This window comes from Schistocerca americana, chromosome 1 (genome assembly GCF_021461395.2).
Source record: "Schistocerca americana isolate TAMUIC-IGC-003095 chromosome 1, iqSchAmer2.1, whole genome shotgun sequence".
NCBI lineage: Eukaryota > Metazoa > Arthropoda > Insecta > Orthoptera > Acrididae > Schistocerca > Schistocerca americana.
In genome coordinates this window covers 364,451,581-364,523,669 of record NC_060119.1, presented here as the reverse complement: position 1 = coordinate 364,523,669, position 72,089 = coordinate 364,451,581, and the positions used below count along the sequence as shown (strand labels likewise).

The 72,089-nt window shown below is 41.7% G+C and overlaps 1 protein-coding gene across 3 annotated transcripts; it reads right to left on the bottom strand.

Annotated features, from left to right (window-relative positions):
- Positions 1–20,226: 20,226 nt before the first annotated feature.
- On the bottom strand, positions 20,227–58,682 carry LOC124600285 (glycine-rich cell wall structural protein 1-like). 3 transcript variants are annotated; one of them, XM_047136149.1, is made up of 5 exons: positions 58,560–58,682; positions 38,607–38,669; positions 25,789–26,046; positions 20,796–22,228; positions 20,227–20,741 (listed from the first exon to the last, which is right to left on the bottom strand). In XM_047136149.1, the coding sequence occupies exons 1-5, from the start codon at positions 58,645–58,647 to the stop codon at positions 20,640–20,642; spliced, it is 1,944 nt and encodes a 647-aa protein (XP_046992105.1). In that variant the 5' UTR covers positions 58,648–58,682; the 3' UTR covers positions 20,227–20,639. The 3 variants fall into 3 exon arrangements, with proteins under 3 accessions (XP_046992105.1, XP_046992104.1, XP_046992106.1); XM_047136148.1 differs by having other exon boundaries at positions 20,227–22,228; XM_047136150.1 differs by lacking the exon at positions 38,607–38,669 and having other exon boundaries at positions 20,227–22,228; positions 58,560–58,657.
- Between the last annotated feature and the right edge of the window lie 13,407 nt (positions 58,683–72,089).

Below are 72,089 nucleotides of genomic sequence, written 5' to 3'. Positions count from 1 at the left end.
TATATGGCATCGGTTATTTCTATATAAAAAAATGCTAGAAGAGGCTGTTCCATTACACAGCTATAATTTTTCATCCAGAAATAGAATGTTTGTTTTTTTAACTACAGGTTTCTAGCTTCTCATCTATCTCTACGTTGATCATTCATTCTTCAGGCTCTCTGTTATAACAGATTAATCACTTTGGTACTGAGGGAAACTCAAAAAGTTACCCATCGTTAATGTCTACCAACGGCAAGTGTATTCTTTTTTTTATTTTTACCTCTAACCTTCGTCAAAATCATGGAATCATTAACTTTGTCTGCTTTGTCTTTCTCTGCACATCACATTCTACTTTTTTTTGTACCTGTCGTCTTTTACCATTCCGTAATTTCTCTCTCGATCACTCTCAATCTCTCTCCCTATCTAGGAAACATAGTAAAGCAGCTGGCTACTGCTTGCCGCGTAGGACCCAAGAAGTTCTAGAAACCTGTAGCTTTAAACATATGATTCTCGTTTGTCTTCCCCTTAATGAATTTTTTTACCGAATAGAAAATTTTTTTGTAGCATTAATTTCAGTCGTTTATACTATCCCGCAAAGTTTCATTAAGCTGAAAAAGACTTTGACTGCTTTTGGAATGGATAACAGCGGCGTAGCAATGAGGCGTGGTAGGTCGCCGGAGGGAGCTGGTACCACATCTGCACACACGCATGCCACCCAATTCCCGTAAATTCCGGGGAGGATGCGATGAGCTCTGACGCCACTTTCAATCATATCTCCCCTGGCCTTGTGATGTGGCGCATTATATCTTGTCGAAAAATGCCACTGTTGTGGAAAACATGATCGTCATGTTTCTTAGCAATCATATACAATCGCTCACTTGACGAAAGGTCTCTTCCTAAAGACTGGAAAGTAGCATAGGTCACATCAATATTCAAGAAAGGAAATAGGAGTAACCCATTGAATTACAGACCCATATAACTGACCTCAATTTGCAGTAGGATTTTGGAGCATATACTGTACTCGAACATTATGAATCACCTTTAAGAAAATGACTTATTGATACATAATCAACAAGGCTTCAGAAAATATCGTTCTTGTGCGACACAGCTAGCTCTTTAATCCTATGAAGTAATGAGTGCTCTCGACATGGGATCTCAGATCTATTCCATATTCCTAGATTTCCAGAAGGCTTTTGATGCCATTCCTCACAAGCGACTAGTAATCAAACTGCGTGCGTATGGAGTATCGTCTCAGTTGTGTGACTAGATTCGTGATTTCCTCCCAGAGAGATCACAGTACGTAGTACTAGACGGTAAATCAACGAGTAGAACAGAAGTGATATCTGAGGTTCCGCAAGGTAGTGTCATAGGCCCTCTGCTGTTCCTGATTTATATAAATGATCTAGGTGATAATCTGGGCAATCCCCTTAGATTGTTAGCAGATGACGCTGTAATTTACTGTCTAGTAAAATCATCTGACGATCAATTCCAATTACAAAATGATCTAGAGAGAATTTCTGTATGATGCGAAAAGTGGCAATTAGCACTAAACAAAGAAAAGTGCGAGGTCATCCACATGGGTACTAAAAGAAATCCGATAAATTTTGGGTATACGATAAATCGCACAAATCTATGGCCTGTCAATTCGACTAAATACCTAGGAATTACAATTAGAAGCAACTTAAATTGGAAAGACCACATAGGTAATATTGTGAGGAAGGCGAAACAAAGACTGCAGTTTGTTGGCAGAACACTTAGAAGATGCGACAAACCCACTAAAGAGACAGCCTACATTACACTTGTCCGTTCTCTGCTGGAATATTGCTGCGCGGTATGGGATCCTTACCAGGTTGGATTGACGGAGGACATCGAAAAAGTACAAAGAAGGGCAGCCCGTTACGTGTTACCGCGCAATAGGGGTGAGAGTGTTACTGATATGATACGCGAGTTGGGGTGGCAGTCACTGAAACAAAGGTGGTTTTCTTTCCGACGAGATCTATTTGCGACATTTCAATCACCAACTTTCTCTTCTGAATGCGTAACTATTTTGTTGACACCCACCTACGCAGGGAGAAGTGATCATCACAATAAAATAAGATAAATCAGAGCTCGAACGGAAAGATTTAGCTGTTCCTTTTTCCCACGTACCATTCGAGAGTGGAATGGTAGAGAAGTGGTATGAAATCGATGAACCCTTTGCCAGGCGCTTAAGTGTGAATTTCAGAATAACCACGTCGATGTAGATATAGAAGAGGTGTATGTGATACGCGACCAGTGTACGATACCTTGCACGTTCCACTGAACCCATGGATGCCCATTTGAATGTCCCCAAAACAAAACGGAGCCACCACCAGCTTGTCTCCGTCCTGCAGTACAGGTGTCAAGGAGATGTTACCCTGCAAAACGACACATTTGCGCCTTCCCACTGCCTTGATGAAGAAGGTATCGGGATTCATCAGACCATGCAACACTCTGCCAGCGCACTAACGTCTAGCGCCGATGATCACGTGCCCATTTCAGTCGTAGTTGCCGAAGTCGTAGTGTTAACATTGGCACATGCATGGACCGTCGGCTGCTGAAGTCCATCGTTAGGAGCGTTCGGTGCACTGTGTGTTTAGGTACACTTGTACTCTGCCCATCATTACAGTCTGATGTTAGCTCCTCCACAGTTCGCCGCCTGTGCTCTTTTACCAGCGTGACCAGCGTCCGATGTCCGACATCTGCAATGAGTGGTGGCTGCCCAACCCGACGACATCTGGATGTGGTTTCATCTTGGTTTCGCCACGTGTTGAAGACACTCGCCACAGAACTCCCTCAACACTCGACAAGTCGTGCAGTTTCCGAAATATTTGTTCAGAGCCTCCAGGCCATCACAGTCTGCCCTTGTTCAGACTCATACAGATCGCACGCCTTCTCTATTCTACACATGGACAGCACGCTCACTGATACTGCCTGCACGGTGCGTCTGTCTGAGTAGCAGGCATTCCTCGCCAGGTGACGCTGCTACAGCCTGGATGGGTTTATCATCCTCAGTCCGTGGGTCCACATACCTGGACTTCAGGGTTTTATTTTGTAAAGCTTATGAACAATTTCTATCGACCTAAGACCTCTAGTACACGTTTGTGGAAGTTTCATAGTTTCAGTCCATGCCACTAGATTGCACCACAACCTGCTTACAGCACCCACTGAGATGTTTTGAAGACACGGTCGGCGAAATGGCTACACACGGCTCGCGTCCTGAAGGTAATTCAAAATGATACCTTATTGTATATCCTAAATTCACTTTCTTTTTTGCTTTGCATTGTAAAAATAGTCACAAATGTGACTGATATATGTTTTCTCCAAAGTTATCTCTTATTGCGAATACAGTGGACATCGAAAGTCGAAGTACACATACGTGTACTTCAGGTCTCAACCTCAAAGTTTTTCTGTTTACCTTATTCATTGTGAAGTTTTAATAGTTATGAAGTTGTTTCTGGAAATACTCATAATTATCCTACGGTTGAGGCAGAATGTTATATAATTTTTACGATCTCGATTGTTTAAACATCAACAATCAATTTATGGCGTTATTTTCAGTAATCAACGTTGAAGAAATACTGCGGGTACTGGAGGAGAGTGACTTCATTTCACTTTCAGACGATGAGAGTCAACAGTTTTCGGATGAGGAGGCTTTCCCTGAATCTGCTGTCGCTACTGAACACGCAGAAATCGAAATAGAAGACCCTACCACTGAAAGGTCGCAGGGCAGTGGACGTGAACATAAGTTACAATGGACTTGCTCAAAAATGAAAAACAGGGAACCAGGTGAAGATAATTTCGCAAATCTGACGGATGGTGTGTTAAGGGATCCTGCTGAATACCTTTTTGAATATTATGACAAGAATTTTCGGAATGTTGATGCAGAAGAAACAAATCTGTATCATGTGCAAAGTAATAGCAAGAATTTCCTTTGTTGGGGTTGAAATTCTAATGGGTACCCTCAGGCTATCACAAGCCAAGATTTACTCGAGTTGGCTACCTGGCCTGCCTCTCATCTGTGATACTACGGCTCGGGACAGGTGTTTCAAGTTACGAAATAACTTACATTTCGTAAATAATTTACATGATCATGATAGGACTGACAAACTTTGGAAAGTGAGGCCTATGGTTAATTTTTTGAGGAATAAGTGTCTCACCTTGCCACGATCTAAACATCTCTCAGTTGATGAGCAGATGATTCCATTCTCTGGTAGATGTGCGATGAGAGCTTATGTGCCAACTAAGCCTAATCCTCTAGGTTTGAAGTACTTTATTTTGGCAACTTCAGATGGTTTAGTTCTTGACTTCATAATACATACTGCCAAAGGAAGAATGAATGACACTGAATTAAAAGAAATAGGTTTAGGTGTGAGTGTACTTAAGATTTTGATTGTGACAGTTCCAAAAAAAATGGACAGCATGTAATATACAGTGACAGATTTCTTACAGGCACTAAGTCAATTGAGCTTCTCTTAGGCAACTATGTATATCAAACGGGAACTGTAATGTAAAACAGAATTTCTGACGTGGCTTCAAAATTCAAAACTGATTGTGATCTAGACAGAGGTGAATGGAATAAATATGTGAGGGAAGACAAAAAGGTGTGTGCACTTAAATGAAAAGATGATGAGTCTCTTATTTTGGTATTGAGCCGCGAGTTACTTGTAAGCGATGGTCAAAGGCTCAATAAAGAATTATCGATGTACCACAACCAGCTATTCCAAGAGTTACAATTGTAACATGGGTGGTATTGACCTATGTGACAGATTCATGGTCTACTACAGGTAAAATACCAGAACAAGAAAATGGACAATCGGACTGTTTAACGATTTACTACAGGTAAAATACCAGAACAAAAAATGGACAATCGGACTGTTTAACGATTTTACTGATTTAGCTACTATTAATTGCTCGATTATGTACAGAAGAACCTGTGCAAAAGAAGAAGCTCCGAAGTGTAACAGACTGTCCCTAATAAACATCAGACTGAATTTGGCTAATGTACTGATAAAGTGTTCTGATGTCAGAAGTTCTTCACAACTCTCCAAAGAAATAGCCTTGGATGAACAAGAGATCACTGACAGTTCAGGAGAAGACGATGACAATAAATCCAAAAGAAGAAAAGTTGTTTCGATACCAAGGAAGCCAACTTGGTGTGACCAGATTGATCATCTCCCCCAATACGTAGAGGCAAAAAATTCTTCTAAATGTCGCTTTGAAGGTTGCAAATCCCGCACAAGAAACTTGTGCAAGAAGTGTAATGCTTATTTATGTATGAATAAAAACAATTATAATATGTTTTTCAGTGTATTATTTATTTACCTGTTAAGACCTGAAGTTCATATACGAGTACCTCAAACATTTTTGACTGTACAAAAAGTAAAAATACAAATAATGTAATCTTGAATGTAATTATGTGCAAGACTAATAAAAATAACAACAAAACAATTTTCCTCAGTTTATCATCGGGACTCAAGAGGTTATATCGATAATAGGTCGGTTGTCATAATTCTCTGGCTGACCAATGTATATCAAATGCAAAATACACAGGGCATATTCTTAATCACTCGAAATATTTTCTTCCTCTTGTTTTCTTCGCTTCGCATTACTGTCTTCTAAAGTTTATTTTACTCTTAAGACAGTTGTGTAAAACATTAAAATTTCATATAATAGTACACTTCAATATCTATTTTCATTTTACACCCTATCAATCTGAGGTGAATCCAAGGATGACGTTAAACTAAATTTTACGCCTGCTGAAGCTCATATTCTGAAGAATCAGGAAACTCTTTAACAATTTCCGGCCACATTATTGTCCCAGAGAAGTCGTTGATGACAATAGCTTGCCAGTTCCATTTGTCTCTTTTGAGCTTGTTGTAAAACTGTACGATCTTCCCAAACAGTAAAAATCAGAAATTGCCTGGGAACTACGAGAAAAATCTAATAATACAGGACATTACGATAAAATGAAAGTTTGTTCTGCCTATGTTTTTTAGGTCATAGTTTTTTAGCAGCAATGAAGTGTGCAGTACAACAGAAAATACTTTTTCTGTTACGTCAGCTGCATATTTTATAGGCAATTTACATTAATGTCCTCGAGGAACCGAAAAATTGGAAAGAGTACAGCTGTTGAAGACAAACGCGGTGATGCTGTGCAATGCCCCACGAATGTTATTAAGCTGTTTGAGAATCGGGAAAAGAAATCCTGGAAAACAGGAGTAGTTCTGACAAGTACTTGGCAGCAGTTGGCAGTCAGAATTTCTTCTGAATGAAAGAGTTTTCCACTGTGTTTTACTGTGTAGGCTTTCACAAGATGCCCTGGAAAACATTTTCATCATAGTCCGAGCAAATAATTCAGTTCCATATTCCATCAGGTTCAAGACAATTCTACGGCTTATTGCTACGTCACAGTAGTTTCGTCCCAGTCGCTGTTGCAATCACCACACAGAACGCAGGTGTAGGTGAGATAACGTAGTCTCTACATTATCTAGTCACGATAACTGTAAAACAAGTTTAGCAGAAATAAATGTTATGTGATGTATTCCATGTACCACCTTCAGCAAGACATCAGTATGAATGAGAAAGAATTCCTATGTTAACCTACCTCAAAAACTACACTTCCGACGACAGCTTAGAAAGCGTATTGGAAGCATTATTGAACTAGCAATAACCGTCTTATGTGTCAGTGAAAAACATATTTTGGAGTAAGCTTTTAACATCAACCAAACAGCAGAAAAAGGTTTTGTATAAATGAAAAACAGATTTTGGACTCGAAGATGTCAATTCAAGTACTGAAGGGAGGTGCATGGAAAGCAGTCCACAAACTCCTTCACAGTATTCCGTCGCCGGCCGGAGTGGCCGAGCGGTTCTAGGCGCTACAGTCTGGAACCGTGCGACCGCTACGGTCGCAGGTTCGAATCCTGCCTCGGGCATGGATGCGTGTGATGTCCTTAGGTCAGTTAGGTTTAAGTAGTTCTAAGTTCTAGGGGACTGATGACCTCAGAAGTTAAGTCCCATAGTGCTCAGATCCATTTGAACCATTTGAGTATTCCGTCTTGTTACTCTGTCAGGGAAAATTGTATATCTACTCCTGGCAAAACGTTATATATTCTTTTGAGGAAATATTACCGTCAGCTAGAGATATGTGCCACTACAAGATGTGGTAGGAAAAGTATAGGCAAGAGAAATGCAGTAAGGTTATTTTAAAAGGCCGTCAGAAGGCATTTTTTGGCTAATTAAGTTAAGTTGGCTGTTATATAAATGGTAAGCAACTTGTAATTTGTAGAGCATCTGTAGAGAAACATAAAGATGTTAACATGTAGACAGAAGTATGCTCTTTTGTGTCAATAGCGTCTGCAGTTCCCAAATCTCTAGTTCAAACTATCCATCTATACTGCTATTATATCTAGAGCATAATTTACTTAGCATAAAAGTAGCTGTGAAGAAGCTTTGCTCAGATGACTAGGAAAATAAAATGCCATAATTTCAGTGACGAACTTACGAAAATCATCATTTTTAAGTTCTGTCCATAGTGCAGCTACAGCCACAGTGGTTCAAAATGGCACTCGCCACCGAGTTGGCGGTACTTTTTTTTATATTAATGCGTGGTGTCTGTCTGTTCTTTCGGACACGTCCGCCTCGATGGGCTATGAATCCAGCACCTTCAGTGAAAATGCACGAACACGTTCGACTTGTAACGGGAATCTCAAAGTAGCGAGCATGGATGACGTGCATGGGGGCTGCAGATATTTATAGGTGGCGCTATGTTGGAATGTGGGTCAACCGAGGGGCGTACTGGGATAGTTTGCACAATTATGATAAACCTGTGTCTGGGTGGCGAAGAGGTTAACGCAACTCCCTAACGAGCAAGAGGTACTTGGTTGGAAGCCTAGTTTGATACACATTTTCAGTCGGCGCTGCTGACTCCGCGTAAGATCCCGATGTAGCTGACATCATGAGTTCCTTTCTGTTCCTTTCTTTTCTCCTTCCCCCACCTTCTATTTACACAATAGATACCTTCTTTATTCGGGCCTTTAGCTGAACCAAGGGGCAGTTCCATCTCAGACACCCGAGATGTCCATGTCGTTTCTGCCACCCAGAATTATTCCGATTATCAGAAACTGCGAAAGTTTTCCCGTCATTATCTCTTCATTTTATAGACAGTTTAATTGTATAACTACTGTGATTATGGGACAAGCGCATGCGTGTAAGTTGCAAATGCTTTACTTACTGAGGAAAGTATAATGCAACACTCGATCATCACAGTTTCTACGCTGACAATCTGCAGCACCTTTATAAACTTTTACAAACGGATAACGTGCCCAACGCACGTTACAATGAACGTTAATCAAAGTGTTTTTTTATTATCTTCTTCACCTTTTGTTTTCTGATACTATTCACAAAACTAGTTAGATGCAACATGATTCATTCCCACGGCAACTGGTGGACCAAACCATCAGTAGCTAACCTTGCTCAAGATTTAGCCTACGGCTGGTATATCTTTCTTCTCATGCTTACAGGTGTACTGCTTCGGTGTATCGATACATAGAGGCAAATTTTAACAAGAAGTCAAGATCGCTACTGGATACAGAAAGCTGTTGAATTAGTGATTGTCACCCTAATTAAATCGATAATAAAGCGTCAGTTACATGAGGACGAATTACCAGTGTTAATAGGGCAAGAAAAAACTGAATTTAAAATGAAACTTTCAAGAAGACAAGTATACCAGTCGCCAACAGCAGCTGACCTGTTTGTAGAAGCTTTCGGTTTACTGCACCGCTCTACACTACCATCCACTCCAAATGCTGACCGCGCGGGTTAGCTGCGCGGTCTCAGGCGCCTTCGCACGGTTCGCGCGGCTCACCCCATCGGAGGTTCGAATCCTCCCACGGGCATGGGTGTGTGTGTTTCCCTTAGCGTAAGTTAGTTTAAGTTAGGTCAAGTAGTGCGTGAGCTTAGGGACCAATGACCTGAGCAGTTTTCTCGCATAGGATCTTACCACAAATTTCCAAATTTCTAAATGATGTTCCCGATGTGGGGCGTTGAGTGCACAAGGGAATCAAGTCACGATAAGGAAGTTCTGAGAAAAATTTACATAAAGCTTTTTCTGGATAATTGATTACAGGAAAAGTTTACGCCATTTTAAAATGCTTGAATGACGGAAGGTATTTTATATAATGCATTCTAATGATGATGAAGGGTATTTCAACTGCTGCTACATACTACCTTGAATAGAAATGTAAAATTTTATACTTCGTTATTTTGTGCACTTCTAACAACCCTACCACAAGAAAGATCAAAATTTAATAATGATTGTGGTGTTGCTCACGCTGCTAAATACTGCATTTTCGGGCAACAACAAAGTTATTATGTGGCAGGTGTCATTAGAGCAAAGTTATAAAAGTCATTTTATGTAATAATGAATAAACTAGGCACTCATCTTTTCGTGTTTCCCACGCTGGTCTCGTTGTAAAATCATGGTTCAATCGCCGAAAATCTAGTTGGTGATGATTCCAAAGAGGCCTAGGTTTTATTATGCGATATTCAAAAGTTTTATAGAACTGTTTCACAAACCATTCTTGAGGATTAAACCTTTGAAAGTTAGGACAATGGTGATGTAAAAAATAATCAGCACTCCGAATTTAAGTTACACTTCCTTTTTATTGCTTTTGTTGCAATATCACATAACACACAAAACATCACTTCACAATACAAAACATACTTGAAAACATCTTCCTCACTGTTAAAGTTTACATTTAATAAGCTGACTACAATATGCGTCTATCCAACATGACGTCCAAGACTTGACTTTTTCAAGGTCCGACTCTGTAACAACTCACCGCTTACGCGCCCAAGAATCATAGTTACAAGTACGTCAAAGATCATAGTGACAAAAGAAAGAATACACATAAGAATAATATCATTGCAACGCAAACATACCGATGTATCAAAGTACCTCTACAATAATGAAACCAAATCTGAATGTTGTCTCAGAAATATGTCAACTACTTTACAGAAACACAGTAGAATATTGCTGGTATCGAGAGGTTGAGTTGAGGTGCCGTAATGGTTACGTAATGCAAGTACCATTACACACTGAATGTACACTGAGAGGACAAAAGGGATATCGATATGCACATATACAGACGGCTGTAGAGTCGGGTACACAAGGTATAAAGGAACAGTGAATTGGCGCAGCTGTCATTTATATTCAGGTGCTTCATGTGAAAAGATCTCAGATGCGATTATGACCACACGACAGGAATTAATAGACTTTGAACCGCAGAATTGTAGTAGGACCTAGACCCATGTGAGAGTCCATTTCGGAAATCGTTAGGGAATTCAATTGTCCAAGATCCGCTGTACCAACAGTGTGCAGAGAATACCAAATTTTAGGCATTACCTCTCACCACAGACAACGCAGTGGCCGACGACCTTCACTTCACGACCGAGAGCAGCGGTGTTTGAGCAGAGTTGTCACTGCTGACAAACTAACAATGCTGTGTGAACTCAATCAACTTGGTAAATACGACGAACATATCAATTAGGGCAGTGCGGCGAAATTTGGCGTTAGTGGGCTATGGCAGCAGACGACCGACATGAGTGCCTTTTCTAACAGCACGCAGCATCTGCAGCGCGTCTTGTTGGCTAGCAGCCATATCAGTTAGACGCTAGACGATTGGAAACCGTGGCCTGGTCAGCTGAGTCCCAATTTCAGCTGGTAAGGGTTCGAGTGTAGTGCAGACCCCACAAAGCCATGGTTTCAAGTGGCCAACTAGGCGCAGTCCAGCTGGTGGTGACTCCATAACGGTGTCGGCCATGTTCACTTGGGATGGACTAGGTCCTCTGGTCCAAATGAACTAACCATTGACTGTAAATGATTCTGTTTGGCTACTTAAAGACAATTTGCAGCCAAAAAAGACGGAATATTTATGGATTACAGTTCACCATATCACCGGGCGGCAGGTGTTCGCTATTGGCTTGAAGAACATTGTGGAAAATTCGAGGGAATGATTGGCCACCCAGATCTCCCGACATCAATAACATCGAACATTCACAGGACACAGTCGAGAGGTCAGTTCATGCACAAGATCTTACACCTTTAGCAATTATGGACAGCTATCTCTATAGCTGCAGTGATCCTTCAGCGACTTGTTGAGACAATGCCACGTCGAGTTGCTCAAGTGCGACTGGTAAAAGGAGGTCCGACACAATATTAGGAGCTATCCCATTACTTTTCTCACCTCTTTATTCCAATCTTCAGGTTTTATTGAGAAACCAGTACAGCAAATACATCCCTGGAATATATAGTTATAATTTTATTTCCTATGTCTGCTTGTAACAGATTTATCCAAACAGAATTTGTAAGTAGGCTGTTTACGTTTTTATGTTGGTAACGCCACGTAGCGCTCTGTACGAAAATCACTGACTGTGCTGTGTGCAGTCTTTGGCTTGTTTGCGTTGTTGGAATATTTGATATTGTAGTGTTGGGCAGTTGGATGTGAACAGAGCATAGCATTGTGCAGTTGGAGGTGAGCCGCCAGCAGTGGTGGCTGTGGGAAGAGAGATGGCGGAGTTTTGAGAGCAAACAATCTGGACGTGTGTCCATCAGAAAAACGAAATTTGTAAGACTGGATGTCATGAACTGATATATATATTATGACTTTTGAACACTATTAAGGTAAATACATTGTTTGTTCTCTATCAAAATCTTTCATTTGCTAACTATGCCTATCAGTAGTTAGTGTCTTCAGTAGTTAGAATCCTTTATTTAGCTGGCAGTGGCGCTTGCTGTATTGCAGTAGTTCGAGCAACCAAGATTTCTGTGAGGTAAGTGATTCATGAAAGGTATAGGTTATTGTTAGTTAGGGCCATTCTTTTGTAGGGATGATTGAAAGTCAGATTGCGTTGTGCTAAACAAATATTGTGTGTCAGTTTAGCGATGATCAGAATAAGTAAAGAGAGAAATGTCTGAGTAGTTCAGTTTTGCTCAGCTGTTTGAAAATCAAATAACACAAGAGGTTTATCAGCATAGTAATTCATTACTTTTTCTAAGGGGAAGTTTCATATGGCGACCCTGAGAAAGCTACGACGTTTCTGAGATTTGGCTGAGGTTTTATGATGTTATTATTATGATGACAATGTGTATTATGCTGTTGAGGTATGTTTATCATCAATAAGCTGATGAGGACTGTTATTACGTGTTTATATGTATATGAAAAAGGATGTTGGAAACCAAGAATCGTACTTTAAGAGTTATGACTTGTTTGTCCATGCGTGAATGTATCACAAGACTGTTATTCATGAGATTTCGTTTCTACATATTTCTACTGTAATTTTTCGACCTGTGAAACTTTATTGGTATCAAACTGTCACTGTATCGGAAACTGCTGTCGTAAATTTTTGGTAAGAAAGTTAAGTGACCTTGACATAATGCGTTCTGGGCGCCCAGCTGCGCCAGTCGCATAGAGAAAAAGCCGTTAGGTGGAGAAAAAAGAGGCCATTAACCTTGCTATTGACATTCGTTTGTAGAAAGCATCAGAAATATGACACGCTATTACTTGGAAATATATGATTATACTGTGGAGCTCGTACTTTTGTTACTTACTGAAATGCTTATGAATTGATGGGAAATATTCTTACATGTGCACACCTGATTATGACAAGTGTCTTTCTACGAGAGTTGAGAGAATTTCTACTGACTTATGAGATGCCACATGGCTATTGAATAATGTTTTTATGCTTTGCTTTGTACATAGTTGCTTATTTCATTTGATATCTGGTTTCCAGCTGTATTGCAGCATTGGTTTTATAAAATAAAATTAGATGCATTTTCCAATGTAAACACTTTCTGTCTACAGATCTGTTAAATAATAATTTCATGATCCACATTCTTCAAAAAAGGAGCACTTGGAAAGGAAAGAACAATAAGAAGGGACTAATAACAGTAACTGCATACATAATTTTCTTTTCAAGTACTTGATAATTTTTTTTGTAGAATAAGTTGTTCTGGTGCACCACTTTAATGACATGGACGTTAAGATGGATAATAGACATTTCCTTTATCTGCATTGTTGTCTTTAGTGTACTATTTTTTCTGATTGTGGGTTTGTCAGGTTTAGATATCAGTTATTGCATTTGCTGCTACTGTTTGCCAGGCATAATGCTAGTGAATTTCTCTTTGTATTACTCTGTTAAGCCAGTTTTACTACTGATTTTATTCTTGTTTGCTGCACATTTCCTTATATTAGTTGTAATATTGCATTTGCTTGCTAATTTAGATATACTGCTGCTTGCTTTGCCAATTTGCATTTTTTGTCATTGCTGTTCGTGTTAATTGGTTTGTGCTGCTGCATTGCCTCGTCTCTTAGTTTATGCATCTGAGCTTAGTAGATTTAAGTTAGCTTAAAAGGGGGTAGGCTATAAAAGAGAATGAGTTGCAATGAATTGGAAGAAACTTATTGAGAAGTTATACGAAAAAAGTTTGTACAAAACAGGTACTGCACAATGAAGAATAATTATTTTGAAAGAGGATATGAATAGAATACAGAAACCAGGTATAGATAGGACTTTTTGGGAATAATGATGAACGAAGAGAGATCTCCAAGAAGTAAAGAAAGTTTTGTTTGCAAAATACTGCAGCAAAACAAATCCTGTCCTTTCCTTTTGTGTTATTCCGCTTTGTGTTTGTGTACCCTTGTGTATTTGTGTTCTTCCTGTATTTATGTGTTTAGCAAATAAGAGTTACATTGTAGAATTTTTCTATTACTCGGCTACAGTCACTATTATGTGGAATACTGTTATCCTCAAATATAATTTGTATTTATGTTATTTACTTTGTAAAGATGTTTAGACATTATTTTAAAAAGCTATTCTGATCTTTTATGTATTTACTTATGTCATAATTTCTGTAACACTGACGTATATGTTTAATTCTATTCTTTTGTGAAGCCTGTACTACTACAAATGTTATCTGTATTGTTTTGTTCTTTAATGATGTATTTTGTACCTTTGTAATTGTATTCTTATGTTGTAAATTTATAATTGTATAGACACTAGTTCTTCAAATTAAGTTCCATTTCACTGCACACGTTTCTGTTGGTCATAGTATATGCACAATATGTGGAAAAAGGGGACTGTTAGTGCTCGCACGTGTGTTGATAATTCAGCAAGGGACTGGTTAACAGCATTGTTGGTTCTAAGGGCACCAAAAAGTTTGTGAGTGCACAAGTGGTGGTTTATGGACTTGCTATATTTCCGCAAGACGCTTCGATGGTGATTGTGCACCTGCACAGTCGCAAGAGATGGCTTCTGGCCGTCTCTACAAGGACTGCAGTGGATCTGCACCTCTGGTGACCCACCAATACCATAATCTCTACCAGGACTATAGTGGGACTGCTCTGTGATGACATACCTACCAATATTCTTCAAACCTTCTACTGACTCTGCTGTGGGTTTACTCTATTGCGGCCCATTACCTGTCTGCATGTCAGAGCACTGTCTTTCCATTGGAAGGACAACTCTACTTCCTCAAGACTGCATGAAAATCCACTACTTCTGTGTGCATTTTCTTTTACTGCTCAGACTTTGAGAAAAAAGAAAGAAAACTGTAATTACTATTGTGATGAATGATCAGGACTGTCTTTATGAGTACAATTTTTGCTTTTGACCAACATTGTATCAATAAGTGTCTGCATTTGATATTTTTGTTATTGTATTTATGAAACATTTTATCAAATCATTATTGGCCACTGCCCAAAACAACTTGTAAAATTTTTTGTGGGGAGCATGGGGGGTATGTAAGTAGGCTGTTTAGGTTTTTATTTTGGTAACGCCACATAGCGCTCTGTATGTAAATCACTGACTGTGCTGTGTGCAGTCTATGGCTGGTTTGCAAAATGGTTCTAATGGCTCTGAGCACTATGGGACTCAACTGCTGAGGTCATTAGTCCCCTAGAACTTAGAACTAGTTAAACCTAACTAACCTAAGGACTTTACAAACATCCATGCCCGAGGCAGGATTCGAACCTGCGACCGTAGTGGTCTTGCGGTTCCAGACTGCAGCGCCTTTAACCGCACAGCCACATCGGCCGGCTGCTGGTTTGCATGTTGGTATTTTCGCTATTGGCAGTTGGGCAGTTGGATGTGAACAAAGCATAGCGTTGCACAGCTGGATGAGAGCTGCCAGTAGTGGTGGCTGTGGGAAGAGAGACGGCAGAGTTTTGAGAGCGGGCGATCTGGACGTGTGTCCGTCAGAAAAACGAAATTTGTAAGACTGGATGTCAAGAACTGATATATATATTATGACTTTTGAACACTATTAAGGTAAATACATTGTTTGTTCTCTATCAAAATCTTTCATTTGCTAACTATGCCTATCAGTAGTTAGTGCCTTCAGTAGTTAGAATCGTTTATTTAGCTAGCGCTATTGGCGCTCGCTGTATTGCAGTAGTTCGAGCAACGAAGATTTTTGTGAGGTAAGTGATTCATGAAAGGTGTAAGTTATTGTTAGTCAGGGCCATTCTTTTGCAGGGATTATTGAAAGTCAGATTGCGTTGCGCTAAACAAATATTGTGTGTCAGTTTAGTGATGATCAGAATAAGCAGAGAGAGAAATGTGTGAGTACGTTCAGTTTTGCTCAGCTGTTTGAAAATCGAATAACGTAAGAGGTTTATCAGCACAATAATTCATTAATTTTTCTAAGGAGAAGTTTCAAGTTATACAATATAGACTCAAAGAAAAATGTATTTACTTTCGTCTGCTTGCTCTTGAAAAACCGAGGATACTCTTGTGGTAATGTCACACAGTAGGATTTTGAAAAATGGTGACACACAGCCGCAACATGTAAACGCTCCATGTCCTTTCCCTTCGCGTTTGTTGCTGTCGACGTTAGGAGCGCCCTGCTGTTTGCTATAAAATTATGTAATGGGATGGCTGGGGTTGTCCATTAAGTCATTTTCCTCACATGACATATCAAGGTATAAGGAGATTGTGTTTCATACTGTAACCATCTCATAGTCAGTCAGTTCATGACGTAATAAACACCAATTTTTGCTGTTAGTTACCGAATTCTCCAAGTTTCCAGTGTGTATGAAGTCTGAGAATTTCATTTCAATGGTATCACATCTGGGGGACGTTTACTTTGCTGATCTAATGCTATTTTCCATTGGCATTCTTCACTAAACCAAAATCAGAAGTGCTGGGTAAGTGATAATGTCTTGAAACCAATAATTTATTATCAGTGGCTGAGGCTTCACATTCGGATCTTGATATAACTTCATGAAAAACAACTAAATTTTAATGATCCTGTTTTTGCCGGTAAAATAGTCTAAATGTAAGATTATTTTAATTTTTGTAGAGGATAGATACTCTTACAGATCTCACTCCAATCCGTAAGAGATATATAAAGCTAATGTCCTTAGGATTTCCGGAACCAACTGAGGCCTTATAATTGGACCTGAGTTAACAAGTTTGTAAGGCATCTGGATTTTATGGACCTTACATGAGCTTGATCCATAACGGCAGGACGATACAGTGTCAGATCATCAGAAAATAATAATTATATTATATCATAAAAGGCAATTGCAGTTAATCTCATCTACTGAAAATTAAAAAAAGACATATCTACCGTATATGGACAGGCATGAACAAACAAGTTAAAATGAAACGCATTTTGTAGATGAACTGAGCAGGTGGTTAATGATATTATAAAACTCCCTATTAGCAAAATAACAGCGAGATTCAGCGCAGAAAGGGATAAAGCCAGAAGAATACATTATTCCTTTCATTGTAAATAAGGCCAAGATTGAGTGTAAGTGGCTGCATGTCATTAACAGGGGTAGGCTGGGATCCAGCAAGAAAAATAAAATTGTATTCACCTCTAGCGAGATGGTGATTGGCTGAAGACATACTTCTCATGGCAGACCACACAAGTGTGTCGAAATAAGCGAGGACGTTGAGATCTTTGCTTTCTGCGAAGTGAGGACGATATGCTTCATGTATTGTGGCAACAGATAGCAAAGCGGTAGTAATTAATCCTGGAGGAATTATTGCACATCGCTCCGACCCATTATTTTGACTAGGGAAAGATTAATGTTCTACGGAATGCAGGATAGTTGCGACTGAGTGAATTCAGTCAAGATCAGAGTAGGGAATTAGCATTTCAGATCCATCATGGAGACAACACTGTCGCAGATGCCACTTGGTAAAGTACCATCATGCATTAGACCACAGTAAGTGATGAGTCTAGATTTTGCTCACTCCAACTTGCATACGCTTTAACCATTGAATATCAAAAGCTAGGATACTAACCTACCCTCACAATGAATACATGAGAATTTTTTTCATTGCTTAAAAAAGTACATTTATTCTCCACCAACTCAGTACATGACCAGCTACAACAACATAGATTTAAATGAGCTGATGAGGATTTTTAATGATCTTTCTTTCCAGTGATAAAAAATTTTCATGTGCGGAGATAACGATTTTAATAATCGTCATTTCAATATGTCCAAGAATTAAATATTTTGTTATGGATTGTCAAAAGTAACTGAACATGATTGTTGTTTACCAATTGACCCCTGAAAGCAACAGTTGATTAATTGTATGTAGAATAAAAAAGAAGGGAATAGCTGTGTTGTTTTTCTAGAATAGACCACAAACTTTCAATTTTATTAATTCATGCATTGTAGGTACATGACAGCAGCATTTCTAACGATTTTTATTACGGTCCGCACCTGATATTAGTCACCTTACAGGGCCAGGGTCATACTTATTTAGAATGTCTGTTTGACACCCTGGGCTTCAGAATACAGTTCAGTCGTTTTGTCCATTTGTGCGCTAAGTGGAAAGCTATGTTTGCACACATTAGTACACTCACTGTGCAGATACAACGATCAGACATATGACAAGTCACTGAAGATACAGGTTTTTCCAATTGTAATCAGTTTCTAGAAGAAAGTAAATGCATTTGCTCTTCATTCATAATCATCAGTCCGCTTCAGTTAGAACTTACATACTGACAAACCAAGCCATAGAAACTGTTAGAGTGGGAATGTTCCCCCCTTGTGCTCTAAACAAAAGACTTCTTCTCTCCATGCTCAGCATTGCCGTCACTCCTAATGATGTTATTCAAAATACCTGGATTTGAACCTTTTATACTAAGAAAACAGCTTCATAAACAGTAATCAGAAGATGACCAAAAATGTACTTGATTCCCTTGTGCTCTGAACGCCACATATGTGGATGACACATTCGTCGTCAGGACAGATGGAGAAATCGAACTTCGCCGTTTCCACCAGCATTTAAACCAATAACAAAACAAAATACAGTTCACGGTGGAAATCTAAAAGGAGGGAATGTACTTGTACATTTTCTCACTATTAAAGTCTATACGAAACATAAAAGGAAACTCATACACAGAGTTCATGTGGCAGACAAGTAGTGGACAGGTACCTGAACACCATGTCCTGCCGCCACTCAAAAACAAAAGATACCTTAAATGTATTCGCAATTGCGAATATGGACAACCATCAGCTGCGTAATGGAATGGCAGCAATGAAAATTTGTGCCGGACGGGGGCTCGCTTATCGCGAGCAGTCGCCTTACCATTTGGCTATCTCTGCAAGAGCCACAGCCTGACTCAAACTTCCGAATGTTGTCAACCATCCATCTACAATCTGTACTCGTACATTCATTATGTACATTCCCGTACAGGTGAGATATTTTACTTGAATGTCGCTTGCCCGGTGAGTGCAGATAAATACGATATTGGAGTATTGGCAGTTGGGAACTTGGGCAACCATCAGTATTTGCTCATGCATGTATAATTCAGAATAACACAGCCATTACAATATCGTATCAGACAAAACAAAGGAATTCCGCATTTTATACAGCAATCACAAGACCCACTGAATCAATGGCACTGATAGCCTGGGGGGTGAAGTAAGAAAGCTATGAAACATTTTCGGGAAAATGACAGAAGTGAATGTACCGCAAGGAAAGCTATCACTCCAGGAGTGCACGAGCTTAGCTACGATAATGGACCGGCTTGTATAAGTGAGATGGAGCACTCCATCAACACACGTCTTGCAGAGAGTAGGAGATGCATATGGCTTGGTTGGCATACTAAAACGCCTGTGGAAGAACAACTGTGATATGCCAATACAATCAAACAAGCTCTTGTTTTAAATATACTGCTGTCTAAAACTAAGCGAGAAATGAGTGATGCTTTCAAGATAGCTAAGGAGCCATCCAATATGAACTGTGACAAGGTGTACACATACTCGCTGTCTTGGCTGACAATACTTACAAGCCAGTGAGCTGACTGTGCTAGCGGAATCGCCCAGTTAACGTTACACTACAGGCAACTGCGAACACTGAAGAATTGCAGGCACCACAGACCATTACGTAAGAAGCACCACGACGGTAGCTTTCGCCCTATTCGCCAATGACAATCAATAAAAACTCACATAAAATTTCCCAGTAACAGCAGCTAAAACCCCTAGCCCTTGATTCTGTCACCCAGTCAAAACATAGTACGCCATATCTTCAAATAATAAATGTGAAGCTGCAAGTAGACACCATGGTGAAAGTTGCCTACAATAGCAGCCAATACGTTAGTGATTTTACCACATATGACTCAGGCACACACGCAGAAAATTTTTGTTAAAGTGGGCTCTCATAATTTTATTATTACTCTGTAAAGAACCATTTGAGACCCGGGTCCCCAATACCAAAATACTCAGAAAATATCCCTGAACAACCCCCTATATTTCAACGATGGTTTAAGACTTAACTCTGTTTGTGTCCTTTCAATTTCAAGTACATCTGGTTGAAATTACTCAGAATGTTTATTGTTCAGCTGTACGAGTCCTATAATTAGTTGTGTGAACCTAAACCGCAGATACCTATCTATTTCAACTCTTGAACATAGGAAATCCATCATTTACATGATGAAATGCTTATATTGTATGTTCATACTGAATAGGTGTCCTATACTTTTATTTATCGAATGTGTTTTACGTGTTTTCTATCACATTTTTATTATATGTTATGTTATTTCATTAAAAAAACAGAATGTGACGTTGATCACAGACTAATTATTTGGGAAGGTTATGTTATATAACTGAAATTATGATTGAGTATTACAACAAAGAGATGTTAAAAGGAGTCATCCATACTAGGTGTCTTCACAGTTTAGTATTGACCATAAAATAAAAACAGACATAACTGTAAAAAATTTATTTTGGAATAACATCATTGAACGAAATCATACTTTCAGCAGTGCTCTGCAAGTTTAAATTCTCACAAATGGCATTCATACATCAGTATTATACACAACCAATGTTAACTAACAGTAATTTGGGTTCAGTGAATTCGCTGACCAATAAATCCAGATGATGTAACTATAAAAATTCCTCGATTTTTTTGTTTTGTTTTTCATAGCAATCTTTGCATTTTACAGTTGAAACAGTTGGAGTATTTTTTGAAATGTAATGGCTGGAAGCGTATCTATGGGGAATGAATTTATAAAGTGATATCAGAACATGTCTGTTCTAGCGAGTAGTTTTACACATTTGTTTCTGTGTTGCTCAAGATAGAAAGCATTCTGAGGCATGCACTGAAGGGAAACAGAACCTCTAGTGGTAGCCACCCTTGACAACTTTACGGCCAAAGCCCTTGATGACCAGCTCCGCTATATCCCGGACAAACCCACCATCAGAGCTGTCAGAGCTACCAGATCTACCAGGGATACTATCGCAGTCAGAGCAACCAGAGCTGTCAGAGCTACCAGAGCTACCAGATCTACCAGGGATACTATCGCAGTCAGAGCAACCGGAGCTACCGGAGCTACCGGAGCTACCGGAGCTACCTGAGCTACCGGAGCTACCAGAGCTACCAGAGCTACCAGAGCTACCGGAGCTACCAGAACTACCAGAACTACCAGAGCTGCCAGAGCTGCCAGAGCTCCCAGAACTGCCGGAGCTGCCAGGGCTGCCTCCAAAACCACCAAAACTCACAGGATGGCTTCCAAAAGTGTAATCAACTGAGCTGCCAGATGAATAGCCAGTTCTTGGATATCCTGCTCCACTGTTAACTAAGGAACCAGAGTCAACGTCAGCACTGCCTACATGTCCAATAGGACCACCTTCATGTCCAGCACCTCTGTAAAGTCCATTGTAGCCTCCAGCTCCACCAACCAGGCCAGGACCAGGAACTCCATAACCAACTCTCACTATTCCAGTTCCACCACCACTTCCAGGTCCCCAATGGCTATTTGTAGAGTCATGACGTTGGAAGCTACCAATACCAGGGCTGGCTATACCACTAATTCCTGTTCCGCCAATAGGTCTATGTATTTCTTGTCCAAAACCTCCTCCATCAGATCCACTATGACCCAAATATCCTCCAACAAATCTCATACCAGCAGATCCAGATGAGAAACCATGAGAGACTCCAGAGTATCCTTCTTTAGTCCCAACAGTATCACCTGCTTCACCAGCTCCCACACCATGTGCTGTACCACTAGGACCATTGTGGTCTAACAAACCTCCTACTCCACCAGCGCCACTGTGACCAATTCCGCCAAATTTTGGTCCACCTCCAATACCGCCAACTCCTCCATAGCCTCCTGAGATACCAACAGTAGAACCTGTGCCTTCAATTCCAGTGGCACCTGGGCGAGAGCCCCAAGGTCTACTGCCAAATAAACGGCTGTCAGATACAATTTCATGTCCACCACCTATTACTGTGGGTCTACCAACCAAGCCTCCATGTCCAGCAGTTATTCCTGCAAGTCCACCACCTAAGCCTCCAAGCCCACCAGTTAATCCTCCAGGTTCACCGCCTAAGCCTCCATCAGCTATACTCGAATATTGACGTGCCACATCACCATGTTCACCTGCTATTCCTCCATGTCCGCTATTTCCTCCTAATACACTTTCTCCAAGAACAGTTTGTACAAATTCAGTTCCTCCTGTTCCAGGGTTGCCTCCTACACCACCTAGTCCCAGTACACCACGTCCTATGCCACCAGATCCAGCTCCAAGACCACCTCCAATGGCTCCCACACCATCTGTGTAGTGTCTGTATCCTGTTCCGTGTCTTCCAATTTCGCTAATGAATCCACCATGCTCACCAGCTCCTATTCCATGAGATCCAGCTCCAGGGAACGGTGCTCCCAAATACCCTGATGCTGACTCTGAACTAGACCCTGAGCTGCTGCCACCTGTTAGGACAATCACAGAGTTAGACAATTGATTTCAACACGAAATAAAGATTGAAACAAGAAAAAATGTATTACTTTCCTTCTCATAGCATTAAGTTTTTCTTTGTTTTGTGGTTGAAGTAAATGAAAGTTGAATAAATATAATTGAAATATCACATAGGTCATTTGTTCAGCGATATACTCAATATCTTTTGCATCATAGCTAAAATATATATTCAATACAACACCCAAATATAAGGAATGGATAAAATAAAATTAAATGTCAAAGAGAAAGCTATTCCCCTATGTGGCGATATTATTTGTAAATTGAGCAATGGCTGAAACCAATCCAACTGCTGTAAGATACGTGTTAAACAAATGTTTTACGTTGTGGAGATTGACATGTAGATCGTGATCGTTACTAAAAACAAATAAATTAGAAATTATAAAAACTTTCAAATGTGTATAAAGGTACATTAAATATAGTGGACAGTTAGAGAACCAATTACGACATTACTGCTCTTTACCTTATATGGACATATGATAATAGTGGTTTAGACGTTTTCGGTTGTTTATTGAGGGAGGTGGACACATATTTTAGACGCTAGAATCTTTTTTGAGAGGAGGAGCTTCAGTTCCATTCCACATTCCTGTTGAAGTTTCACAACTTTCTTATCCAATCTTCGAGTTACCCGTAATAAAGGAGCATAAGTATTTGACACCCAGCGAACAGCGGGATCATTAGCTCACGTGGGTCAAGGGAGGGAAGGAAATTGGCTGTGTCCTCTTTCAAAGGAACCATATTTGTGTGTTAGTATGAGAAACAGGGGAAACCTAAATCTGGAAGGGCGCACAGAGACATGAACTATGAACCATTCTTAATGCATATCTGGTGGTATAGCTACTATGCAACCTCGCAAGAGTTAAGGTATATTTCCCAGTTGGCCCTGTCATTTAAATGGTGCTGTAGCAACAAGAGACCTACACCAATGTTTTTGCAAGTTGGAGAGTGTGCAGTAATTAATGAAGTGTTGTTCTACATTTCGGTCTTTTTTCTTGATGGCTTGCTCACATACTTCTACGAAGTTCCTAAGGACAGAAGAACACGAGGCAAACAGATATCCTGTGTTAGGAGTTTGTTGACTGCTCATAGAGTGTTTTTAAGTATGGAGTGTAAAACCAGACCCAACGGTGTTAATGACTGTGTCATATGACTCTGACAATACGTTTCGAGTATTTATGCCTCCATCATAAGGTGAACTGAATTACTGTTGGTACATTATAAACGTCGATTTTACATTACTGGCCATTAAAATTGCTACACCACGAAGAAAACGTGCTACAGACGCGAAATTTAACCGACAGGAAGAATATGTGATATGCAAATGATTAGCTTTTCAGGGCATTCACACAAGGTTGGAGTCAGGTTAAGGAGCCACGGGGCCTGCACCATACACGTCATTCGGCTGCAAACACACACAACTTTTCTCAGACTTGAACTTTTCTTTACATTAACTGCATCCACATGATTACTGTGGGATTCACACTGTGGTGTTTGGCAAATCGTTCGTAAAACTACACTGCTCACCATTAAAATTGCTACACCATGAAGATGACGTGCTACAGACGCGAAATTTAACCGACAGGAAGAAGAAGCTGTGATATGCAAATAATTAGCTTTTCAGAGCTTTCACACAAGGTTGGAGCCAGTGGAGACACCTACAACGTGCTGACATGACCAAATTTTCCAACAGCTTCCTCATACACAAACAGCAGTTGACCGGCGTTGCCTGGTGAAACGTTTTTGTGATGCCTCGTGTAAGGAGGAGAAATGCGTACCATCACGTTTCCGACTTTGATAAAGGTCCGATCGTAGCCTATCGCCATTGTGGTTTATCGTATCGCGACATTGCTGCTCGCGTTGGTCGAGATCCAATGACTGTTAGCAGAATATGAAATCGGTGGGCTCAGGGGGGTAATACGAAACGCCGTGCTGGATCCCAACGGCCTCTTATCACTAGCAGTCGAGATACAGGCATCTTATCCGCATGGCTGTAACGGATCGTGCAGCCACGTCTCGATCCCTGAGTCAACACATGGGGACGTTTGCAAGACAACAACCATCTGCACGAACAGTTCGACGACGTTTGCAGCAACATGGACTATCAGCTCGGAGGCCGTGGCTGAGGTTACCCTTGAAGCTGCATCACAGACAGGAGCGCCTGCGATGGTGTACTCAACGACGAACTTGGGTGCACGAATGGCAAAACGTGATTTTTTCGGATGAATCCAGGTTCTGTTTACAGCATCATAATGGACGCATCTGTGTTTGGCGACATCGCGGTGAACGCACATTGGAAGAGAGTATTCGTCATCGCCATACTTGTGTATCACGCGGCGCGATGGTATGGGGTGCCATTGGTTACACGTCTCGGTCACCTCTTGTTCGCATTGACGGTACTTTGAACAGTGGACGTTACATTTCAGATGTGTTACGACCCGTGGCTTTACCCATCATTCGATCCCTGCGCAACCCTACATTTCAGCAGGATAATTCACGGCCGCATGTTGTAGGTCCTGTACGGGCCTTTCTGGATACAGAAAATGTTCGACTGCTGCTCTGGCCAGCACATTCTCCAATTCTCTCACCAATTGAAAACGTCTGGTAAATGGTGGCCGAGCAACTAGCTCGTCACAATACGCCAGTCACTACTCTTGATGAACTGTGTTTTCGTGTTGAAGCTGCATCGGCAGCTGTACCTGTACACGTCATCCAAGCTCTGTCTGACTCAATGCCCAGGCGTATCACGGCCGTTATTACGGCCAAAGGTGGTTGTTCCGGGTACTGATTTCTCAGGATCTATGCACCCAAATTGGGTGAAAATGTAATCACACGTCAGTTCTAGCATAATATATTTGTCCAATGAATACCCGTTTATCGTCAGCATTTCTTATTGGTGTAGCAATTTTAACGGATAATAGTGTATGCATGACCTAAGTACCCTTCCATCATCACAGTGATACTGTCATTCTTTTCTGAAAAATTCGATTGATAAAAAGCAACCAGTAATTTAATTCACCTGACGATTGATACAAAATATTCTTAAACACGGTGTAGAATTACGCAGAAAAATTTGTGGTTGGTTTCCGCTGAATTTGACTTATCACAACATGATCTCCCTTGTGCTCTATAGCAACCAATATATTTCATTTCGAGACGAGAAGATATATCTGGTACATTACATCATCCGACTCTGTGACTGTGGGAGCTATGGATTCTTTATGTTAAGGGTAACCAAAAACGCTTTTGAAATGCTATGGAAAGTCGGCACAGCTTTTGATTTCAGCTGGAGCAATGTGTAAAGCTTACTTTACCCTAGGAACAAACCTGAACAATATTATAGACTCAGTAAGAGCAGCATACTTTATGGGAAAACGTGCCAGTAGCTAAGCAGAGCCTTAGAAGGGCCTACACCCCAGGCACAATATACTCACGTGGAGTAATCCATCATTAATATTCTCGCCACGTAACACGACCTAGAGCCATAACGACGAGCCACTGTAGTGGTGTGCGCACTCACCTGCTCCGTATCCTGCCTGGCTGGCGCTGTGGCTTCCAGACGCTGAGCCACCAAGGCCTCCCAGGGAGCCGGCGGAGGAAGACGACGCAGAGTGGCTGCTGGAGCCTGAGCCCGAGCCTCCAGCGCCGTACGAGGAGGAGCTGCTGCCCGACTGGCTGCCGCTTCCAGGGCCGCCGCTGGACGACGACCACGAGTATGATGAGGATTTGGAGAAGCTGCCCGAGCCCGTACCAAAGTTGCCATATCCGGGATTCAAGACTGTGCAGACAAGAAATACACACTATCAGCAGCTAAAGTAAACTAGTATTACTTAGTGATATTTTAAAATTGTTCCTGTCCCTCAAGAAAACAGTCCTTCACCGTACGAACTGTCTGATCCAGGTTTTAACCTTGAGGAAGTTTCTGTTGACGTTGGAGGACAAAAGACTCCACAAAACGCGTCAGTTATCGCCGTAACTCTCTTACACATGCACAGATATCCGAACACACGCGGGACTTTGTTGTTAGTGAGCCGTGGTAAAAATTTGCTGTTTTGAAGAGCGAGCTGCAGCGTGTAGTGTGAAGCAGTCGCCCTCCGTACCGAGCGAAGTGGCGCAGTGGTTAGACACTGGACTCGCGTTCGGGAGGACGACGGTTCAATCCCGCGTCCGGCCATCCTGATTTAGGTTTCCCGTGATTTCCCTAAATCACTCCAGGCAAATGCTGGGATGGTTCCTCTGAAAGGGCACGGCCGACTTCCTTCCACATCCTTCACTAATACGATGAGACCGATGACCACGCTGTCTGGTCTCCTTCCCTAAAACAACCAACCAACCAACCATCGCCCTCCGTTTCTGACGGTGGCGCCGCTATCGCAATCGCACCTTTGGTGTCTCCCTCTGGTGGAAAAGGGGAAAGGTTGCCTCTTCACGTGCATTTAAGGGGCGCGACAAGCTCGCTAGTAGAGGACATTCGAAGCCAGTTAATCTGTTAGTCTGAGTCAGTCGGAGGCAGTTGGTCAGCGAAGGCAGTCTGTCAGTCTGGGCGAGTCTGGTCAGTTGGTCAGCCAAGTTAGTCTGGGTCTGTCTCTCGTCTGCATTGGTGAGGCGGTTAGTGTCTGTCGGTCGTCCGGAGTGCTAGTATGTCTTACGGCGTCAGTCTGCTCGAGTTTGTTCAGGCAATGGGCATTGGTGGTTGGATCGATCGGTTGGTCGGTCGAGCACTGAGACACAAGATGACTTGTCCGCCTGGAGCGTCGGCGCATGTGAGGTCGCCAAGTGAGGCCAGTGGCCGCGCCGTATAGCGAGGCGTAGTGGCTTCGCGGCCGACACGAGAGCAACAGGAGTCAACCCACGACGTCGGTCTGGCCGGCGCGAGCTGCGATGCCGTGAGACGGGACATCGGCGCTCCTTTCTGCGTCCGTTGAAGCGGCTGGCAGCGGACGGTTCGGGAGAGCGTTTTGGGGATACTGCGTCAGGTCTTTGCCAGAAATCGCAGTTATTAGAAGGTAAGTGATTAGTGATATGTCGTTTCAGTTATTTGTTAAATTCTACTTGTGTTCTTGGTCAGTCTCTCGTCCCCAGCTTGCTCGCATGTCTCTCGTCCGCATTTGTTAGGCAGTTAGTGTCTGTCTGGCTGTCTGTCGGTCTGCCGTACGTTAATAGCTGCCTCTGTCATGTTTGTCGGATTCGGTGTTAACGAATTTATTGCTTAAAGGCCGAATTCTTGAAATATGTTTTTTTATCTTGCCTATCATCTTGCGAGGTGGTGTATGTGTAATGTAGAACATGTTGTACCTTTTATGTAAGTCTACATTTATGTTCCTTTTTTTAATAGTAATTTTAGGTTATAAGGTTGCTACCCTTCCACCGTAAGAGTCCTTAAAAAAATCAAATTGCACTTTCGGTGGCAAATAATTTGTGTGTTGTACCATTTCCATCCCTCTTACGGGCTGCATAGTTTACATGTTTGTGTGAGTTGTTAAAATTTTTTTTAGTTTAAGGTAATCTGGTGTGCTACAGATTTGCACCAGTGTACTCTATCAGAGGTTGTTGTGAGCGGTCATGACTACGGCCGTGTTGAAAGGGAGCAGGCAAGCTTCTCAGCCCGAAGGCTCATACTGTTAATATTGTTCTTCCTGCCTCTAAGTAAAATTGTAACTTGATATTTCGAGGGTGGTTTTCTGCTTATAATTTTAAATCTGTTTTAAAACCTTTAGGAATAAAATTCACATTTGTTAGAAGTAATTTCATTTTCCATCAGTTACTTCCTGGAAAAGTACTTCCACGCACACGTAGTATGATTAAATGTGTTAATGTTCTTGATGAATCGCTAGTAAATAAAGTAAATTCTTTAAGAAAAGATTTTGAAATTAAATTCACTGTTCAATTAGGTCTGGACGTATTGTCCAAGAAACAAGTAAAACTAGATCAAATTCTCCAATTCCATCCTGTGTTAGCGGTGGGTTTCTCTTAGTCTTAAGGATAATTCCGAAATTTGAAATCCCCCCCAAATGTTCCCAACTAGAACTCTTTCTGTGCCACTATAAGCTCTCCTGGAATTTGACTAAAAAGAATAAACCTTTGGGATGGGGAGTAAAACATATGTATTAAAAAACTACATACATTGCACATGTCGAACAAGTCATCGATTCATCTCTATTTCGAGAAAATACACTACACCATAATATTTTTGATTAGTATATTTTATCTTAGAAATATATAAAACATAGCACATATCCTTCAGTTAAAACTTCCGGGGTGAGAGGCCGTGGTCGATGTATAAAACTGATTCCTGACGTTTCGTCTCCAGCTACGGGAGACATTGCCACCAAGGTTTGAATGGGTGTAGCATTTATAGAGCGTCTGGGACAACCGAAAAATCGGACGCAGTAGAGCATGTCTTTCGAGATGAGAACCAAGAAATGAAATTCAGTGAGACGAGCGTTTTAGCAAGGACATCGCATTATCATCCATGTATGTGTAGAGCAGCAATACCATCATAATTTTAATAGAGAAGAAGGAGGTTTGAAGTAAGATGAAATATGAATGTTGACTTCGTGCCGAAAGAATGACAACCGATTATTTTTAATCTGAATTGACGATGCCATCCAGAGATTACACACAGGCGGCTCACGTGAAGTACGTTTGTGCCCTCTATGCGCTCTATAAACGCGATAGGCCTTCAAGCCTTAGTGGCAGTATCTGTTTTACCTCAGAAGATGACTCCTGTAGCTGGAGACGAAACCTTAAGAAGCAGATTTATACTTCGACCACGGCAAACAGCCCGGAAGTTTTGTTTGAAGACGTCGGACCCGAAATTCTACATTCTATGAAGAGCTCATATCCCCCGGTTTTGATCATGATTTTCATGTGGTGTCTTTGAATATAATGCAGCTGCCGGAGCTGGTACGTCCCTCAGAGAACGCATAACTAGGAACCCTTTACTGAAGTTCCAGCTTCCTGGCAGCTGCCTGAAACGAACTGATCTGTTCAATGGACTGGATCTCAAACAGCCCCCTCTGCCCTTTGAGGTAGATAATTTTTTTAAAGGTGTACTTGCATTGACTGTGGCGCAAAATATTATTGTGGAATAAACATAATTTTTTGTTACTGAAACCGTGGCAAGTATTTCTGTAGTTCATCTGACTAAGATAGATTGGGCGCAATTGCACATATGGATGCTTCCTGAGATTACATCAGTTACGAAGGAGTATGGATTTTCGTTACGCCAGCCAGAGCAGAAGATATGAGAATCACCTTCACTAAGATAGAAGCATTTGAGTTTTGAACGCAGTGTTAGTTGCCTGATAGGTCAAATGTCAATTACTTTTTGAGAGTTGCATTGAACTCGACGTATCAGAGAGTCAGTCATGGACCTTAACAGAGTGGTAGCTTAGTTGTATGATGTGGAGTGGAGATGATTGGATGGTTGAGAGGGGATTAAGGGACTAAACAGAAAGGTCATTAGTCCCTCAATCCAGGGATAGTTCATCCAGAATTAGTGAAGCCCATGAAGGAAGTGTTCTGATGATTAAACTGTGTAGGAGCAGTAAGACCGAGGTATTGAAGATCATACTGATGCCAGAACTGTAAAGGAATTTACGGAGAAGTATATGTATTGGCAGTATATGGATTGGGGCAGTAAGTAGGTCAGAGCAGATGAAGGGTCTCCAAAGGTTCATTCATCCATTGGCCCCACCATGCAGCCAACCCCCGCCAGCCCGATTTAGGACAAAGACAGTTACATGGCAGATAATGTTTTCTAGCTGTAAAATTCAGAGCAGGCTAAAAATGTATTGGACATCGCTTGGATCAACAATAATAAAAACAAGAGGAGAGAAATACGCAAGACAGAAGCAGTCCCGGATGTACGACATTTGCGAACCGGGCAGAGATATTATAGTGGTGCCTGACACCCTCCCCCAAACCCCACTCCTGGAGCGTTCGAGATAGGACGTCAAAAATTTAAAAAAAGTCGATTTTTAAAAAATATCTTCATTTTGCAGCGCACATCTTTCTGAAGTGCTTGATATATAAAACACATATCTACGAGGGAATGTAAGACATTATTTGGTCTTAAGAGTGCCCAAGTACAGTGTCACACGTCTTCACACAGCGTTCTTCTACTGCACGTCACTGTATTTCCCTCTGTGAAATTCAGGCGGATATACTTTGTAAATTGTAATGGAAGGCTACATTCAGCACAGTGTAAGTTAAAATGTCCTGTGGTTCCTCTCCTGCTATCAGTCGGCAATCGGTCAGTTTGACATCCTACACCCCTAGAAATAAAAAAAAGAACCTCAGAATTAATGCTGGGTGGTATTATTTGTGACGGGGTGAAAAAGAAACTTTTCAAAAAATTTGCACTCTTTATTGCCAGTTAATTAATAACTTTTTCTTTTGTGTGACATTACATTAAATATAGAAAGATCAAACCAGTAAAGACAAGCCAGTACACATTCCTTCAATCATTAGGTCCCAGCATTTTTTCTCTCTAATCTTGATACAGCTTTACAAGGAGCACTTTTCTTTCTGCGAAAGAATCTATTACCTATCAAAGTTCGTCAAACGTTTTGCTACATGAAAACTCAAAATGTCGTTGTCTAATACTGAAAAAGTTGTTAGCACGAATAGTACCCAAGACTGATGTGGTTTCTCGACTTGGTTGTGTCTATTTCGTCACTGTCTGCTAGATAAAACGAAACAGCTCTTTGTATTATTGCAAGAATTGTAACACATGCCAAAAAGCGATACTGTTTCGGAACAAATGGTCATTCTTATATACCTAATTTTCATAAATAACACGACAGAATATAGTTCGCGAAGTAGCAATTGGAACTTACCATTATGGATAAAGGGATGTAAGGCGAAACCTTAGGGCCCACATATCATCACTTGTCGTTTCCAGTTACTACCTTATTGACACAAACACCTCTGAAACAGGTAGGCCTTAGGCAATCACAGTTTCAGTTAATTACAACACAGATTGAGTAAGATATCAGATCTCAATAATAGGGCAATAAAAACAGGTAGGCTTTAATTAATAAGTGTTCTAACTAAGCCAAATTACAAATAGTTCTTAATTTTATTAAAAGGCAACAGGCAGGCCTTCAATAATAACAGCCTCAGTTAAGTAAAATTACCAAATAGAATGCAGGCAAGCCTTCAATAATAACAGCCTCAGTTAAGTACAGTTACCAAATAGACAACAGGCAGACCATCATGAATAACTGCTTCCGTTAAGTAGCCAAGAGTTTAATTGCCTCCTCACAAGGGGTGGACCAAAAAGCTTATACGCAAGGGGCTCAAGACTACCAAATAGGAAGGCCAAGGAAGTGTACAAAGAGAGGACCGGCCTTCCAAGACCCCTTTCGTAGGGTATAGACTGGCAAAAGAAATATTAACACAGCAAGGTTAATTACGTGAAAGCAACAATAACCAGCCAAGCGGTGTTCCTGAGTCACTGCAAGATATCGCCCCTACAACAGCGGCGAAACGCCTGAAAGAAAACCGGGCTGCCAAACCCAATTAAATAGGCTCAGAAATTGCAAATTTTGAGACGGAAGCATCCTCTAAGCAAATATAATTAACAGAGCGATGACGTCTGCAATGCTCGAAGGTATCTCAGAACCGGCACATGGCCGTATTACAAAAGAAAGGTACTAATCTGGTATTAGAATATGTTTGGTAGGGAGGTCGGCTAAAACCCAACCATCTAGGTACTGCGTGACGACAAAGAATTTGGATGGCCATTCTTGGTATGGAGAGCCAGAAAAAATGGGGCTTCCACTGGGATATTAGCTACTGTCTGTGAGCCTTCACAACTGCAGTGAGTGGATGGCTCGTTAAATCAAATAAAGTTATGGATTAGCTTGGTATGACTTATGTGAGAACGACATAATAGAGTAGATTCCTTTCAGGAGAAACGGAAGGAAGAGCGCCATGAAGCAATAATCTCCATTAGAGTGTGGAGTATCCAACCAGATGTCATTTCATTTCTGATGAGCAGTAATGTGGTTTGCACACACAAATCTGCATGTGGGACGAGTAAAGCGAATAGGATGTGAGTAATCGCTCTTCTTGGTACATGCTCCTCCATTCCTTGGGATACCCATATGACGTGGGACACTGAGAAAGACAACCAAGCAGTTATTGAGACTAAGCTCATCGAGATGGTCATAAATATCAGAGATCACATTGTGGTAAAGGCAACAAAGGTTGGTGACCTAAATTGAGCCGCTACATATTAAAACACAGTAAACAGAGGCCTAATAAAATGGAGGACTCTGTTAACGGCTATCAGCTCCACTGTCTCAAGACTGAACATAATGGACGCTGAAAGGTCATAGGTATGACTGAGACTTTAGGACCTTGAAATAGATCGGTCCCACTTCATCTTTTGGGTACCAACCAATTGTGGGTAGGGGAGTGGGGGTGCATAAGAAAACACAGGAACACATTAGAAGAAGTGGAGATTCTGATAGAAGGCTGTGAGGCATATTCGAACTGGTAATTCTATCTGAATGTGAGTTTCAGGAGGTTGACGCTCCTTTTGTGCAAAAAGAATGGGATACGTTGGATGATGAGGGAATTGTGGAGGGCAAATGAATAGGAGAAAAAGAGTTGGTACCATCGGAACTGAAGAGATAAGATCCCCACTTCGACAAGGAGACTGTCTAGGGGACTAGTCTAGAAGGCGCCAGTGGCCAGACGAACTCAACAATGATAGACTGGGTCTAACAATTTAGAAGCTGAAAGTGTCCTTGATCCATAAACCTAGCAATTGTAATGCAGTATGGATGAGTCAAGGGCCCAGTAAATATGGAGAAGAGTAGCATGATCTGCACGGCAATAGGTGTCGGCAAAGAAGTAGAAATTGCTAAGCTTCTATATACAACCAGTCTTTATAAGACGGATGAGGGGCAGCTAAGTCAGTTTTATCGAAAAGGAGATCCAAAAGACGGATCTGTGCAACAACTTCCGAGAGCTCGGTACTGAGCAGGCTTCAGGGTCAGAATGGACCCTAGTGCAACGACAGAAATTGATGATCCACGTTTAGTAGTAGAGAAGTGGAGACCATGTGAAATGGTCTACACAGAGGCCCATTAAATGCCACTTTGGAGCTGACGTTCAGCTGAGGCTACTGAGTGGGATCTGTACCAAATGCAGAAGTAGTCCACGTACACTGCAGACGTGAACAAATTCCCGACAGAGGTCACTAGCCGATTGATGGCGATGAGGACACTCAGGACGGAGCCCTGTGAAAGCTGTTCTCTTGGATACATGAAGAGCTGTTTGAAGTATCAACTTGAACCCAGAACAACTGGTGGAATAAAAGTTGACGAACAAATACCGGCAAGGAGCCTTCAAAGCCCCAGGCATGGCGCTTAAATAAAATGTGGTGGCACCAAGCGGTGCTGTATGGCTTCTGACTGGTTTGATGCGGCCCACCAATAATTCCTCTCATGTGCCAACCTCTTCATCTTAATGTGGCATGTGCAGCCTATGTCCTCAGTTATCTGCTGGATGTATTCCACTGTCTTCCTCTACAGTTTATGCCCTCTACAGCTCGCTCTAGTACCATGGAAGGCATTCCCTGACGTCTTAACAGATACTACCATCCTGTCCCTTCTCCTTGTCAGTGTTTTCCAAATATTCCTTTCCTCTCCAATTCTGCGCAGAACCTCCGCATTCCTTACCTTATCAGTCCATCTAATTTTCAACATTCGTCTGTAGCACCGCATCTCAAATGTTTCTATTCTCTCTCTTTCCGGTTTTCCCACAGTCCAGGTTTCACTACCATACAGTGCTGTGCTCCAAAGGTACATTCTCAGAAATTTCTTCCTCAAATTAAGGCTAATATTTGATATTAGAAGAGTTCCCTTGGGCAGGAATGCCCTTTTTGCCATTGCTAGTCTGTTTTTGATGTCCTCCTTGCTCCGTCAGTAATTGTTTATTTTGCTGCATAGGTAGCAGAACTCCTCAACATCATCTACTTCGTCATCATCAATCCGGATGTTAAGTTTCTCGCTGTTCTCATTTCTGCTACTTCTCATTAGTTTCATTTTTTTCGATTTACTCTCAATCAATATTCTTTTCTCATTATGCTATTCATTCCATTCAGCAGATCACGTAATTCCCCTTCCCCTTCACTCAGGATATCAATGTCAGCAGCTAATAGTATCTTTGATAGCCTTTCACCGTGAATTTTAATTCTGCTCCTCAATATTTCCATTATTGCTTCTTCGATGTACAGATTGAACAGTAGGGGCGAAAGACTACATCCCAGTCTAACACCCTTTTTAATCCGAGCAGCTCGTTCTTAGTCGTCCACTCTTATTATTCCCTCTTGGCTGTTGTACGTATTGTATATTACCGTTCTCTCCCTATAGCTTACCCCTATTTTTTTTAAGAATTTCGATCATCATCCATCGTTTAACATTGTACAATGCTTTTTCCAGGTCGGTAAATTCTATGAAGATGTCTTGATTTTTCTTTAGTCTTGCTTCCATTATCAACGGCAACGTCAGAACTGCATCTCTGGTGCCTTTACCTTTCCTAAAGCCAAACTGATCGTCGTCTAACACATCCCCAATTTTCTTATGGCTTATTTTCTTTAGTCTTGCTTCCATTATCAACGGCAACGTCAGAACTGCATCTCTGGTGCCTTTACCTTTCCTAAAGCCAAACTGATCGTCGTCTAACACATCCCCAATTTTCTTATGGCTTATGTAGATAAAAAAAAAACTGCAATGAAGTGAAGCATGTCAGATCGCGGTTTTCAACGCACCAGATGGTTGGTTATGGATCCTCGCTCCCAGAAGCCACACTGATGGGTGGAGAACCCAGCGTAATCTATGGGCAACCATCCTTTCTAGTTGTTTGCAGATCATGTTGGCCAGGCTAGTTAGTCGGTAGCTTTCGAGATATGTTAGCTTATTGCCTGATTTAAGGATTGGGATGACCATACTATCTCGCCATTCGAGCCAAATACTGTTGAAGATCCCGTAGAAGATGTAACATTTAGGTGTTGGTTCGTCTGATTATGAACTGAATCAGGGCTTGCGGTTGTATCCCGAGATGAGCCAATAGCCTGAAACAGTTCCCAGTCAGAGAAAATTTCATTATATGATTCGGTTCTGTGGGGATAGAACATAGGAGGGTGTTTTCAGCTGGTCGTTTCTGCACTGGAAAGGCAGCTGGATAAGAAGGGGACGCTGATGCTGTCGCAAAGTTGGTCAGAAGTTGTTCACTAAGAACTGATGCATCAGTACAAAGACCGCCCCCAGAACAAGATACAGAATAGTTGTTGGTCGTTGACAGCCCAGAAGACTATGGAGCCTGGTCCACACCTGGGATGAAGATGCGTTGGTTTGCAGGGAAGATTAGATAGCGAGCCTTACAATGAAATCATTTAAAAATCATAACGATGGTCTGCGAAGGTTGTCGGTTGAAACATTGTAGGGCTCTTCAGCAACCCTAAACAGCTACTGCAGTGCCTTTGGTTCACCATGACATTAGCCGGCGGAAGAGGTGACCTGTGGAAAGGGGAATAGCAGTTCAAGCAGCGTTGATGATAGCGTTGGAGACATCTTGCACAACATCGTCGATGGAATTTGACAGAGAGAAGAGGGGTGGTAACAGACTGTTTATGATGTTCTTCTTCAGTCGGGATTCTCTTAAGAAAAATTTGGAAAATGTAGATCAGACTCAGAAGAAGAGCACATATTACTGCAGCCGAAAAACGTTGAATTCCAAGAAAGGAAGGCAGAACCCAAAGAATATCTGGGTCAACATCAAAGGTTGCCACCAAGAGACAAGGAGCAAGAGAAGCAAATATAATCAGAGATGACAGATAGCACTACAGGACAGGAAAAAGGTGTTGCAGAAGCTTGGGACTCTGCGCTTGCCACAAAGAAGTGGATATGATTTTGACCCTTCCGATTTTTTAGATTGAGGGTTCTACTTTAGTGTGCTTGTTCCGTGGTAACCATGTGACGGGTCGTAGAGTTCGTAGAAAACTGGAGTAGTTTTTGACTTGAGGAACTGACTTGGTAAAGTTTGTACAAGTGTGAATAAATTACATTGGTTCAATGAGGACGTAAGTGAGCTTTCATTATTTAACTCTGAACAGTTTTCAGTATTTCTGCGACTCTCTTCTTTTCTTATATCCTAGGAATAAATTGAGAGATAAGGTGAGAGTGTCAGTGGTGGACAGTTTTCAATTCAGACAGAAGTAGGCCTCAAGCCAGTGATGTGAGACACCTGTAACTCGTCTCGCAGATGAAAGTGACTTTTGCAGCTTTTATCAAAACAATTTCACGAGTATTCGTACAACGATTCGAGTCTGCTGCAAGTTATACGCACATCCTCGAAAATGAAAGCAAACGTTCTAGCGAGACTGTGGAAAATTACTGTATTATTACATAAAGTCAGAGACTAGTACGGTAAATTAAATACAAAGCTTACTGCTCACCGATTTGGAAGTGCACAGCAGAGAGCACATTCTTTATGCACTATAATTTTAATCTTTATTCATGACTGGAAAATGGGATGATGACTGTTTACAAACAAAATACTTTCTTGAGATCAGCGTTACTGGTAGAACATAGTTTCTTCATCTACGTTTACATCCACATGTACTATATGTTGTACTGTCGGTGAATTATTTTAAGAAATTATTTTAAATGTATATTGTTATTACAAAACGAAATAGTGAACTTCAGACCATCAAGATGATCAACTGCTTATGTGCCACAGTGCGAGTCGTACTTAATTCACTCTTAAATATACTGCAGAGATTGTAAAGCACATTTTGCTTCTATAATACGAAAAAAATTTGAAATTTTATAAGTAGATTTTTGTCAAATGATTGTCATCTTCCTTAGAGCGTTTGTCAATTTATATTCTTCGGTATTTTTCACTCACCTATAGGAGTAGAAACGCATGAAAATTCACGAGGCCCTCTGTGGTATATGAAGCCACGTGTCAGTTCAGTCTGGATCGGAACGCTCGCGCTTGATTAGAATTTCTGTGTGGCTCGTACATAAGTTGCAAAGGCTGCTTGTTGCACAGACAGTCTCCTATGTCCCAGTGATCTATCACTAATCCTGAGGCTGTCTCTTATTGTATTCCTTATTCAACCAATTTGGGCACCCACTCCGTAGCCCCACACGCTGTTACTCTGATGTGTGTGTTATTCGCATGTCATAAAATGTGCATAATGATGAAAAAATATTTAAGATTCTCAGGGGTATAAAGCTATGTTTCTCTATGTTCAGACCATTCAGCAAACATCGAACGAGATTGAAATAATGTTAATATTTATTGAATACTCATGCAGCGGGTTTATCTAACACTACTGAAGATAATAAGGTTATTTGTGAAGCTGCGGCAGCATCTTTCTGTGACCATATCGACAGTACGTTCTCAGTCTGATAATGACTCCTGACTGGGACAATCAGCTGTGTGCCTTGAATTGTTCTCCATCCATTCTTAAATCCTTCTTTACAGGCCACAGTCACATTTCTTCTTTAGCGGGAATCGAGGTAGTACAGAACCAGAAGAAAGGGAAGACATATCGAATTGAGCTGATTAATTCGAGTGATCACCTTTGGGTTAAAGATGTGAAGGCCACGAGGTGGATATGTACGGTTACTCACCGATCTTTCGAATCTGATAGAAACTGACATTGTATCTCGGGTCAACTCAGGAACTCTCTTTTGTACTGTGCACTTATCACTTGAGTTGTCTGGAAACTTCTCACTGACCATTGCAACGTTTCAGTTAATCATTAATTATCACTTACCAGACCGCACAAATTATGAAAAATCTTAGAAGAGGAAGCGAGATGAGTTGAATTAATGAGACTCAAATGAAAGTCGATTTCTGGATGGTACGTACATTCATCAGCAAAGCAATAAGGGATATAAAACCTCACGACTGTGTACGATTAAATGCTGGAGAAGTAGGCAAACAAATCGTATCTCTGCAATTGGAGAAAAGGACGAAAAGTGTCATGTCCTACTCTAACGGGAGCCTACGAAGTTATGCTAGAGCTACGGTGGTACAAAATTAAAGGAAAAAATAGGTTCTACGTAACGTTCACAGTTCCTCTCCGCAGCTGTGGATGGAAAAATAGAACCCTTCCGATGGAGGTTCGAATCCTCCCTTGCGCATGTGTGTGTGTGTGTGTGTGTGTGTGTGTGTGTGTGTGTGTGTGTTGTTCTTAGCATAAGTTAGTTTAAGTAGTGTGTAAGACTAGGAACCGATGACCTCAGCAGTTTGGTCCCTTAGAAATTCACACACATTTAACATTTGAAAAATAGAATTACTTACTATCGGAAGCGAAGGGCACAGCTCCAAAGCGCTCTCCCAATACGTCCCAGGCCTTGACGCCACCTAGAACAACATAACAACAGCGTCAATAATTACCCTTTGCGTCATCATGCACATGCACCGGCGCTCCCTCTGCGAGCTCGGTCTTGCTGTAAGACCACCACATGACGTCACACTTCATGACTTCATTCGTCGAATACCAGCTCTGCGCTTTGCAGAAGAGAACTGATCGTGACTAGATGCATCACGTTTCGTTCATCGGTACAGGAAACATGCACTGCTTCTAGAGTAAGCATTTACAGACGTATTCTCCACTCGAATAGTTCAGTACAGTTGTTAAATTTTGCATTTTGGAATGAATTTTATCTCTCAATAGCAACTACGTGTTAGCTGCATTCTCATTTCCACGTAATAAGGCCGCTTCGATTTGCCATTAACTAACGTATTACATCGACAGCGATGTTTACTGTGATAGTGTGGACGACTCACTTCGCACAGTTGTTAAATTTTAGTCTTCGATTGTGGACGCGAATGTTCTTACGAGAATGTCTACTCGAAACGGTGCAGCACTTCTTTCCTCAGTGCAGGGTGTAGCTAAATTTCCTTCACTAACGTTGAGGACTTGTATTGTCGAGCAAGATGATTAGGCTTAGCGTAGGAACTCATATTTGGAAACGTACCGTTTTCCCGTTGTACCCAAAATACCACAAGACACGTTGTTATCTCCCGCATTTTCGGCGCCACTGGCAAGGATATTAGTACATCCTTCACCGATCACCTGATGCCCCATAACCACCACAGGTTTATTTGCACACCGTTCAACTCAGTTTGCGATCTGCCCATGGAGGTTTCTACCTGCTGTTGTGTTCGTGATGTTTGTTTCTACTGTACAGTAGTAATCATTCATTGCAGTACAGAAAGCAAGCTACACCCACATTTCATTTGTAGTGTGTTGCTGGTGACCATGGTTAACTACACGTTTTTGGAATACCGACATTATGCTGTAGTACGAGGAATTTCGGTGCAGTGGGATAGTTGCTCGTCAGTTGTGCACGGAGTGTTTTCCACTCCGCAGGACACAATAACACTCCCTCTTTAATACGGTGTAACAGCAGGTCTCGGAGGCAGGTACATTCACCACCTGTAGGGCCAACAAGTACCAGAAACATAGCAAGTAGACTGAATGTGGATCGACCAACTGTCTGGGGTGTTCTGGATGGCAGCAGCTATACCAGTACAAACCCCCTCTCCCCTCTGGAAGGTATTGGCAATGCAGCCACAGGATTTTTCATTTGGAGCCAATTTCTACAGGTGGTTCTTGCACCGTTGTGTAGACGAGCCCATTGTCCTATGGCCAGTCGTTTTCACGGATGGGGCCAAGTTCACCAGGAAATGTGTTCTCGATTCCTACAATAGTCCTGTGCAGGCTGATAAAACCAGCATGCCACACGCCGCATGGGTTTCAGGACGATATTGTCTGAACATTTTCGCAGGGATCCTGGATGGATGTGTGACTGCGCCGTACCTTCTTCCTCCACATCAGAAGGTGCCATGTATTTGCGATTCCTTGACGGGATACTGCATGGGCTCTTGGAAAATGTGGCACTGCAAGTAAGTCGAAACATGTGGTTCCAACAGAACAGCACACCACCTCAGTTCTCATGTGCTGTCCCTGATCGTCTGGGCAACAGTGGATAGATCGTGATGACACTATTGCTTGGTTTGCACATCCTTCCGATTTGAATCCACTATATTAAAACAATTGAGTCACATGAAATCCTTTATTTATAAGACCCCTGTGGCATCCGAGGTAGACCTACTAGTGCTTATTATTACGGCGGCAGAGAATAGTGGACGAGGAATTTGTGATCTTGCGTGCTGGAACATGATACGGAAGTATCCGCGATGACGGCGCTGATCGCCACATCGAGGCCTACTTGTAAGTGGACCGAGACGACAAGCTGCAGATGTCAGAGAACAACGTATATTGCGCTATTTTGCGTGTGGTGGCAAACGGTACTTTCCTGGACGTGAGAACTTACGCTAAACTTAACCGTCTTGATCCCCGCTACAAGCCCTCAAAGTCTGTAAAGGAAATTTGGTTACACCGTGTACACAAGCAATCAGAATTACGTATTTGGTACATGAGGACTGCAGCTGGAGTGAAACGGATACATTGAAGCAGATTTGGGAAGTAACTACTCTATAATATTACAGTATCAAACAAGGCACTTCGTCCAGTGTGAGAGTTACATATATGGCTTATCAAAAGTAATTGATCTATTTGTCGAGAAATACGTTACAATTAATTTTTGAGTTGTCAGTCTTCTGACTGATTTGATGCGGGGGAGAAAAGAGGAAGAGAATGAAATCTGTGTCGACTCATAGCATACTTTTCTAGACGAAACAAAAGGGCACCGTGCTTATCGTTTCCTTTCGGCAAACGGATCACTAACAAAAACCTTCAAGAGACACAGAGTGGAAGAGAAATTTACCGTAATACATTGAAACAAAGACAATAATAAGGAACCTTTCGCTACCTTCCTCACTTCCCTTTGCTTGCCATATACTGCCAAAGAAAATTTGGATTTCTCCGCTTCCACATAAGCAGGCGTTAACAACATCGACTACAGAGCAGGGGAGGCGAATGATTTGTTAGACGCATGGAATATTATTAACATATTCGTTGACCACGAAATGGTCTTTGCTCATCCTTTCTGCTGACTTGCAACTACAGATTCCATCTGTAGGAGGTGGTCAATAAACATTGTGGCATATTTTTTCTCGGCCAATTTCGGTTGATAAAAATGCGAAATTTGTTGTGGGACATGGTGGTATATTCCCACTTCAGCCGCTATGGTTTCATGAGTTCCGATAGGTGGTGGCGCTATGTGTAGCCTCTAAGACGGCGTCTCTAACGAAGGCGTGTCCTGAGCAGAGAACAGTCATTGAGTTTCTTTTGTCGGGAAACCAGAGCATCACAGATACTCAAAGGTGCTTGCAGAATGTCTACAGAGACCTGGCAGTGAACAAAGGCACAGTGAGTGGTTGAGGTGGCGCAAACCTGTCCGATATCCTGCGTGCCGACCAGCTGCACACAGTTGTGACTCCTACAGTGCTGGAGCATGCGGTCAGTCTCATTCGATGTGATCGACGTATCACAATCAAACAGCTCGCTGCACAACTGGACGTCTCTGTGGGTAGTGGTGACATACTCGTCCCCCTCGTAGTGCGACGATCAACTCTGAAGTGTATTGCGCTACCCTCAGGAAATTGACAATCGGCTTGAGCAATACGATGCCACAAAAATACAAAGGAACTTCGCCTTCTCCATGAGAACACAAGGCCGCAAACAATTTTGCACACCCGAGATTTCATTGAACTATTCTTCCTCATCCACCTTACAGCCCACATCTCGCACGTTCCGACTTACATCTGTTTGGCCAACGAAGGAGGCTCTCCTCGGAAAGCCGGCCGGAGTGGCCGAGTGGTTCTAGGCGCTACAGTTTGGAACCGCGCGACCACTACGGGCGCAGGTTCGAATCCTGCCTCGGGCATGGATGCGTGTGATGTCCTTAGGTTTAAGTAGTTCTAAGTTCTAGGGGACTGATGACCTCAGAAGTTAAGTCCCGTAGTGCTCAGAGCCATTTGAACCAACTCTCCTCGGAAAGCAGTACGCGGATGATGGGGAGCTTACTGCAGCAGCAAGATGTTGGTTCCGACGTCGACCAGTAGAGTGGTAGCAAGCGGGCATTAAGGCCTTCCCAGTTAGGTGGCGTAATGCCGTCGCATTGAAACTAGATTATATTGAAAAATAGAGTTTTGCAGCCAGAAAAGTGAGAAATTTGTGGTGTACTGGAATCCAAAATAAAAACAGAATTGCTTTAAGAAATAAAGTGTTGCATTACTTATTGAACGTACCTCGTATACACTGTGCGGCATCTTCGATGCGTGTCTGCAACTCTCGTCGCGAGTGATATAAAATGAATGGGCAAAAGTCACAGGGAGGTTTTTCCGACTTGGAGATGTGCCGTGAGTTAGGCCCGAATGTTGCGACTACATACTGCGTATGGCTTGACTGTAGACACGATGGCTGGTCAGTCCGTTACAGGCAGCTGTGTAGTGAGCGTGGGCGTATTTCGCGAGTTAATCGACAATGAACGTGGGATGGTAATAGGTGCAAGACGGATGTGTCGCAGCACACTGGAGATTGCACAAGAACTTGGGATTCCAGTATCAACGGAGTGTGTCTTGGACAGTGTTTACACACGCGAAAACCGGCGCACAGAGAGACCACAAGTGTCTGAAAAACGGCAACGTCACGTCGCCTGCGGTCTAGTGTGCGCCAGACTGCTGCCGACATGAATGTGAGGCGTCAAGGAGCCGTCTCCACCAGAATTGTACGGAGGTATATATAACGCATTGCTTCAGTAACCGAACCACCGATTCATGTCCTAATTTATTCCCATGATGCCGTGCGGAGTGACCGCACGGTTTAGGGGGTCATGTCACAGACTGCGCGGCCCCTCCCACCCGAGGTTCGAGTCCTGCCTCGGACATGGGAGTGTGTGTTGTTCTTAGCATAAGTTAGTTTAAGTAGCGTGGAAGTATAGGGACCTTGGCAGTTTGGTCCCTTAGGAATTCACACACATTTGAACATTTCAACTTCCCATGACTTTAGGCTGCTCAGAGGACTTTTATTTTTCTTCCGTAAGGTTCAGTGAATTCGGCTATGAGACAGTACCTGAACTCAGCAAGAAATACAGCATTGCTGATTGCTAGAGCAGAAAGATTTGGGTAATGTGAGGATTGTCAAAAGCCTTGCTCACTGTCAAGAAACACAGACTGATGACAATTACTGCCATTTATGTACGACACATCGCAGTTTTCAGAACACGAGTGACTCATTTATAGGATGATGAAGTATGCACCATGTGCTGTGATATCTCCAGCTTTGAACGACAAACTGGTGAAGGAAACACATGACCATGTATCAACAGGTCACAGAAGCCAAAGAACAACTGATTGTCGAATAGCTGAGTAGTACTGATGGAGGACAAGGAGATAAGATGTCATCCAGAATGTGAGGAACTGTATCCTGTGCATACAACATGCTGATATTAGCCATCAATGAGTCTACTGCAATGATTATGGAGACATCCAAGCCATTTGAAGTGGTGGGAATGGATATTTTGTGTCCATTGAGTTTGGCATTGGTGAATAGCTCTACATGCTAAACATCACAGAACACTTTACACATTATGTTACGATGGTTGCAATCCAGACTCACAAGCGAGTACAGTCTCACATGCAATGGTAAACAGTTGGTAATTAAAATCTAGCATTTGCAGCACTATAATTACAAATCAGATTACTAACATTATGTCCAACGTTATGCTACCTACTGCGGATGTGGAAGCTCAGAGCTAGCCCTTCCATCCTCAGTCAAACAGTAGAACGAAATGCATGCCTTGTACGTTTATCAAGATGTTAAGTTATTATCTAAACAACTGTTACAATAAATGGGCCATTTACCCAGTTTACATCATAGCTACATATGATTGTAATGTACAGTCATGCTCAAAAGTATCCGAACGACCTGAACTGCATTTCACCTGATTCGCATGCAACCGGCATAACGCAGCTGTCTAGCAGGTCCTCTAATCGCTCCTTGGTACAGTCGTTTGGCTATTGAAAATGGTTCCAACAAGTCACCACTAGAAAACACTGCTCTGTATCGCAATAACTCATGATGTAAAGTAATACCACAATGCTACAAATATCAGGGAACACCTTATCACAGATAAGACTGCCCTTAAGGCTTGTGAGCTCACATTTATTACAATAAATGACATACCTGAAATGTTACCACGCTCATTATTACGTCAGATAGGTAATGCACGTAGTAAGTTCGTCATATTCATGATTTCCTCTTCAAAGTAACATACAGTACTTATTATTTAACACAAAATGATGTTAAAAATTTAAGTTATTCACGAGCTGCTACTTGAGAATATGTATTAACTTCAAATGACGCGACGAACCATCTCGTTCTGCATATGGATTCAAACCCAGGTCAGGCAAACTAAGCAAAGATTTCGTGACTGACGCAAACTAACAGTCATTGCTGATTAGGCATACAGAGGGTGATATACCTCGATTTTAGACAGTATCAGTTAGCAAATATCAACTTTAAATTACATAACACAAACATTTTTAACGGACGCGAATAGCTCCACAGTATCTCTTGTCCCTGTTATCATGAGTAGTTTTATTTCATTTCTTATAATACAGTGGACAGTTTTCGTAAGGATTCCTTTAGTGTTGTTTAAACAATAGTAAATAGTAAACATGAGAGCGAAATTAATCATAAACGATATATGCGAATTCTCTGATGTTATCTATAATAGTCTGACAATGCACATGTAGTTTATTGATTACATGCATGTAGAAAACTTGTTGTGATTTAAAGCTGTCAAACAATGTTTGAAGAACAATAAAATGCCACTACCAGACGACAGCTAATGTAGAAAATACTTTTCTGAAGTATTTGGGCACGATGCGCTCTCCCCATACATAATACAAAAGCTTCGAAATGCGTCTGCTGCCTGGCTGTCTATTAAACCGGAAAAGAACAAAACGTCACAGAAGTTAGCCCTTTTTCCACATGCAACTATTTTGGGCTGAGAAGTGAAGGGAATTATGTTCAAAGTTCCATTAGATTGGTAACATCAGCAGACAGCAGAATTGCGTTTAAAAAAAATCTACTAGTAAATGAATTCGAACTCGCGACATCTTGCCTATGGTACACGACACTTTCCATTACGCTACTAGCTGACACATAGCTGCAGCAGCTCCAGAGCTGAACAACAATTCCTCCAGAACTTCTGCATACCACAGCCCTGCGAGATAATGCAAATGGCCGGGTCTAGACGTCTGAGAGAAACAGTTACAGCTTTTCTTTTGCGCTGCACAACGTTTTTTACAAACAGATAGCGCAATAGAATAGCCTCTAGTGGAATGGAACACTCCCTATTTATATTTCTGCATCCTACACTATTGGCAGTTCTGTGTAGGTGGCAGTTACGTGATTTTATTTCGGTGATTACAAAATAGAGTCGAATGTATGCACTGGGTAGCCGAGGCAGCTAGTTCATGGTGATTCCAATGAATGTACTGAACATGCTGCAAATTACTACAGGGAGCCTGTGTGTCAGAATTCTCATCCAGTGTGGCGCAACAGCGTTACAATAGAAAAATGAGTCACAGAAAAAAGGGTTTGGTGGTCTGTTGGACTGATGGTAGGTTCTTATACCTGTGGTTTGGGTTCAATTCCCACTTCTGTCAATGATTTTAGATAGGGAGAGAAAGACTCCATTCTCTTCTGACTACACCAAGTGAAGAAGATATAATGGCAGTGTGGTCTAAAATTCACATTAAAAATGATATCCCTTCTCTGCCAAGTAGACGTTAGGTTGAACCACAATAAAGTCTGGAGTGGTGACATGTAGAAACTCTATCACCAGTAACCTTTCTTATACTAGTTATTTATTTCTAGTGACGAAACAAACGCTATGTAGAGTCGCAGGACACTTATTCCATCTTTTATCTGAGCTTCTGTATGTCGATAAAATTGGTTCTGAACTGAGAATCCGACTCAGACCGCCCTTAACGCGGAATTTGATCCCTTCGTGGCAATGCAGGTCGGCTACTATTTGTTGTTTGTTCAAAACTGCAGATTCCTCAGCATCTCCACATATTACGTGTGAATGGGTTCGAATCCTGGCCCGGCACTAAAGTTTTCATTATATATTATCAAGTTCTAGCATGAGAACACCTATCTGCTGGTGGATAATAATTTTGATTTTTAATGTTTTTTCATTCGTTGTCAACACTAACGATATCTGACGTTTTTGACTCCCAGTGGGACACAGAACTATTTGCGAGATCACTGTAAGTTCAAGATGTTATGCCGAGCTGCTGGTGGAGAAAAATTCGGTAGCTGACGTCTCTTTGTGTGTAGTTTACAATGATATGTGTGGGGCTCTATTCCCAGTGAGCACTGAATCTTCGTCATATTATTTCTAGTTGAAACATGCTCACATGTCACTGCTGATGCAACAAACCCATATTTAACGTTCGTTTTCTCTAGAATATAACAGCGATAGGTGCCGGGTTGGAGTCCTGGGAAGGAAAAAAATAATGTTTCTTCTCGTCATTTCAGTTAAAACATCTAGCTACTGCCGAGAAAATCCGATATGTCAGAGTTGGCTGTGCTTCGATATCAATTCGATTAGGTTCTGGGTTCGAATTCCTGTCCAACACAAAGCTTTACCTCACGGCATTTCAAGTAAGTTACTTGCGAAAAAGAAATATTTAACATCTCTCGTAGTTCGTTAACAGGGACAAGAGATACTGTGGAGCTATTCGCGTCCGTTAAAAATGTTTGTGTTATGTAATTTAAAGTTGATATTTGCTAACTGATACTGTCTAAAATCGAGGTATATCACCCTCTGTATGCCTAATCAGCAATGACTGTTAGTTTGCGTCAGTCACGAAATCTTTGCTTAGTTTGCCTGACCTGGGTTTGAATCCATATGCAGAACGAGATGGTTCGTCGTGTCATTTGAAGTTAATACATATTGTCAAGTAGCAGCTCGTGAATAACTTAAATTTTTAACATCATTTTGTGTTAAATAATAAGTACTGTATGTTACTTTGAAGAGGAAATCATGACTACGACGAACTTACTACGTGCATTACCTATCTGACGTAATAATGAGCGTGGTAACATTTCAGGTATGTCATTTATTGTAATAAATGTGAGCTCACAAGCCTTAAGGGCAGTCTTATCTGTGATAAGGTGTTCCCTGATATTTGTAGCATTGTGGTATTACTTTACATCATGAGTTATTGCGATACAGAGCAGTGTTTTCTAGTGGTGACTTGTTGGAACCATTTTCAATAGCCAAACGACTGTACCAAGGAGCGATTAGAGGACCTGCTAGACAGCTGCGTTATGCCGGTTGCATGCGAATCAGGTGAAATGCAATTCAGGTCGTTCGGATACTTTTGAGTATGACTGTACATACCAGTGTTGGATTTTCGCCATATGAAGTGGTATATGGTAGAAAGAAACCATTACATTTTGAAGAGATTAAGCGTAAATTGGGGAAAACAGGGAGGTTACGTTAATGTCTTCTTGTAGATGTTGTGCTTCTTTGTGTTAATGGGAATGGTGCAAATTCCGTTCCCTCAGGTTGCGTTACCATCAAGAAAGTCCAGAAATCGTAAACCATCAGCAAATTTGTACAGGTGAAAACACAGGTAGTGGTGTCAATCTCCAAGGACAAATGTTACTATGTATTGATGTCAATGGATGAGCTACACTCGTGCCAGAGATAGATGGAGAGAATTGCTATATGTCTGACTAGGTAGGTTCAGACTGACACATGAGCCTGTGAAAATCTATTATTCTTAGGTAAGGGGGAAGCAGCAGGACGTCAGAGGGAAGTGGTAGAGGGTTGGTACGCATTGGTTTTACTCTATGTTTACTCCAGAGATAGTAATAGTAAACTACTACAAATGGGTAGTCCCAAAGCAATTATGAGATTCGAATGAAGAAACAATGGGATGTTAATCGATCGTACGACTTGCAACAAACATGGCCCAATGTTCTTTATCCCTGCAGCTGTCACTGGAATAAACATAATGAATCTGACATGGCCTTTGTTGTATTAGCTGGAGAAGCTAATCGTACTAGGTATGTTACCAACCAACAAGCTAACCAGTTTAAATCGCACCATAAACCTAGAACTCCTTCACTCACTGAACGAGTTTATCACCTCACTAAAGGGTCGAATCACCGCTGAGCGAATATTCCAATATGTAAGAGGGTATTGCGATAAACATATCCCACTTTTTAGTACTGTAGTGGTTCTGATTTTGCTTTGTGTAACCTACATCTGCCTGATGCATAAATCCTCCCACCCTGATGAACTCCCAGTAAATTTTAGAAAGTCAGGATTAGTTATGTAAGAAGTAACTAGAGAGTTACTGGGTAAACAAAAAGTAGTGCGAGGCATAATGAGAAGTTGAGACACATTGTCTACTGTCAAATGTTGGCTGAGGAATTTGTATAGCTGATAGAATTTGATAATGCACTGTGCTATTCTGCAACTAATAATTCAGTGGGATCATATTTCTGTAGTGAAGCAAGGCAGTCCAGTGAACTAAACCTGGAAAATAATGTTTAGAATCAGGAGTATAGACAGTGAACTTTGTGGTTTAAGTAGAAAAATAGGTCGCTGTATAAATTGCCAACTTGTAAGTATATGCAAGATTTTGCTGAGGAACCATGAGTAAGAATCCGGAGGCCGAATTTACTGAAAGAGAGAGGCATGTTTCCTGCTAATAATTTACTTGGAGCTGCTGGTTCGAACTAAGACGCCTTTCTGGGTTAATGCAAGAAGGCAGGGAAGTTGGCCAATCCAGATGGCAGAGCAGAGTTACACCAGGGGTACCTGCTGAGAGTGTGAGTAGGCTTATGAAGTGTCGAAGCGGTTACCTCATGTTGTCTTCAAGCAGAGGGGCCACAAGCGTAAACAACATCGATACAGTAGAAACGGAAAGACCCCACAGTCAGGATGTCCTGGTTACTTCACATCAGAGACACGTACTTGTGACTTACATAGTAAACACAAATGCTGTAGCAAAGCAAGTACGTGCCAAGACTATATAAATACTCATCATTTTTAACCAAAGGTATCACAGGCTCGCAGTCATTAGTTACGAGGAGGCACCTAAGTCACTGCATCAGTCTATGAGTCCCAAAGTACATTCAACTGCCATCGCCTGTGTGGACAAACTCTTTGTTGTCTGCCACTGATATGGAAAGATCATGCTGCTGTGGGTGACACCTATGGTCTATAGGTAACGTCTTTGACTAGTAACCAAAACGGTATCAGTTCTGGGTTCGAAACCCGTATTCGCTTTAATTTTGATTAATAATCAGCACTGGCGGCCGAAGGCTTCCGGCGTAAGAAATCTCCCTCATTCTGCCAACGGCCTTGGCAGAAGATGGAGAAGTGGACAGAATTTCAGGGCACTCTCTTGTCCTTGGAGTGGGAAACTCTGCAATGATCAACTGCATGAGGATGCAGAAGGCAATGGAAACCACTGCATTAAAGACACATAACGTGTATCCACAGGACACGTGGCCTGTAACTGAAAAAGTGTCATGATGATCTCTCCATTGACAAAAGATTACGGTAGAGCCACCCATTCGGACTTCCGGGAGGGGAATGCCAATAGGGAGGTGACCGAGGGAAAAGAGTCAACAACCAATGGAAGAATAACGTTCTACGAGCCTGGCGTGGAATGTCAGAAGCTTGAACGTGGTAGGGGAGAATAGAAAATCTGAAAAGGGAAATGAAAAGGCTCAACCTATATATGGTAGGGATCACTGAAGTGAAATGGAAAGAAGAGGTTGATTTATGGTCAGATAAGTATAGGGTAATATCAACAGCTGCAGAAAATGGTGTAACGGGAGTAGCATTTGTTACGAATAAAAAGATAGGGCAGAGAGTGTATTTCTGTGAACAGTTCAGTGACAGAGCTGTTCTCATAAGAATCGACAGCAAACCAACACCGACAGAGATAGTTCAGGTATACAGGGTGGCCCAATTGATCGTGACCGGGCCAAATATCTCACAAAATAAGCGTCAAACGGAAAAACTACCAAGAACGAAACTTGTCTAGCTTGAAGGGGGAAACCAGATGGCGCTATGGTTGGCCCGCTAGATGGCGCTGCCATAGGTCAAACGGATATCATCGAAGTTTTTTTAAAAAGGAACCCCAATTCTTATCACATATTCGTGTAGTACGTAAAGAAATATGAATGTTTTAGTTGGACCAGTTTTTTCCCTTTGTGATAGATGGCACTGTAATAGTATGGCTCGCAATTTTAGACGAACAGTTGGTAACAGGCAGGTTTTTTAAATTAAAATACAGAAGGTAGGTACGTTTGAACATTTTATTTCGGTTGTTCCAATGTGATACATGTACCTTTGTGAACTTACCATTTTCAGAACGCATGCTGTTACAGTGTGATTATCTGCAAATACCACATTAATGCAATAAATGCTCAAAATAATGTCCGTCTATCTCAGTGCATTTGCCAATACGTGTAACGACATTCCTCTCAACAGCGAGTAGTTCGCCTTCCGTAATGTTGGCACATGCATGGACAATGCGCTGACGCATGTTGTCAGGCGTTGTCGGAGGATCACGACAGCAAATATCCTTCAATTTTCCCCACAGCAGAAATCCGGGGACGTCAGATCCGGTGAACGTGCGGGCCATGCTATGGTGCTTCGACGACCAATCCACCTGTCATGTAATATGCTACTCAATACCATTTCAGCCGCACGCGAGCTATGTGCCGGACATCCATCATGTTGGAAGTACATCGCCATTTTGTCATGCAGTGAAACATCTTGCATTAACATCTGTAGAACATTACGTAGGAAATAGGCATACATTGCACCATTTATATTGCCATCGATAAAATGGGGGCAATTATACTTCCTCCCATGATGTCGCATCATAGATTAACCCGCCAAGGTCGCTGATGTTCCAGTTGTCGCAGCCATCGTGGATTTTCCGTTGCCCAATAGTGCATATTATGAAGGTTTACGTTACCGCTGTTGGTGAATGGCGCTTCGTCGCTAAATAGAACTCGTGCAAAAAATCTGTCATCGTCCCGTAACTTATCCTGTGCCCAGTGTCAGAACTGTACACGACGTTCAAAGTCGTCGCCATACAGTTCCTCGTGCATAGAAATATGGTACAGGTGCAATCGATGTTGATGTAGCATTCTCAACACCGACGTTTCTGAGATTCCCGATTCTCGCGCAATTTGTCTGCTACTGATGTGCTGATTAGCCACGACAGCAGCTAAAACACCTACTTGGGCATCATCATTTGTTGCAGGTCGTGGTTGACGTTTCACATGTGGCTGAAATAACATAACTATCCGGCGAACGGTCCGGACACTTCGATGATGTCCACGATACCGAGCAGCACACATAGCACACGCCCGTTGGGGATTTTGATCATAATAGCCATACATCAACACGATATCGACCTTTTCCGCAATTGGTAAACGGTCCATTTTAACACGGGTAATGTATTACGAAGCAAATACTGTCCGCACTGGCGGAATGTTACGTGATACCACGTACTTATACGTTTGTGATTATTACAACGCCATCTATCACAAAGCGAAAAAAGTGGTCCAACTAAAACATTCACATTTCTTTACGTACTACACGAATGTGTAATAAAAATAGGGGTTCCTATTTAAAAAAAAAAAAAAAACGCACTTGATATCCGTTTGACCTATGGCAGCGCCATCTAGCAGGCCAAACATAGCGCCATCTGGTTTCCCCCTTCAAGCTAGACGAGTTTCGTTCTGTGTAGTTTTTTCGTTTGATGCTTATTTCGTGATATATTTGGCCCAGTCACTATCAATGGATCACCCTGTATATGCCGACGTCGCAAGCTGAAAATAGGAGATACAGAAAGTATATGAGGATATTGAAGGGGTAATACAGTACATAAAGAGAGCTGAAAATCTAATAGTCACGGGGAACTAGAATGCAGTTGTAAGGGATGAAGTAGAAGAAAAGGTTATAGGGGAATATGAGTTTGGGACAATGAATGACAGAGAAGAAAGACTAAGTGAGTTATCTAACAAATTTCAGCCTGTAAAGCGAATACTCTGTTTAAGAATCACACGAGAAGGATTACATCATGGTCAGACAGAGATTCCGAAATCAGAGACTGGATATAGACCCAGAGCACAATGTGTTAGTGATGAAGAGTAGGCTGAAGTTTAAGAAATTAGTCAGCAATAATGAATAGGCAAAGAAGTGAGATACAGAAGTACTAAGAAATGACGAAATACGCTTTGAACTCTCTAAAGCTATAAACACAGCAATAAGGAATATCTCAGTTGGCAATACAGTTGAAGAAGAATGGACATCTCTAAAAAGAGCAATCACTGTAGTTGGAAAGAAAAACATAGGTACAAAGAAGATAACTGCGAAGAAACAATGTGTAACAGAAGAAATACTTGAGTTGTTCAACGAAAGAAGGAAGTATAAAAATGTTCAGGGAAATTCAGGAATACAGAAATACAAGTCGCTGAGGAATAAGAAGCTAAGACGAAATGGCTGCATGAAAAATGTGAAGAAATCGAGAAAGAAATGATTGTCGAAAGGACCGGCTCAGCATATAGGAATGTCAAAACAACCTTCGATGAAATTAAAAGCAAGGGTGGTAACAATAAGAGCGCAACAGGAATTCCGCTGTTAAATGCAGAGGAGAGATCGGGTAGGTGGAAAGAGCACATTGGAAGCCTCTATAAGGGTGAAGATCTGTCTGATGTGATAGAAGAAGAAACAGGAGTCGATTTAGATGAGTTGGGGAATCCAGTATCAGAATCGGAATTTAAGAGAGCTTTGGAGGACTTAAATCAAATAAGGCAGGAAGGACAGATAACATTCCATCGGAATTTCTAAAATCATTGGGAGAAGTGGCAACAAAATGACTATTTATGTTGGTGTGCAGAATGTATGAATCTGGCGACATACCATCAGACTTTCGAAAAAATATCATCCACACAATTCCGAAGACTGCAAGAGCTGAAAAGTGCGAGAATTACCGCACAATCAGTTTAACAGTTCATGCATCCAAGTTGCTGACAATAATAATATATAGAAGAATGGAAAAGGAAATTGAGGATGTGTTGAATGACGATCAGCTTGGCTTTAGGAAAGTTAAAGGCACCAGAGACGCAATTCTGAGGTTGCGGTTAATAATGGAAGCAAGACTAAAGAAAAATCAAGACACGTTCATAGGATTTGTCGACCTGGAGAAAGCGTTCGACAATGTAAAATGGTGTAAGATGTTCGAAATTTTGAGAACAACAGGGAAAATCTATAGGGAGAGACTGATAATATACGTTATGTACAAGAGCCAAGAGGGAATAATAAGAGTAAACGAAACAAAATCAGGGCTCGGATTAAAAAGCGTGTAAGACAGGGATGTATTCTTTTGCCCCTACTATTCAATCTGTACATCGAAGAGGCAATGATGGAAATAAAATAAAGATTCAGGAATGGAATTAAAATTCAATGCAAAAAGATATCAGTGTATACGATTCGCTGATGACACTGCTATCCTGAGTGAAAGTGATGAAGAATTACATGATCTACTAAATGGGATGAACAGCCTGATGGGTCCAAAATATGGATTGAGAGAAAATCGAAGAAATACGAAAGTAATGAGAAGTAGCAGAAATGGAACAGCGAGAAACTTAACATCAGGGTTGATGGTCACGAAGTAGATGAAGTTAAGAAACTCTACTACCTAGGCAGCAAAATAACCAATGACGGACGGAGCAAGGACGACATTAAAAGCCGAATAGCACTGGCGAAAACGGCATTGCTGGCCAAGAGAAGTCTACTGGTATCAAATACTGGCTTTAATTTGAGGAAGAAATTTCTGAGAATGTACGTTCGGAGCACAGCATTGTATGGTAGTGAAGCATGGACTGTGGGAAAACCGAAACAGAAGAGAATCGAAGGATTTGAGATGTGGTGCTACAGAGGAATGTTGAAAATTAGGTGGACTGATAAGGTAAGGATTGAGCAAGTTCTGCCTCAGAATCGGAAAGGGATATGTGGAAAACTCTGAAAGGAGAAGGGATAGGATGAGAGGTCATCAGTTAAAACACTGAGCAGAAGTTTTCTGCACTGAAAAAATGTTTTCAGTTCTGACACAAAGAAATTAAAGACGTTAGCCGCCAGTGAGCATTGTTTATATCAATGGGGTGATTTGAAAATTTGTTCCAGAGCGATATTCGAAACTAGGCCATCCCGACGCAGTGGTCACCACAACCGCACTAACAACCCCAGTACGGCTCCCGTCAGGTACAATTATCAACTTACATCACACACTAGTGTTGTAGTGCCACCGCTCATTATCTTCATTACTCGCAGTATCTCACTGATTCCTGTCAAATTTCGAGCTTGGTGTGCATCTGCAATGAAGGGATCAGTGGCTGTCACCGCCATAATTAATTGTTAGTTTTTAATTCTGAGATAAGGACGGAATGAAATTAACCTAATAGTATTTTGTTACCTCTAATTCCGGCATGGACCTTCGACCACGGAGTGTAATGAAGTACTGATTTACATTTCTTTCCGAAAGATACTATGTAACAACATACGTGGTGGTCCAAACAGTGTATAAATTACGTCTCTGAAAGGAAGAAGCAGCATCTGACAGTAGTGTTAAACACTAATTCGGTGCTGTAAATTTACATGGTGGCGCTGTCGTAAACTAGGCTTGCATCTTTCCCTGAAGGGTCTGTACCCCTTGGATAAATCACAAACGACTATAGGTGGGGAAATCAATGAATGGGAAAATATCGAAAGTTTTGAGAAAAAACAAATAATACAGATTGCAGTGCTGTAAAACTCATTTGCAGTCATAATAATATGAAAAGCCGCGCTTAATTAATATTCCAATGAAAGAAGTAGCTGGCAGAGAAGAAAAACTGTGTGTTGTTGGTTTTGAGTGGTTGGTACGTCTTCTTAGTAACTGGTGTGTACTGTGAAGAACACTTTTCGTCTACGCCACGTGTCTTCCTTTTGCCAGTGATACTGATGTGGGCTGCCTTCTCGCAACCGAATTGCACTATCATTCCGTATGACTCGCAGAACTTTGTTTGCGACAAGTCTGAAGATGAGCTGATGTCATCAGGCTCTTTAAAATGCTAATAATGCCTCCTAAAAATCGAGCCGCATGAACGTGGCGTGACTTGTGAAGAACGTACATGAAAAACTTGAGTACCTACCTCTCGAAAAATATTTCGTAGGTCCGGGTGTTTACTTGGAAACGATGACGTTCAGCGCAGTCATTCCCGTAATGTGAAATTTACCCGCACTTAATAATAAACCTACAGAAACGCAATAATAGAAACGGATATTCGACCAAACGCGACACTTTCAATTAATCTGGTAGGGGATGCTACACCTCAAGCAATCGCTCAGATACTCTGGTAGAAGTTTTTCGTTAACATGTAAGACATGGAATATGCTACGTCTCTTAGGGTAACTTCAGAAGTGGAATTTACTGAAGTGCAGAAGCTGCCTGTAAGTAATGTCCGACTGGAGACGTGTCTGTCTGAATAATCGATAGTGCGATGACTCGAACCAAAACATAACGAAAATGGGCCAGTAGCCACAGTTTCAGAGCAAGATTTGTAGAGACATCTCATATTATATTAAACGATCGCTTAAAACGAGCTCTAATATAAATGATGGAAGTTTCCCAAATAACAGTGCTTTATATAACATTTTAGTCGCTTCCGCGGAACGTGTCAATTACTGTGACAAACAAAGCTGGTGGAAAACTAGAGGAACTGGTTAAAATATCGCGCGATTCAAGACGGGCTTCTTTTGGTGGATCGCATTGGAGACAAGTATCTGAATATTCATTTCCAGGACATTGGACTGGCGCTAAATGTATGTTATAAACTGTGCTGATTAACGACTGATAGTTTTTAATATTATTACAGCGCACAACTCTTTGTTAGGGAAGTTGTGAGGTGGTTCACAACTGACACATTTACTCCTGGAAATCTTTTGATGGTTAAAATCTGTGTTCCCAGTCTCTGTCTTACCACTATGTAAACAATTCGCAACCCTTCGCTATCTTCCACGTACAAAAACGTCTTGCATGTTGTAAGTTAAGTGTTATATGTTAATTGTGCTTTGAGTCTAACTTCCCATAATTTTCCTTTCCGTCAAGCCGTGTTCTCTTGGTATTTTTCGTTTTCTTTCTTTTGCTGCTATCGAATTCCATTCCCCAACCAGAGTTACATTTCCGTCTCCGTTAATGTCATGAATTATATTTTTAAGACTAATGACCTCAGAAGTTGAGTCCCATAGTGCTCAGAGCCATTTATATTTTTAATTTCATCGTGCCTTTCTTTGAGTTTCTTCGTTACTCGCAGTAGTAGTAAGCATAAATACTGTAAGTACTTTGGTGAGAATCAATATCATTGATTTTTAGTCTTGTTAGATCCAAACATTGTGTTTACATCTTTTCCGTGCTGTTTCTCACCTACGTTTTCCACGTCTTTGTGTAAGAGTCAGTCAAACGAAAACGAAATGGATGGGAAAAAGTAAGTAAACTGTTTATTATTTCATAAATAATCGCTATAATTGTTAATACAGTTATCCCACTGTGAAATAAGACAATCAGTGCCTTCATGGAAAAATATTTGCGGTTACCTAAGGAATCAAGCGTGCACCTCTTCGTCCGAAGCAAATCGACGACGGCGAATGTCTTCCTTCAGGGCACTCGTATTCTAAACGGCTATGGCAACATATGGGCGATCATTTTGATCTTAGATTGTTTCGATAATACTGCAGAAGTTTCGATGGAAAGCACCTACATATCCGTTAGTGAAAAATTGCTTCATAGATTAGATTATGATTCCATAAACAAGATTGACATAAAAACAAACACAACAACTGCAAAGAAAACACTGGAAAACGCACGAAAACTCTGGGTGAGAAATGAACTGAAAGAACTTTATATTAAAAATCAAATGTTCAACACAAAGCTTTATAATGCAGAATTACAGTTGGGAAAGTTGCTTCATAGATTAGAATATGATTCCATAACCTAAAACGTCAAAGAGTGCACCGAGTTCATCGTGCAGGAAACGAAAGCTACACAGAAGAAAAAACTAGCCAATCTTATAAAGCAACAATTACCTCCTGAACTGAACCAAAACAGCCGAAAGAAACACACATTCTACACACCTTTCCTCATAACGGTGACTAGTCACAGTAACTTGTTGTTTATTTAATGTCAATAACAGTCACGGTAAAGCCTAACGTAAAATGTTCGCATTTAAAGACCTACATATCCCCCGTACAGTCCCGATCTCTTCCCATGCAATTTTTATGTTTTTGGAGCCCCGAAGGAAGACATTAGTGGCCGTCGATTTCCTTCGGACGAAGGGGTACACGCCTGAGTACAATCATGATTGCAGAGGCAACCACAAACATTTTTCCATGAATTCATTCACCGTGCTTGTCTCACAGTGGGATGTATTAGATGAGACTGTCGCCCTCATCCGGCTGATATACCAGGTATAGATTGGACTTCTTCCCAGCCCTGGATGCTATTTCCTTAAGGGGCTCTATAAAGCTGATATGATTGTAGATCGCGTTAACTAGCAAGCCTCTTTCCTCGTGTGGTGGCAGTCAGGCAGTTGTCCACATGAAGAGTGAAACGGCGGGGCCAGAAGGCCAGTCCTGACGTTGACTCTCTGCCCTGAGCGACACTAACGCGTTACTACCCGCCAGTCACTCCGTGGTGAGTGCGCATTGCCTGTGTTGGGTAAACTGCAAAGTGCCTCGCTAGCAGAACCCACGGTCGAAAGAAGCGACGTCTGAATTGATGGCGACTACTTTTGAGATAATAAAACAGTTTACTTACTCTTTTCGTCAGTCTCGTTTCCATTTGTCTGCCTCTAATAACTATAAGGGATATTATTTTTCTTGAAGGAAGTTTAAAATATATTAATAAATAAACGAACTATTGAGAACGTGTTATGCATTGGAGCCATTGTAACAGTGATGACTTCCAGGCTTTCATCTGTGCCCACTAGGAAAGAGACATCGCGTCTACTCGTCTTTCTTTATTTACGTTTCTTTCGAACTGAGCATCTTGTGAAGACAGTTACGTCCATCTTCGACATTCCTAACACTTCGAACAAGAGCGGAACGTAATACTGACATCACGCAGTGTGGAACTGCGTTCGTGCTACGGATGAGAAACGCTGAGTGCGTCCGTCCGACTCACCCTGTGGGCGTGCCGTGGCGGCAGCGAGCAGCAGCAGCAGCAGTACTGGTGAGGCTGCCTCCAGCAGCCTGTGGGCGGTGGACGCCATGGTGTGTTGCCTCCGGTGGACTGGCGGCCGCTTCCTCCGCCTCTCCTATATACCCGCGACCACAGTCAACACTCAGCACGCTGACGCCTCGCTCAGATCACTGGCCGCTCCCGCCCACCGGCCTCTCCTCAGCCCAAGGTTAAGGAGCCAGGGGGCCTGCACCATACACGTCATTCGGCTGCAAACACACACAACTTTTCTCAGACTTGAACTTTTCTTTACCATCACTGCATCCACATGATTCCTGCGCGATTCACACTGTTGTGTTTGGCAAATGGTTCGTAAAACTCCACTACTGGCCATTAAAATTGCTACAGCACGAAGATGACGTGCTACAGACGTGAAATTCAACCGACGGGAAGAAGATGCTGTGATATGCAAATGATTATCTTTTCAGAGCATTCACGCCAGTGGCGACACCTACAACGTGCTGACACAAGGAAAGTTTCCAACCGATTTCTCATACATAAACAGCAGTTGGCCGGCGTTGCCTCTTGAAACGTTGTTGTGATGCCTCGTGTAAGGAGGAGAAATGCGTACCATCACGTTTCCGACTTTGATAAAGGTCGAATTGTAGCATATCGCGATTGCAGTTTATCATATCACGACATTGCTGCTCGCGTTGGTCGAGATCCAATGTTACCAGAATATGGAATCGGTAGGTTCAGGAGGGTAATACGGAACGCCGTGCTGGATCCCAACGGCCTCGTATCACTAGCAGTCGAGATGACAGGCATCTTATCCGCATGGCTGTAACGAATCGTGCAGCCACGTCTCGATCCCTGAGTCAACAGATGGGGACGTTTCCAAGACAACAACCATCTGCACGAACAGTCCGACGACGTTTGCAGCAGAATGGACTATCAACTCGGAGACCATGGCTGCGGTTACCCTTGACGCTGCATCACAGACAGGAGCGCCTGCCAAGGTGTACGCAACGACGAAACTGGGTGCACGAATGGCAAAACGTCACTTTTTCGGATGAATCCAGGTTCTGTTTAAAGCATCATGATGGTCGCATCCGTGTTTGGCGACATCGCGGTGAACGCAGATTGGAAGCGTGTATTCGTCATCGCCATACTGGCGTATCACCCGGCGTGATGGTATGGGGTGCCATTGGTTACACGTCTCGGTCACCCCTTGTTCGCATTGACGGAACTTTGAACAGTGGACGTTACATTTCAGATGTGTTACGACCCGTGACTCTACCCTTCATTCGATCCCTGCGAAACCCTACATTTCAGCAGGATAAAGCACGACCGCATGTTGCAAGTCCTGTACGGGCCTTTCTGGATACAGAAAATGTTCGACTGCTACCCTGGCCAGCACATACTCCTGATCTCTCACCAATTGAAAACGTCAGGTCAATGGTGGCCGAGCAACTGGTTCGCCACAATACGCCAGTCACTACTGTTGATGAACTGTGGTATCGTGTTGAAGCTGCATGGGCAGCTGTACCTGTACACGCCATCCAAACTGTGTTTGACTCAATGCTCAGGCGTATCAAGGCCGTTATTACTGCCAGAGGTGGTTTCTTGGGTACTGATTTCTCAGGATCAATGCACCCAAAGTGCGTGAAAATGTAATCACATGTCAGTTCTAGTATAATATATTTCTCCAATGAATACCCGTTTATCATCTGCATTTCCTCTTGCTGTAGCAATTTTAATGGCCAGTAGTGTACTTTCAAACTATTTCTCGAGCACTCCAGTCTCGAGTAGCACCTAAATGTTTCCTTGTGAGCTCTGATTTCTCTTATTTTATTACGTGGGTCATTTGTTCCTATACAGAACACTGTTCAAAAGTATTAGGTGAACATGACTCTGGGTGTGTGTCTTACGAGAGTAAGCAATAGTTGAGGACTGGGTGTATTACCACATTATATCTTTATCTACCACAAATTAAGTACAAATCAAAACATCATTGTAATTTCCGGTGGGTATAAGACCAATGTGGAAACAATCATTCATACCATCATTTGCATTGGGCTTTGACAGCTTCAGTAACGTGTATGCCCTCTGCGAGCATTTATCAGTCCTGACACCTATGTGGCACGACCCGTGTAACTCCTTGGAGGTCACCCTGCTGCATCTGTTCCCGTTCTTCAATGTGAGCCCATGAAAGTTCTTGCAGCATCTATGGTGAAACAGCACAACCACTTACACGCCCGACAAGAGTGTCCCACGCATGCACTATGGGGTTTACGTCGGCACTCGCCGCCGACCATTCCATTAGTTCAATGTCCAGGCTTGGCAAGATATCCCTGCTCACGCCCGATACGTGGCTCCTGGCATTGCAAGGAATTCACGGCCACCATCGTATGCAGCAGCCATCACATGGTCCAACAGGATCTGTTCGATGTTCTGCCTGGCCGTAAAACGACCATGGTCAACAAGATTCGTATAGCTGTCAACACTGAAGCCTTCCCACAACATCACAGAGCCTTGGACGAATCTATCGATTTCCTGGTCAACATTTGGCACGTACCGCTCACCATGGGTCTCTGCACTCGAACATGGCCATCACCTCGCGTCGGAGGATATCTGGACTCGTCTGTAAATAACACGTTTCGCCATTAGCGAAATTACCAGTTGTCATGCGAACTGCAGAAGTGAAGGCGACATGCAAGATGTTGTCTTGTCAAGTGGAATACTCGAACAGAAAGTCTGAATCGTAAGATCCGTCCTCTTAACTTGGTCATTGTAGTCTGATTGGACACAGCGGCTCCAGTTTCCCTTCTGAGATTGTCTTTCAGTGCTCTGGTAGGATCCGTTTGACGCCAACGCAGAGATGGCCAGACTTCGGTCTTCACGAGCGTCTGCGATCTTGCCCAACTCTACTTGTGTAGCGACCTGTCTCCCTGTAGAGTATACACAACCTACGGGTGGCACATTGACAGGCACTGGCACCTACAGCAAGACGACCGAAAATCCATCTTTTTTCGATTACACTGAGCACCCTTCGGACGTTGATGCATGTGCTCCTCTAATTCTATTAAAAAGTGTACATAGAAATGTGGTGTATGTTATATCATACATATTCGACAGAACAGGCACCGCACTATTGTTCGATACAGCGCCCGTAAGTATTAAAATATTTTGGGTTCCGATATGAACAGATCATAACATGTTTTACGTTTATTCCACACATTTCACAAGGAACCATATAAAAAAGCCGTAACAGGTACAAAATTGTAACAAAATAATCAAGTGCACCCTGATGCAATAAGTGAAAATATTTGACTTGCGACATTATGCCAAACAGAAAGAACCCCGTGTCTCCAACTCTCGAACAGAGGAAGAGCAGTCAGCTTCTCGGAATCCACAGTCTCTAAGGACGAAGTTAATTGCATGTTCTGTACTTGTTCCACTGTATGAATCTGACGCAATCTTAGGTGGGTCCCCACGGAAGTAAGGAGCAGTGGCCGCTGGCAGCCAGCCATGGAGCCCTAGGGAAGGGAAGCTTCTAAGAAGAAGGCTGCAGGGACAGTGACCCGAACACTGGACGTCAGATAGGCGGTTGCAGGAGCCTGTGTTGTCCGGCCTGGCACTGGCGTGACGCGAGCGCTCAAGATTCCTTCCGCTGTAGCCACGTGCCGTGGGGTCCCGAAGTCTGTCTAAAAAGGGAGTATGCTGTTTCCACTGTGCAGTATTCCACAGAAGTGGAAATCATAGTAAGAGTTATGAGACAGAGTACCCAACATCTCAGATCGGGTCTGACACACCTCAGATGACGACCACAACCGTTGCGGACGGCCAAAGCGCCCGCGGACAGCAGTCGGAACATCCGCGACTGGAGTGGTCCATTGAAACCGAGTCTGGCGGGCGCGGACCACAGACGGAACACTCGACTCGGCGCGGACCGATGACGGAACGCCCAGCTCCTTCCAGGCATAAATACTGGACTTGATCGACCCAAGGACCTGTCTCAGGTAGCACCTGAAGAAGACAGCGAGGCTCGCTGTTGAAATGTCGTGCGAGAACAACGCGAATATCCGGCTGGATTCCCGAATATCCAAGATTTATTTATTTATTTATTTAATCGTGTCTGAGCTACATCTGTAATTAATTAATACGCTATATATACTAGATTACAAATACAAGTAAATGATAGTTATTCATTCATATATACATTCATGATCTTCACATATTGTAAGTCGTCATTATTGTCTAAAGCAAGGGTCATATCTCTCTCCAGTGTTCGGCACACTTCACACTTGGCCAACCACAGGTCTTGGAAAGTGCATGGGGCCAGCAAAGATGGACAGGTCAGCAGGTGTGTTCATGGTTTGTTTTCCTCCACATTGGCAGGGCTCTTCTTCGGCGTATCCCCACTTGATCAGGTTATCCTGTGATCTTCCCATTTGACAACTAAGTCTATTTAGGCTCTTCCAGACTCTCCATTCCAATTGTGATCCAGCAGGAAGTTTTTCTTTAATGTTCCAACTTTTCAGACTGCCTTTATCCAATTTCTGTTTCCACATTGATTCTCTAATTGTAGACTGACTTTCGGTTAGTGGACGTTCAACTTTTATGAAGTCTTTCTTAGATTTAAGTCTTGCCTCCGCTGGCTGATGTGCGTACAGGGGATGTCTTCTATCTTCGCACTGCCTGCTTCTTTCAGCCATCGCCAACGTTTACCGTCTGATCTGTGGGGGGGCTATTCCAGAACACATATAAAGGAGATCACGGTTTGTAGGCTTCAGGCATCCCGTGATTAATCGACATGAGGCATTCAGTGCTGCGTCTAGCTTCTGAGCATGTGTCGATCTTCTCCAGACGGGGCATGCATATTCAGCTGGAGCAAAGCACAATGCCAGGGATGATGCACGTAGAATTTCAGGGTTTGCTCCCCAGTGTGAGTTGGTAAGTTTACGGATTATGCCGTTCCGTGTGTTGTCTTTCGCTCTAGTTTTCTCTACGTGTTTCTTGTTAGACAATGTTCGATCTAACGTGACTCCAAGATAAACTGGGTTTGGGCAGTGTTGAAGTTTAACTGAGTTCCATTCCAATTGTAATTCCCTGTTTGCTTCCTTGTTGTTTAGATGAAATAAACAAGTCTGCGTCTTTGCTGGATTAGGTCGAAGCTGGTTCCCGTTGTAGTATTCAGTTAGTTCTTCTAAGGCATCTGTTAGGTTTCTCTCAATCTGTTTGATTAATGTAGATTGGCATGCAATGGTTACATCATCAGCATAGATAAAGCTTCTTGTCGTCGGTCCAACTGGTTGGTCATTTGTATTCAGATTAAAAAGTAGGGGGGACAAAACACTACCTTGTGGGAGCCCGTGCTTCTGGTTCCTCCAGCGACTTCTTTGTTTTTGAAATTCCACATAGTATCTTCTGTTGGAGATCAGTGATCTCACAACTTCAGTAAGGTGGTAGTTTCCCGTCATTTTGAAAATTTTTCCCAGGAGGATTTTGTGGTTTATCGTGTCGTAATCTGCTGATAAGTCGACAAACACCACGCCAGTTTTTTCTCCCTTCTCAAAACCGTCCTCTATGTATTAGGCAGAGAACCTGGCCAGTGCAAGATTTACCTGGTCTGAATCCTGCTTGTTGTGGAATGATTTGCCTTTCTAGTTGTGGTGCTATTTTATTCAAGATAAGACGTTCATATAGCTTGAAAGGGCAGCACAGCAGCGATATTGGACGATAGTTCTTAGCATCATCTCTTGGTTTACCTGGCTTTGGGATAGCTGCTACCTTGGTCTTCAACCACAGCTTAGGTATCGTCTTGTTTGACCAGCAGAGATTATAGAGTTCTAAAAGCCATTCCTTAGCTATAAAAAAATATAAAAAAAATATAAATTCATTAATGACGTCGTCGGGACCCGCGGCCTTCCTGGGTTTCAAGGAACTGATAGCAGCTTCCAGTTCTGTTGAAGTGAAGTATGGCTCAGGTGGTATTTCAGTCACTTGTGGCCTCTTATATGAGGTGGCAGTCTTACTGTTCCTGGTTGGTTTACCATTCAAAAGGAGCTGATGTGCGATTTGGTTAGCTGTTACGGAAACCTGATCCTTGGAGGCTGCCGGGTCACTGGACAATCGCTTTATGAGGTTCCAAGCTCTTCTGCTACTGTGCTTCATGTCAAGACTCTCCAACGTATGTTTCCAGGACTCTTGTCTGTCTTTGCTTGTAGTTTCAATTAGCTGATCCCCAAGTTTTATGGTTTCTTCACTGAAAGTGTCCATGCTGTACTGTTCCAGGTATTCGTTATATATTTGTTTCATGTCGTTGGAAACTCCAGGAATGTAGTGTTCTGCAGCCTCTAGGTATGCTGAGTCTTGCTGATCTTTTAACAGCTTGGATGAACTTTCCGTAGTTTTCAGTGTTTGATGGTAAATTTACGATTTCCATGTCTAAGGTGTCCGCAAATTTTTTCCAGTTGGCCCTTTTGAAGTTAAAACGTCTTTTAAAGGGTACTTTTTGTGGCAGTGTTACTGGTCTAAACTTTAGCATGATTGGTCTGTGTTGGGTCTTTGGGATAGGGTTGAGAACGAATTTGTTGCATGACCCGGACAAGGTTTTGGAAACAAATATGAGGTCTGGATTATACCCTCTCTTCCATCTTGCACTGTTGAATGACGCAGGCTGTTTCTGATCATGGATGAGATTCAGCTCGTGTTCTTCTGCCCAGCTTTTCAGTAGTTCTCCATCCTCATTTGTGTCTTGATAGCCCCACACTCTATTGTGACAGTTAAAGTCTCCCATTATTAGCTGTGGGTGACAGACATGTTGGCTGAAAGCAAACCTGTCCCCTGGCGGTTTATATATTGATGACACCGTAATGCTTCCGATAGTAACAGAAATGATTTCCGTGTTGTTAACGGTGTAAACTTGAATGTTGGATACTTTGATTCCAGACCGAATAAACAGAACACTTCCATATTGGTCGTGAGGGCACTCCTTCACCAAGGTCATCCCAGGAATATTTGGACGGCGTTGTGATGGCCCTCTATGTGTCTCCTGGAGGCACAGGACGTCGCAGGAATGAAGTTTACATCTGTTGGATATAAGTTCTTCTTTTTCAGATGATATGCCCTCGATGTTGAGAGATATGACTGTCAAACATGGCTCTGAAAAGGGCCTTTCCTTCGTTTTAGATTCTGAATACATGTCGTTTTAGACGTAGCTCAGTGTGTGGAAGGATCTGCCGGTATTTACCGTTGCCCAGGGGACGCCCGGCTGTACCTGTACAATCTTCTGGGAGGCTCCTTCCTATCCAAGATGCCAGTCTAAAACTCTATCTGTAAGTTTGAGTTCAGGATGCGGGAAAACAGACCGTTGGGTGATGTAAAAAGATATCTGAGAAGGGGGAGTTTGGAGCTCAGTATTCTCAGAAATTTATGAGCCAGAAGTTGAATAACTTATATAGCATTTGCTAGCTGGGGTGTTGGATCACTGTTTCACAAAATATCGCGTTGGCCGATTTTTAGTCTAGCCTTACAACTGGTGGAGCATTTTTGATTTTGTGTGGATTTTCTGGTAGATTTGGACTGATCGCTGTACATCCATCATCCATGGTTATGTATTTTTGAGAATGACTTCTTGAGACGATAGTCACTACCACCCCACTTGTAGACTTTGCTAAATCAGTCTATCTCCATTTTGAGCACATTTCAATGTTCATAATTGGTAGTTCCCCTCACTTTGTAATTAATTGCTCACTTTAATGCGTAATTACTGCTTTCTTGATTATATATGTGCTTACTCTCAATGATTGTAATAAGATGAGGTGAAATTGGACCAAGACTTTGAATTCAGTAGTTGCTAGCTTGGCTGGCATCTTACACCATGAATGATGAGCAACAGCTGGATTTCATATTCTTAGGTTTCAGGAAAACGTTTAACATGATGCTTCACTGCAAACTGCTAAGGAAGGTTTGATTATACGGATTAGGTCCTCAGAAATGTGAATGGCCCAAGAGCTTCTTAAGTAATATAGCCCAGTATGTTGTCAGCGACGGAGAGTGTTCAACAGAGACAACATATTACCAGGATTAACCCAGGCAAGTAAGATAGTTACATCTTGCTTGGCGATGATTAACAGCATTTACAAATTTTACAAAATGCGTAACAATGTACTGTCTGTGATAACGCTATTTTTCCTGCTACCACTTCCGGTTCTAAACCATCATCAACGGCGACTTTACACATTTGTTTGTTGTACAGCTGCCGTTGATGATGGTTTAGAACCGAAACCGGTTCCAGAATAAATAGGATTATGACAGACAGCACGTTGTTACGCATTTTGTAAAAAATAAGGTAGTTTCACTCTTGTTCTTTATGTGTGTAGATGGTCTGACGGATAGAGCGAACAATAGTCTGCGACTGTTTGTGAAGATGCTGTAGTGTATGAGGAAGTATCGTTACTGAGTGTCTGTAAAAGGATACAGGATGACGTGATAGAATTTCTATTTGGTTTGATGAATGGCAGTTTGTTCTAAATGTAAAAAAAAAAAAAGTACCTTTAAGTAGATGAGTGGGAAAAGGAATTCTGTAACGTGGAAATACAGTATTAGTGGTGTACTGAGTAACATTGACACATTGATTAAGTATCTAGGCGTGACGTTGCAAAGCGATATGAAATGTAACGAGCACTCGAGAACGGCGTGAGGGAAGGCGAATGGTGAATTTCCATTTGATGGGAGAGTTTTAGAAAAGAGTAGCTTTTTTATAGATGTACTTTTTGCGAATCACTATTGATAAAATTTAGAGAACAGGCAATTGCACTTGATCACATCACGATTCTTTTGCTGTCAAATTAAATTTCGTTTAGGGCGCCGAAAACGAGATCAGAGAAATTAAGGCCCGTTCGGCGGAATACAGACAGTGGTTTTTCCCTCGCTCCATTTGTGACTGGAAAACGAAGGCAACGGCTAGGAGTGGTAGCAGGAGCCATCCACCATGCATCGTATGATGATTTCTGCAGTATTTTTGTGGATGTAATTGTTCCACCAGTAACGTATAGTCTTTGGTTCGCTTTCTGTACTATATATTCCATACATTTTGTAATTCAAGTTGTTCCCAATTGTAATCCCTAAGTATTTAGCTAACTGCGCCATCTGTTGGCTTATGAACTACTGTCAATAGAGGTCTTCTCTCGTTTATTTCTTACAACATTTTAACCTAGCAACGACCGCTATTGCAACCAGCTAGTGTCTCACTCTCAAGGCATGTTTCCCGTTTAGTGGCTTTAAGTCCACTGGTGTCCAGCGTATATGCCTGCACTTTCAGCTGTTGCGGTGCACCATGCTTTCCAGACTTGCACCACTGGAGGAGTCATACTCATAACAGTACAACGTACCTGAAAAGATCGTAGCATAACATGCTGCAGTCTCATGGGTCGGGCTAGAGGCAGACCAACGGTAGCTGTTCATACAAGAAGCTATCAGTTACGTGCTATCCTCACTGCACTGCCAGTGAAGCACCAAACGAAGTTGATCTGCTGGGAAAGCTTTTAAAATAAACGCTTTTGGTATACTGAAAGTGTTTTCCTTTTATGTGCTTTATGTCTAACCTGGAGTTGTGTGCTTTCATGTTTTGATTGGTGTGTATGTTTTATCTATTTCCCTGTTTTCTGAGACTTTTACAAACGTTTTAGTCTCCATGTACCACCAGTTTAATGCACTGGAAAAATTTAAAGTTTACGTCACCTTACCACGCAATTTGCATGTCAAGATTTGGCGACAGAAACCTAGTGCTTATTGTAAATTACCTGTATGAAAGCACGTTTTTGTAAATTCATTTAATGTTGGTCAAGCATGTATTAAATTCTTACGTACTTGCATTAGGCCTGAATACCATAAACGTCTGTAGATTGCACTGCTTTTGTGTTAAGAGCAGCACTGGCCTCGAAATACTTTTTGTTCCTTTTTATCTGTAGGTTTTAAAGCCTTTTTCCACTCCACGTTCCTCTGTCTTATTAATGGTAGCAGAGTGTGGTTATGCGGGTGCTACAACAAAAATATGGTTAAGAAAACTAGATTTTGTGTATCCTACCAAAAAAAGTTAAGTTTCTTGGGGATTCTTATAGGCAGTGTCTGCTTCTGAGTTTATGTTATAGATCCTTATGTCACCAGTTAATGAGCCGAGAGGTCTACTCGATATCTCATGGTTTAAAAAGGAACAAACCTAGTATGAGTTCACGAGTCATAGTCAACAGGTGTAAGACAGTGTTGTCAACATGTTGCTTGACTCCACAATGGGTTGTGCTGCCCACTACAAGTCACAGCAGCCAACGTTGGCGAAATAGGTGCCATCATGAGAGTTTGTTCCGCCGTACTCTCCAGTGTCCATGGAATCATTGAGTTAACAGAGTCCAGCAGCCTCTCTCAAGCATAAATGTAATGGTTTTAAGTTCAAATTAAGCATTTCTGTAATCATGCCCCACGACTTAAAGGAGCTAATTCAGGTAACTGATGGATTATATTATAGAATGAAGTTGCAGGACAGACTTCAAGTACTAGGATGCCAAGATGTATCATTTGACAGTATGGGTGAATCACCCTTCGGTGGGTAATGAATCAAGGATCGGCTGACAGACTGTTAAATAGTGTTGGTATAAAGATGTCTAAAGAATTTAATAAATTGCTAAACCCTATTTTGCCCATGATTCAGCACATTTGTGGTTTATCTATTCAAATGGACCAAGAGATTATTAATTTCTTGTGTTTCTTGTTTAGAGCACCATGTTGGTGTAATTAATATTTCTCAATAGGTTATTCATCAAGTAACATAACCCTTGTCTCAAGGTAGTTTGTGCACAGTGGTTGCTTAGGATTTCCATAAAGTGGGCACACTGATAGATTTACACGAATAGGTCATTATGGAGAATTTGTTCACCAGGTTAGGAACAAGCCGGCTTATTAGCAGTTTTCCCAGGTTCAGATGAGACACTTGTCCAATATATCAAAGAAATAGGATCGCTGCCTCAGAGTTGTGCACAAAGTTTTGAGAAACATGGAAGTTTCTGAAAATCACATTTATAGACTGAAATGCAATATGGCGTAAATTTAAAAGCAATTACTTACCTTCGTTTCTCGGAGATCTTCGATGGTGCATTGGCTGTAAAAACATTTGCGAGTATCTGCTTCACGAAAATCTGCTGCAACTTGCTGAGTTCTTGACAGTGTAGTTAATGGTTTGGTAGTGCCAAGAGAAATTTCAAGAAATTCAAGTTGACACGGTGTTTCTCTTTCAGAATTACATGTTTGTTGCATAATATGGCTACAAATCTGTGATAAAACTGCCTCACAAAACTGACAGAAAGCAGGGATCCTGGTCACTGATTCACCACTGTTTATACAGTGTTTTAACAATCAATAGTTATGTCATCCATTATTACAAATGTTATTTACGGATTACCATCAGGAATTTGCTGTTGTATACAGACTGACATCATGGAATTGTGTATTAATTAGTTCTTTTCACATTGTAATATAATGCTTTACAAAGTATTTAGATTTTAGAATTGATCAGTTTGTCATTAAGGTTTTTTGATAATGTTGTTTGTATCATAAAGGGTAATAGTTGGTAAATTTTTAACATGTACATGTGTTTTTTGCATAAATACTAACGGAAAGCTTCACTTCTTATGAAAAATATTCTGCAATTACAGAATGAAAACTGTTTATTTTTTATGTTCCATTATCGATCGGTAACAGTCGAACCAGAGCAGAGATGTAATGAAATTAATGATAGTATAATGAATTCAGCTGAAAAGCGATGAGATAAATGAAACAGGAAAGTAACAAACGTTTATAGACCTGTAATTATGCCATCCTGACAGCTGAGGTCAACACTCCATTCATACTTATCCTAATGACCATCTATGTGTACGTTTCAACAACCCCCCTTCTCCCCAGAGTGAGGTAGATGAGAATCAGAGATGATACTTTCTCAGAAAATATAACTTCAATCATTTTCTAGAAACATAGTACAATATTCACCAAAAGTTACCGTCCAACACAACATGAAGTTGATTTCAGGTATCAGTGAACATAAAATATAAGAGCGAGTGTAGTAAATCAGATATGTAGGAACTGTGAGAACATGTTCAAAGCATAGCTTAGCAAAAAGATTCAAATTTGAACTTTGACCATTCCAATGTAATTTGGAAAAGAAATAAAAGAATCAATTTCACAAAAAATAAAAGGCGCATGCATTCTTCAGTGTTGAGAAGATTCCAGTCCATTTGTGGTAATGCCTCATTCCAATCCCTTTACATTCCTCTGATGCTCCCAGGTACACAGTCTCTGTGTTCAGTAACTTCTGCAAATACACACATTTGACTTTTAGTCACTATTCACCACTCCAACATGCACGACGCAGAGTCCAAGGAAACGGAATAGGAAATAATTATACACAGCTGATGCTCAAGTATCCTGATATAGTGTTTATATTAAATGGTCTATAGTTTCATCATCATTACGTAAATATGTTTTCATAAATAATAGCTGTCTAGCGAGATATGTTTTGTCAGTTCTACCAGTATGGGTGCATGACTGCCTAAATGACATTCCTGGGTGACACGTACATTCTCAAATACCACCACCAGGAGAGCATAAGAGTTGAAACAGCGTGTAGATAGCACGATAATTAGTTTGTGTTTTCAGTGAAATAAGTTATTTGCAGTTTCTTTGCATGTTTCTATATTCATTTTGGCGTTGCACTTGCTCTCTCTACAGTGTAGTGCAAAACTTATAAAACATCAAAATAATAACAAATTTCTTTTTGTTCATTAGAAGGAGACAGTGTGCAGGTACGAGCATTTGTGCTAGAATCCCTTACATGTCAGCAAAGTAATGTGCAATTAATAAACTCCTTCCTTCAGGTTCTCAGTACCGTACAATTTGATCGGCTAAGATAAGGAACACTTTACAGGCATATGCTTTTGTGCAAGTATTCCTTATGATGTGTGATAAAGCTTCATATAATGAGAAATCGGTACATTCAGCGTCCAGATTATAGACTTAAATTTACTAATCCAGTCAGCTGTGTCCCTACAAGTGATAAATTGTATGCTAAGTCTATTCGCTCAACTACTCTTCTGATCTAGCGAAGTTAGTGTAGTTTCAGTTGCCTGAGACTGCAGTCGCCTGTGTGAGTTGCGTTTGCGTGCGTATGTGTGTGTGCGTGTGTGTGTGTGTGTGTGTGTGTGTGTGGGTGGGTGAGTGTTGATGAAGGCCTTAATGATCGAAAGCATTATTTGTGACATCCTTTTTTATTGTGCCTAACTGTGACTCAGCATCTCCGCTATACGGTGAGTAGCAACTTTCCTTTTCATGATATTGTTACGTTCCATTCTGAATTTTCCATTGTTTACTTAAAGTTTCATTACAGTATATTACCATAGCTTATCCAAAGTAACGGTCCTTTCGAATTCCTTTAAGCATACTTTCTAAATAATATTCATTACATCTGTAATACAAACACTCTTT

Excerpts from the sequence above, each read along its gene's own strand:
- LOC124600285 (XM_047136148.1), bottom strand. The coding sequence starts at position 58,647 with ATGGCGTCCACCGCCCACAGGCTGCTGGAGGCAGCCTCACCAGTACTG. Across the intron at positions 26,047-38,606 it reads TGTGCCCTTCGCTTCCGATA|TCTTGAATCCCGGATATGGC; the intron begins GTAAGTAATTCT and ends TTGTCTGCACAG. Across the intron at positions 22,229-25,788 it reads CCAGGCAGGATACGGAGCAG|GTGGCAGCAGCTCAGGGTCT; the intron begins GTGAGTGCGCAC and ends TTGTCCTAACAG.